At 36.4% G+C, this 72,089-nt stretch overlaps 2 protein-coding genes, 6 long non-coding RNA genes and 2 pseudogenes across 9 annotated transcripts; 3 read left to right on the top strand and 7 right to left on the bottom strand.

The window, feature by feature from the left end:
* The first annotated feature begins 2,405 nt into the window (after positions 1-2,405).
* LOC145062175 (uncharacterized) lies at positions 2,406-4,466 on the top strand. Its single transcript, XM_079009806.1, has 2 exons — positions 2,406-3,035; positions 3,314-4,466. Exons 1-2 carry the CDS (start codon positions 2,696-2,698, stop codon positions 3,349-3,351), a joined length of 378 nt encoding a protein of 125 aa, XP_078865932.1. The 5' UTR covers positions 2,406-2,695; the 3' UTR covers positions 3,352-4,466.
* A 17,676-nt stretch (positions 4,467-22,142) lies between these two features.
* LOC145062659 (receptor-like protein 6) lies at positions 22,143-24,615 on the bottom strand (annotated as a pseudogene).
* Positions 24,616-26,841: 2,226 nt separating this feature from the next.
* LOC145062658 (uncharacterized) lies at positions 26,842-29,768 on the top strand. Its single transcript, XR_013687651.1, has 5 exons — positions 26,842-27,848; positions 27,959-28,119; positions 28,218-28,499; positions 28,716-28,774; positions 28,879-29,768. It is a non-coding gene; the product is annotated as an uncharacterized LOC145062658 (long non-coding RNA).
* Positions 29,769-41,416: 11,648 nt separating this feature from the next.
* Positions 41,417-42,940, bottom strand: LOC145063231 (uncharacterized). The gene is made up of 3 exons (XR_013687884.1): positions 42,749-42,940; positions 42,583-42,650; positions 41,417-41,663 (listed from the first exon to the last, which is right to left on the bottom strand). It is a non-coding gene; the product is annotated as an uncharacterized LOC145063231 (long non-coding RNA).
* A 208-nt stretch (positions 42,941-43,148) lies between these two features.
* Positions 43,149-44,257, bottom strand: LOC145063149 (uncharacterized). Its single transcript, XR_013687858.1, has 3 exons — positions 44,158-44,257; positions 43,570-44,030; positions 43,149-43,499 (listed from the first exon to the last, which is right to left on the bottom strand). It is a non-coding gene; the product is annotated as an uncharacterized LOC145063149 (long non-coding RNA).
* A 94-nt stretch (positions 44,258-44,351) lies between these two features.
* LOC145062088 (uncharacterized) lies at positions 44,352-45,573 on the bottom strand. Its single transcript, XR_013687422.1, has 3 exons — positions 44,855-45,573; positions 44,728-44,766; positions 44,352-44,408 (listed from the first exon to the last, which is right to left on the bottom strand). It is a non-coding gene; the product is annotated as an uncharacterized LOC145062088 (long non-coding RNA).
* A 623-nt stretch (positions 45,574-46,196) lies between these two features.
* Positions 46,197-47,156, bottom strand: LOC145064570 (phosphoglycolate phosphatase 1A, chloroplastic-like). The gene is made up of 5 exons (XM_079011991.1): positions 47,025-47,156; positions 46,872-46,924; positions 46,672-46,769; positions 46,457-46,556; positions 46,197-46,347 (listed from the first exon to the last, which is right to left on the bottom strand). Exons 1-5 carry the CDS (start codon positions 47,154-47,156, stop codon positions 46,233-46,235), a joined length of 498 nt encoding a protein of 165 aa, XP_078868117.1. The 3' UTR covers positions 46,197-46,232.
* Positions 47,157-47,588: 432 nt separating this feature from the next.
* LOC145062779 (uncharacterized) lies at positions 47,589-49,109 on the bottom strand. Its single transcript, XR_013687723.1, has 4 exons — positions 48,783-49,109; positions 48,498-48,692; positions 48,158-48,403; positions 47,589-48,060 (listed from the first exon to the last, which is right to left on the bottom strand). It is a non-coding gene; the product is annotated as an uncharacterized LOC145062779 (long non-coding RNA).
* Positions 49,110-60,968: 11,859 nt separating this feature from the next.
* On the top strand, positions 60,969-67,077 carry LOC145061981 (uncharacterized). Its single transcript, XR_013687359.1, has 2 exons — positions 60,969-61,148; positions 66,864-67,077. It is a non-coding gene; the product is annotated as an uncharacterized LOC145061981 (long non-coding RNA).
* Positions 61,869-65,272, bottom strand: LOC145061980 (receptor-like protein 6; annotated as a pseudogene). The gene is made up of 2 exons (XR_013687358.1): positions 62,372-65,272; positions 61,869-62,038 (listed from the first exon to the last, which is right to left on the bottom strand). The product of XR_013687358.1 is annotated as a receptor-like protein 6 (transcript).
* Positions 67,078-72,089: the final 5,012 nt, after the last annotated feature.

The raw sequence follows: 72,089 nt of genomic DNA, 5'->3' as shown, positions 1-72,089 counted from the left end.
TTGTTATAATTCGGTACACGTGGGTCCACTATAAAAGTTTACAATCTTTCCTTTTGTCGTTGATAGCTTTAAATTTCGACGCTTTGGATTGGTTCATTGGTTCCTTGATTAATAATGGTTCTCTATTAAACTTCTCTCTCTCTCTCTCTCTCTCTATATATATATATATATATATATATATATATATATATATATATATATAGAGAGAGAGAGAGAGAGGTAGGTTCAAATGTTTTACATATCTATTGTGTGCTAGAATGCACCAATAGGAATTTAGTATTAATTATATGTATATTAAATTCTATCCATACATATAACTCGTTTTTATGGAAACCAATTAAATTCGTCATTAATGTCAACAATAATATTCTTTCAGAATTAATTGATATCTAGAAGAATGAGAATCTAATCCAGCAGAATGAGAGTGTATTCTAGTAGAATACACTATCATTCTTCATATTCTATGCAACTTTATTGTATTTAAAGTGAGTGAGTCCTGAAACAAAATACGAACTCATATATAAAAACCTAGATGCAAATTCATTCTGAAAGAATATTATTGCTGACATTAATAACAGATTTAATTAGTTTCCATAAAAAGAGAATTATGATTATGGATATCATTTAATATACATATAATAATAGAAATCATTTAATATTGATATTTATTTAATTAAATAATTATTTAATTTACTAAATTTCTATTGGTGCATTCTAGCACACAATAAATGTAAAAAACAAAATAACATCTATATATATAGGGGTGTTGATCGGGTAAAATTTTTGGGTTTCGGGTAATTCAGGTCGGGTAAGTCGGGTTTTTCATATAAAAAAATTTACCCGTTACCCTACCCAAATTAAATTCGGGTAATGGGTCGGGTAAGGGTAATTCGGGTATTACCCGATTTTTAATATTTTTTTTAAATTTTTTAATGGCACCTAAAAATAAATGTAATGAAATAAATATGTCGTGCTAAACTTTGAACATTGAGATTTTTTACTCAATAATATTTGAGATATCAAGTATTCTTTCCAAACTTTCGATCTTGGGTTGAATTCTTTATTTTTTTTTTCTATTTTTCTTGTGAAACTTGATCATTGGTTGGGTTGTCAACTTCAATCGTCTCATCTTCTGCTTCAATATAGTCATCTATTGGTGACGAATACTAACGAAGAGCGGACGAGGTACAAGGGTTTTTTGACGTGGAGAAAATAGAACGAGCCTCAACAAGGAAAATTGGGATTTGGGAATTGGGAGGGTTAGATAAACTCATAAAGGGACATTATTTCTTATATATACTTCGGGTAATTGGGTATACCCGAAACCCAAACAACTTATCCTTTACCCGACCTGAAAAAAATTTGGGTTACCCACTTACCCGGAAAAATTAACCCGATACCCGATTTACCCATTACCCGAAAAATCGGGTGGGTAATTCGGGTAACCGGTATTTTTGACAGGGCTATATATATATATATATATATATATATATATATATATATATATATAGGTTTAGGTTCTATAGAAAACAAAAAACCTTAGAAATCATAAAAATGCATATTTTTCAACATACAAAGTTAATTCTAGCACAATCGATTATAGAGCAACATATAACACATATTAAATTCCAACATTTGGTTATACCCTTACAGACTCATGGTGAGCAGTTGGCACCTGAAGTTGTCCTATTTGCCTATGTCAAAGATATTTCTGCAGATTTCTTGCTGATTTTATGCTTTAGATTAATCGGCAGAATATCTTTGTTATCACAGTCTTTTATTGTCAATAATTGTAGATAATTTAGTAAAGCTGATTTATAGGCTAGAAATCTGTAATTTAAGCTGATAATTAGCTTGTATATTCGGTATATATTGAGGATTCTTCTGAATGAGAAATCAAATCTTTTTTTCCCAAAAACAAGTCTCTAAATTGTCATGGTATCAGAGCCACAATTCTGATCAGTGTCTGGTCTTTTTTTTTCTCTTGATCCCAATTTAATATCTTGCTCTTAGTTATTCTTGATCAAGTTCTTGTAGCTTCATGTCTACCATGTCCTCAGAAAAATGTGATGCTTTCTTGGTTCGCTTCAATGGGAAGAATTACTCAGCATGGTCATTTCATTTCCAAATTTTTGTCAAAGGGAAGGACTTATGGGGCCATATTGATGGCAGCACTCCAGTTCCAACTCTTGACAAAGACAAAAACAAGATTGAACAGGCAAAATGGGAGGTCAAGGATGCCCAAATCATGTCATGGATTATTAGTTCTGTTGAATCCAATATCGTGTTAAATCTTCGCCCTTTCAAGACTGCATCCCGGGTGTGGGAACACTTGAAGAAACTCTATAGTCAGAACAACACCGCTCAAAGATTTCAACTGGAACATGAGTTAGCTTCCCTTCAACAGGATAGTCTTTCCATCTCTGATTTCTACTCTTGCTTCATGAATCTTTGGGCTAAATATACAGATATCGTTTATGTCACTTTACCTCCAGAAGGTCTTAGTTCTGTTCAAGCTGTCCATGAAACTACTAAAAGAGATCAATTCCTTATGAAGCTTCGATCTGATTTTGAAATCACTAGATCTAATCTTATGAATCGAGACTCGATTCCTTCTTTGGATGCATGCCTCAATGATTTATTCCGATAAGAACAATGTCTTCTCACTCAAAATAACTTGGACAAACAAAGATCCATGACGGTTCCTATGGCTTATGCAACACAAGGTAAGCCAAGAGGTAGGGATATGCGCACAGTTCAATGTTTTTGTTGCAAAGAATTTGGACATTACGCTTCAAATTGTCCAAAGAAATTCTGCAACTATTGCAAAAAGGATGGCCATATTATCAAGGAATGTCCTACCAGGCCTCCTAAAAGATCAGAAACAGCATATACTGCATCAGTTGGGTCTTCAAGTGCTGGTGGTTATATGAATACAGCTCATTCAACTCAAAATGCCCATACACCACAACCTGTAACTCCTGAAATGATTCAACAAATGATCATTTCTGCATTTTCTTCCTTGGGAATATCCGGTAAATCTCTTTCACCTACATGGTATTTTGACTCAAGAGCCTCAAACCATATGACAAATTCTTCTCATTTTCTTACCAACCTAAAGAAATACACCGTGAATCTTGAAATCCATATCGCTGATGGTAATCACTTATCTATCACAGCTACCGGTGACATCTCGGTATCCATAAAAAATGTTTTTTGTTTCTCCGGTCTTGCTACTAATCTTATTTCTGTTGGCCAACTCGTCGATAATGATTGCAAAGTGGAATTTTCTAAGCTTGGTTGTATTGTGCAGGATCAACAGTCGGGAAAGATGATTGCGAGGGGGCCTAAATCTGGACATCTTTTTCCTCTTGATTCTCTTTTTTCTTCATATCCAACGCTGCCTTTTTTTGCTTGTAATGTTGCTCCTGTTGATTACAAAGTGTGGCACAAGCGTTTTGGACATCCAAATAAACATGTTCTTTTTGATTTGTTGAAATCTGGTTTGCTAGGGAATAAAAAATCGTCATCTTTTGAGAATATTCGGTTTGAATGTAGTTCTTGTAAACTTGGAAAAAGTAAAACTTTGCCTTTTCCCACTCATTCATCTAACGTAACTCAACCTTTTGATTTGATACATAGTGATGTTTGGGGTATGGCACCGGTTACTTCTCATGCAAATTATAAATACTTCGTTACCTTTATAGACGATTACAGTCGTTTCACATGGATTTATTTCATGCGTTCTAAAGATGAAGTATTTTTCAGTTTTCAAGTTGTTCCATGCTTATGTTCAAACTCAATTTTCGGCTCGAATTAAAATTCTTCGATCCGACAATGGGGGAGAATATATGTCTCATGTTTTTCAAGAGTTCCTACAAGAACATGGCATAATTTCTCAAAGATCGTGTCCTTCAACACCTCAACAAAATGGGGTGGCTGAAAGAAAAAATCGCCACCTTCTTGATGTGGTTCATACACTTCTCTTGGAGTCATTTGTACCTGCTAGGTTTTGGTGTGAATCTCTTTCTACGGTTGCACACCTTATTAACAGACTCCCTTCTCCCTCATTGAACCATCTCTCTCCTTTTACTTGATTATTTGGTCGCAACCCGGATTATTCTAATCTTCGTACCTTTGGTTGTGTATGTTATGTTCATCTCCCTACACATGAACGTACAAAACTAACAGCTCAATCTGCCCAGTGTGCTTTCCTAGGTTATTCCACTCACCAGAAAGGTTTTCTTTGTTATGATCCTAAAGTACGTCGTATTCGAGTTTCCAGAAATGTGATTTTTATGGAGAATCAATATTTCTTTTCCACTTACAAAGATCATGTTTCCCCGTCAATTTCTGCAGTTCCTATATTTGATGACTCTTTTGAAGAATCTTCCTCTTCGAAACCGATATTGGTTTATCATAGACGTAAAAAGGACATAACAAATCAACCTCCCACACCTCCAGCGCCCTCCCAATCTGATTCCCCTACTGCTGATCCAGTTTCAACAAGTGAACATGCCACTCGAAGACAAAGTACACGGGCTAGTAAACCTCCTGATAGGTATGGTTTTTCCAATCATGCATCCTTCACAACCACTTTGTCCTCTATTTCCATTCCTTCGTCTTATAAACAGGCAATGGAGCATGATTGTTGGAGAAAAGCTATTGAAACAGAACTTCTCGCACTTGAAGAAAATCAAACTTGGGATGTTATGAAATGTCCCTCATCCGTGACACCTTTGGGCAGCAAGTTCGTATTTCTATCAAGTTACATTTTGATGGATCCATTGACCGTTACAAGGCTCGTTTTGTAGTCCTTGGAAACAAACAAGAGTATGGCTTAAACTATGATGAAACATTCGCACCGGTAGCCAAGATTACTACTGTACGTACCATATTAGCCATCGTTGCCTCTCAGTCATGGCCTTTACTCCAAATGGACGTCAAAAATGCATTTTTACACGGAGATTTGAAAGAAGAAGTTTATATAAAACTACCTCATGGTATGCGTACCTCACCTGGTGATGTTTGCAAACTAAAACGATCCCTATATGGCTTGAAATAGGCACCAAGAGTATGGTTTGAGAAGTTTCGATCTACCCTTCTTGGTTTTTCATTTGTTCAAAGCCAATATGACTCGTCCTTTTTCTTCAAAAGACATCTAAGGGAATAGTTATTCTTCTTGTTTATGTGGATGATATTGTTGTGACTGGCTTTGATATGGAAGCTATCACTGAGATTAAAAAGTTGTTGCATTCAACATTTCATATGAAAGACCTTGGCCCTCTCACTTACTTCTTGGGGTTAGAGGTGCATCATCGACAAGAAGGGATTTTTGTGAATCAACACAAGTATATTCAAGATCTGGTTGAGTTAGTTGGACTCACAGGAAGTCATCTTGTTGATACCCCCATGGAAAGTAATGTAAAATATCGACGAAACGAGGGAAAACTTCTTGAGAATCCTACTCTATATCGGAAGTTAGTTGGTAGCTTAATCTATCTAACCATCACTCGACCCGATATCTCTTTTGCGGTTCATACCGTGAGCAAATTCATGCATTCTCCTCGACATCTCCACCTCAATGCAGTCAAACGCATCATTCGTTACATCCTCGGGACACCCAATCGTGGCCTATTCTTTCCTACAGGATCATCACTACAACTGCAAGCTTATAGTGATGCAGATTGGGGAGGTTGTGCAGATACTGGGAAATCTACAACTGGATGGTGTATGTTCCTTGGTGATGTTGTCATCTCATGGAAATGCAAAAAGCAAAACTACGTGTCAAAGTCATCTACCGAGTCAGAGTATCCCGCCATATCTGTTGCATGTGCTGAGGTTATATGGTTACGTGGTCTCCTTACAGAAATTGGTTTTCCTCAAAATCAACCAACTCCATTCTAAAGATATTTCTGCATATTTCTTGCTGATTTTATGCTTTAGATTAGTCAGCAAAATATCTTTGTTATCACAGTCTTTTATTGTCAATAATTGTAGATAATTTAGTAAAGCTGATTTATAGGCTAGAAATCTGTAATTTAAGCTGATAATTAGCTTGTATATTCAGTATATATTGAGGATTCTTCTGAATGAGAAAACACATCTTTTTTTCCCAAAAACAAGTCTCTAAATTGTCAGCCTGAAATTGTGAAATCAGAATCAAATGTAAATAGTCAAGTTCTAATATTCTGAAAACTATAAGAGGGATTGAAGAGTATAAGTATTTATCTTTATTTGTTATTCCTTTATTTTCAAATCAAGGGTTAATACCTGAACTTCACTTTAATAAGAACTCCGTCATGTTCACCTGTGAAAACACAAAAATCAAATCAATAAAGTCGCTGATGAATGTATCATAAAATTCCAGGGGTATTTTGAAGATGAACCAGGCTGAAGAGGGTGCTGGTAGAATTGATGTGCCCACAAAGAGATCTTTTGCTCAAGTCAAGGCCAATGACATGACCATACTCATGGTCATTGCTGCACTCCACACCATACCACGAACAACAATCAAAACCAGCATCCGATGCAATGCTTCTGGGCTTCCAAGATTGGAACGTTTGAAACCAACCAGTAGCACAAAACTCATCATCTTGATGAATTAAGCTTTGCTTGAACAGATACAAGGTGGAGCATTCCTCATCATGGGTTAGTGATGATCCACTGCAAATGAGGGTGACCAAAAAGTAGAAAAGGGAGATTGTTTGCAACAAGCTGAAGTGATTCAAGTATGAAGCCATGGAAAAAGGGTTTGAAATATTTTAATTGTCTGTGGACGTGCAATGTTCTTTATATAGACCATTTGTGTGTTGTTCAACCATAAATGAATAAGACATGCACTATCTAGAGAGAAATGAAGCATGACTCGCCATAGTGGAAAGATAATAAACATATTGCTTTTGCTTTAGCTAGGTAAATGAAGAATCAACTGCTAAGCCAAAGAAAAAAACTGGGGAAAGAAAATATGGACCAAATACATGAAATGATGATATATTATTATTTATTTTGTTTATTATAAAAATATGTTTTTAAGCATTTGGTATTTTTTTTTCTTAAACTTTAACAAAATTTTCTTTTTCAGCAATTCGTGGCCTAGCTTTAATAATTGCATTTATGGATAATGTCATTAAATAGTAACCAAGTTTTAAATTTATTCCACCTAAGCACATCAAATCTTTTCTTGAACTAGCTTAATTAACCACCCAAGTTTTTTAATTCCACTGTTATGAACCAGTATACCTTTTTGTTTCATTTATATGTGGTTTGAAAATAGAAATACCAGCTACCTGTTCTTATGGATCTTGTTTCACAATGGTCCTATTCACTTTCTTAGGGATGAGAAATGAAGGTTCACATTGGTAAAATGAAGCACAAATAGTGGAGAAAACTTTTCCATTTAGTTTTTATGTGTTGATAGTTCCTTGATTCTAGCTTGTACGCTTTAGCTATTTATAGATTTTATATGTAATATTCAGGGTTAGGAGTATGTAGAGGGTTATAAGAAGGGGATCAATTACTCTGGTACTGAATGTTGCTCATCCGGCTCTTAAAGAAGGTACTTTTGACTTGTTACTATTTCATGACATAGTCGCTTGTTTTTATTATAGCATGGGTTGGCCTAATCTGATTGTGGACATTAATTATTTGGCCTTTTGACATATAATTCTAAAGGGGAAAATCAACTTTCCCCTTTTTTTGAGCAACAAAAAACAGGTATTAAAAAAATCCTCTACCGGTTTGTTGTTTACATTTGGGTTTTTGTTTTGGATGCAAATTATTTGATTCACCGAAACCCCGGAACAACACCCCTATATATTCATGACCATTCTTTGACAGATGAGGAAAGCTTGGTTGGACAAATGTGACTTTATACACTCGGTGTACATTCAAAGATGGATGAAATTGCTTCTTACCCTTATTTTTATGTAGGTTGGGCTGCTTTTGCTATCTTTTGATTTTATTGGAGATAAATCTCATACATAATTAGATTATTTGTTTACTTTAGTTAGCTTACAATATTCCATGTATATCTCCTATATTCTTGTTGTATTTTGTATAAGTACTCGAGATTGATTAATAAAAAACAAGGTGAACAATTATCACTTTCTCACATGGTATCAGCCATCTCACGTTCCTAACCCTAATCGCCCCTCCTCTCTTCTTGTTCCTCTCTGAAATCGACGATGGGCTCCTCGGAAAATACCTTCTCTCTTAATACCCTCATTCACATGCTGACCATCAAGCTAAATTCTTCTAATTACCTCCTCTGGAAGAATCAGATTACACCTCTTCTTCTTCATCAAAAATGGATGAGTCATGTCGATGGTTCCTCTACCATCCCGCCATCCACCACCATCATTGACGGAAAAGCAGCTCCCAACCCAGCCCATGATGCTTGGGTAGAACTCGATCAAAAGGTTCTTTTGATCCTTCAATCGTCCCTCTCTGAAGAATCCATGGCAGAAGTTCTTGGTCTTTCCACCCCCCGTGAAGTGTGGACTACTTTGGAATCTGTCTACAGCCATGATTCCCAGGAACGATCCCAGAATCTTAAAGATTCTTTACGTCAACTTAAGAAGGGTAATCTCTCTGTCTCTAATTATGCTAAGCAATTTAAGAGTATTTGTGATCAGTTACAGGCCATTGGAAACCCGTTTCTAACGATGATAAAAGTCACTGGTTCTTGTCTCACAGATTTCTTTTCCATTTTTTAAATATAAACTTAAATTAATCCCCCTTTTATTATTATTATTATTATTATTATTATTATTATTATTAATCTCTTATGAATTTGATATTATTTTGATTTTTAACTTTTCTTCCTAGAGTATATTTTAACCCAAAACACTTAGAAGTCAAGAACATATTACACACGTGTGAACACCATTATTCTGGTTTACCATCATAGTCAATCCACTTGTAGTGTGAACTTTAATGGCGGTCCACAAACCAAAAAAACAAGATACAATGGTCATGTATTGTTTTCCTCCAAGTGTTCTTGCTAGAGCTACAGGAACAACCACATGCACACCGATTGAACCTTTAGGCCATCTCCAATGTGAGTTCAATGGAGGGTTTAATTGGGAGTTTAATATCATTAAACTCAAAATTCCCATTGTGGGAAAGTGACTAGGATTCAATGGAATGGGTATTCAATCCCCATTGAACTCTATATTCTCTCTCTCCTCTCTCTCTCTCACACACACACACACACACACACATATATATATATATATATATATATATATATATATATATATATATATATATATATATATATATATATATTATTTTTTATTTTAATTTTTTAATTAATGTTAATTTTAATTGTAGTTTTTAATTTTTAATTTCATGCTAATTAATTTTTTTAAAATAATAATAAATAAAAAGAAAATGATAAATAATGTGACAATCCATTAAATTGTATAGAGTTTAATGGAGTGTAGAGTTTAATGGGTAAAGTTGTATAGTAAGTGGAATGTATATGTGTCAATCCATTGAACTCATATGAGTTCAATGCATTGGAGATGGTCTTAGAGGTAGTAAAAAAAAAAAAGGTGTGTAGTATAAGTTGCAAAAACTTTTCCCAAAATCAAACCCAATAAGCTTTATGGTTTTCCCAAAAATTCATATTTTTTTTCAAACATTTATTTTTAACTTTTTTGTTGTTAATTTTATAAAATCAAGTTAGTTCTAACATTAATCCATCCGGTCCAGACTTCTGCTAGGCGTCTACAATCACTCATTTTTTGCAAAAACTTTTCCCAAAATCAAACCCAATAAGCTTTATGGTTTTCCCAAAAATTCATATTTTTTTTCAAACATTTATTTTTAACTTTTTTGTTGTTAATTTTATAAAATCAAGTTAGTTCTAACATTAATCCATCCGGTTCCAACACTAATATGAGTCCACATTTTTTTTTGAAACGGCAAACTAATTAATCTACTCCTAAATAACAACATATGTCTCCACCGAAACTTGAACCATTAACCTCTCCTATGAGATGGTCACTCCATACCGCTAGGCCATTGGCCCTTTGGTTAATATAAGTCCACATGGTCACCAATTATATTAAATTCCACATTCATTATTACCCCATAAACTCATGAGATTCCACAACTCAATTGAAGTTCTTATCACCCTAAGCATAACAATGCAAAATCTAATATTATATTTTTGAAGCATCAACTTCTGAACTACGATCCTTATATAAAAAAAAATAACACATTTAAGAAAATGTGAAAAATCAAAAAATATAAATATGTGGACCAAATGATTATGAAAAAACATCATAAATGGTCCTTGTGGTTACCCAAAATCTGAAGTTTAGTCCCCGTGGTTTAAAAACCTCATAGATGGTCTATGTGCTTCCAAAACTTTTGACGATTGGTCCTTATTGCTAACTCCGTTAAGTTTTGTCCATTAACCGAAGGACATTTTTGTCATTTCATTACCATAGGGACCATTTATGATGTTTTCTATTATTATTATTTTTTTTAAAAATAAAAATAATTATTTAATATGTAAAAGGTCCTCTCTCTCATTTTGTCTTCTTGGAAATTAAAAAACTCATACTTGCAGATGCATCTTAAAAAAGACACATAAAACCCAACAATTGCAAATGCATCATATGAAATCTAGTGAAGAAGAAAGGGATTAAATACCACCCCATGCTACCCCCATCATATGAAATCTAGTGAAGAAGAAAGGGATTAAATACCACCCCATGCTACCCCCATCATCCTCTTTTTCTCATTCGATGTCACCTCCCCCATTTCTTTCTAAGCCCAGATCAATGTGTCTCACTTTCATCATCTGAAATCAAACCATTCTTGAATTTCTCATTTAAGGTAAATCGATAAAATATTCGCTTTCTAGATCCGACTTCGACAGGTAGTGGTGTGACAAAGAGAAACACAGGGAGTCAAGGTGGCCTGGAAGGTGTTGATTCTTTATTCAGATATGTCGTCACCATAAGAGAGCACCGAATTTGTAGAAACCATAGAACTCAAGATGAAATTGTTTCTACGCATCGACCCAAGATGAACGCGTAGATTGTATACTGAATTTGGGGGCGACAACATGTAGATTGTATACCTCCCGACACCATTATTCATCTTAGAAGTTAGGATGAAGAAAAACCCAACTTCTATCTCGGTACTGGGAGGAAGAAAAAACACAGCTTGTATATGTGTCAATCGGAACCTCTAGTTCTTGATTTGTCCATCGAGTCCGAACCTTTCAAATTTAGGGTTCACTAAGTTCAAGATTTCTTGATTTAGGGTTCATCAAGCTTGTATATGTGTCAATCGGCACCCACTGTTATCCTCAATATTTGGAGCCAATATTTGGACCCACTATGTATATCTTTCATATCAATAGTTGGATATAGATACAAAGTAGAAGAAGAATACGATGATGATGTATAAGAAAATGTTGATGCTGAATTTGGGTGTGATTGAATTAGATCTAGATATAGATTTCTAGAATTTTTTAGGTTTTGCGAAGCCATTTTTAATCAAGTTACCAATTGGGTATAGATTTGAGATTTGGGGGATCTTTATGAAGACGAAGAGAGAGAGAGAGAGAGAGAGAGAGAGAGAGAGAGAGAGAGAGAGAGAGAGAGAGTTAAATAATACATATATTGTTAAATAATACATATATTTTTTAAATAAAACAAAGTAAATGACGAAAATGCCCTCGAATATAATAATAAAATAATAGTTAACGGCCAAAAGCTAACGGAGTTAGCAAAAAGGACCAATCATCAAAAGTTTTTGAAGCACATAGACCATCTATGACGTTTTTAAACCACGTGGACTAAATTTCAGATTTTGGATAACCACATGGACCATTTATAATGTTTTTTCATTGATTATATTGATCTATATATTTACTAAGTATTTTAACTTTTATTTTATAAGAATAAAAATAGAACTAAAACCAATAATATTTAACATTATATTATTTTGAACATAGTATAAAAATTAAATGGTATAGCTTGTTAAAAATAAAAGATAACTTTATTTATTTATTTAAAGTAAAATACTAGTACATTGAAATTAATAAAAATCTAAGATAAATATTGTGAAAATAAAAGAAATAATTAAAAAGGTTTGTCTAAAACTAAGTGGTGGAAATTAATAATTAAACAAATTTGGGTGGAAATGGTCATTGGAGAAATGTCCACTGTGGTTCTAACGTCTTTATGGGTAACAAAATTTTAAACTGTATCATTTGGCTGGTGTGTAGTGTGCTTTATTTTTTCTCTATATTAAGTCTAATGTATTTATGTACTTATATTTTTTTAAATACTAGCAATGATTTATTTTGCACGAATAGTAGCATTGCACGGTATTTGTTACATATTGCTATTATCAATAAAGAAATATTGGTACTTGTCAATTATTCGCAAGACACAGTAAGAATGTTGCTATTATGTTAAATAAAATATAAGTAAGTTGGTACCATGATTCATGGATTACACATTTATATCAACTATAAAAAATTGTAAGTACATAGTGTGAGCGTAAACCTCACTTGGGTATGAACCTGCCAAGAGTAACTCCACCATCGCCTATATTGACAATAAGAAATGGCAGCTTCTTCATTTCATATGGTGAACATGATAAATAACTACAGTAACTTTGGTAGGCTCGTTTAAGTATAAATAGAGGTTCTAACCTCAGTTGTAGAACACCACTAAACAAAAAGTGATAGAGTAATACTTAAAGTGAGTATTAGAGGGTTGTTTTCTGAATAAAAGTGTGTTTCAACCCCAACAAGTAGTATCAGAGCATGGTCAAACTCCGGAGAAGCATTCTCTGATTTTGGTCAATTTTTTTTGTCTCAAAAACAATTTCGGAGCACACCATTAGAAAGGTCTCGTTCCGAGGATTCCGATATATATATATATATATATATATATATATATATATATATATATATATATATATATATATATATATAGATATATGTATATATTGAATTTTTTGACCACCGGAAGGCCTCCAAATTACCGGTCAAAGTTGGTCAAACATCGCCAGAAAAACCAGGTTTGCCGGAGAAGACAGCACTGTAGCAGTGACGTCAGTAGCTAACCAAAGTTCTGAAAAATTGCAATTTAGCCCTTGTTCTTCCAGAATTTGCAATTTAGCCCCTGTTTCTCAGAAAAATTGCAATTTTGGTCCTTTTTTTAGAATAATTTTAGTTTAACCCCTTTTTACTTTCGTAAAAGTTCTGTTTGCCCCCCCTGAACTTCTGAAAAGTTCATATTGGTCCTCGTACTTCAAAAAAAAAGGAGTTAGAAGGTCGTGTGCGCCCAAGTATATGCCAAGAATGACTACACCAACCTCATCATCTTCTCAACCCGAAGTTGAAAGTGTTCAAAGGATCGGGAAAGATGGTAGTGTTATGTTACACTATCCAATGCTCACGAAGATGAACTACACGGTGTGAGCCACAAAAATGCGAGTGATTTTACAAGCACAAGGAGTGTGAGATGTAATTAAAAATGCAGAAACGAACAAACGTAAAGATCGGATGGCTCTTACGGCTATTTATCAAGCAATTCCAGAGGACATACTTCTGATGTTAGCTGAGATGGACACAGCTAAAGAAGCATGAGAAACGCTTAAGATGATGCACATGGGAGCCGATTGGGTCAAGGAAGCTAAAGCTCAAACCTTGAGAAGTGACTTCGAGGTGATTCGGATGAAAGACAGTGAATCGGTAGATGATTTTGCCATGAGATTGAATACTATTGTAACTGGTATTCGATCTCTAGGTGAAAAGATTGAATAAATTATGGTTGTGAAGAAGTTTTTGCGAGCCATACCGATACGATTTATACAAATCGTAACATCTATCGGGCAATTCAGAGATTTGAAGAATATGACGGTGGAAGAAGTTGTGGGTCGTCTTAAGACCTATGAAGAGAGACTTCGAAGCTATGTAGAAAAAGAAGGACCTTCTCTATTGCTTACACATGTCGAGTGGGCATCTCGTTCGAAGCAAAACGACAAGAGAAACTCGTCAAACACTTCAAGAGGACGAGGAAATGGTAACTGAGGCCGAGGTCGTGGACGTGGCCAAGGAGGTGGTCACGAGTACAGTACAAATCAGAATGACCATAATCCTTCTAGAAAGGATAAAAGTAAAATCAAATGTTTTACTTGTAAACAATTTGGTCATTATGCTTAGGAGTGCCCAAACAAAAATCAAGGTGAGGAGACGAACCCCACTCAAGCCAACGAAGAAGAGCCTATTTTGATGATGGAAGTCTCACAAGAATATACACACAAAAATGTGTCGTTAACAGAGAAGATTTGTGTTAATCTTCTTGCATCGGGAGAAAGTGGAGTCGAATCCGAAGTATGGTATCTCAACAACGGTGCTAGAAATCATATGACCGGAGACCGCTTAAAGTTTCGCGAACTAGATGAGCACGTTACGGGTCACATGAGATTTGGGGATGATTCGACCATCGCTATTTTAGGAAAAGGGTCGATTTTATTCAATAGAAAAAATGGCGACCAAAGACTCCTTAATGAGGTATATTTCATTCCAAGTCTAAAAAACAATATTATTAGTCTTGAATAAATGATGGAGGGAGTCGGGTCATTATGAATGTGTCGGATATGACATTGTTTGACAGAAACAAAACTCTACTTTTGAGAGTTAAACGATCCCCAAACCGGTTATATAAAACTCCTTTAAGGACCGGTAGACCGACTTGTCCTTTAACAACAAAAGACGAACCAGCTTGGATATGGCATTCTAGACTGAGTCATGTTAACTTTTTCGCCTTAAAGAAGTTGATCGAAAAGAATATGGCAACCGGAGTCCCAAAGATTGAGCACCCAAACCAAGTATGTGAAGGGTGCGTTCTTTCCATACAAATCCGAATTCCTTTCCTGGATCACGCAGTTTTTCAGGCTCAAAAACCTCTACAACTTGTTCATACTAACTTATGTGGTCCGATCACACATACGTCTGTTGGAGGGAGTAAATATTTTCTCCTTTTAGTCGATGATTTTAGCCGGTGGATGTGGGTTTACATGCTATCGGAGAAGTCTCAAGCCTTGAGTGCTTTCAAACGGTTCAAGTTGATGGTTGAAAAGAATTCAGGTTATCAAATAAAGAAACTTCGAACGGATCGAGGGGGAGAGTTCACTTCAAAATAATTCTCATTATTTTCTAAAGAAAATGGTATTCAAAGGCATCCTACGACACCGTTATGGGCATGGCAAGAAGTCTACTCAAAGGAAGAAATGTCCCGGGAGAGTTTTGGGGAAGAAACGATTAGACATGTAGTTTATCTTCTCAACCGCCTTCCAACAAAAGCACTTCCCGATATGACACCTTATGAAGTGTGGTTTGACAAAAATCCCAACCTTGAACATCTAAAAGTTTTTGGTTGTGTTGCTTTTGCTAAATTTGTAGGTGTTCACCTACAGAAGATTGATGATCAAAGTAAAAAGATTGTGTATTTAGGTGTGGAAGATGGAACTAAAGGCAATCATTTGTTTGATCCGCAAGACTGGAAGTTGCGAGTTAGTCGCAATGTTGTTTTTAACGAAAAAGAAGAATGGAATTGGTACAAAACAAAGAATAAGAGATGGCGAGTACCAAGACCTTTACCATAATTGAACCACAACCCCAAATACATCTCGAAACACCTCAAAATGACCCCAAAATTAACTCAGAACAAGCAGACAGTCCCGGAATCGATGCTATCCAAGTTGGACAACCATATGTCGAATTTGACGAGCCTAAATCAACCCCACAAACTCCTGTCTCAGCCCATTTTTCTTCATCCTCTCCCCATATGGAAAGCCCTTCTAGTGAGATTGGGCCAAGGGGATTACGTCCGTTAACCGATATTTATTCTAAAGCTACAAATGTGTTCCTTGAACCCAGAGAATTGTTGATGATTGCAGTGGATCAACCCTTGAATTTTAAAGAGGCAATAACCTCTAAAGCATGGTAGGAGGCTATGCAAATAGAGTTGGATGCAATCGAGAAAAAACAAGACATGTCAACTTACCGATTTACCACCCGGACATTAAGCAATTTGTTTGAAATGGGTGCTTAAAGTGAAGAAAGATAACTTGGGAAAACTGGTGAAGCATAAAGCTCGACTTGTAGCAAAAGGATTTGTACAAAAGGAAGGATTCGACTTTGATGAAGTTTTTACACCGGTAGCACGACTTGACACCGTAAGGCTCATTCTTGCCTTAGCAGCTCAACATGGGTGGGTTGTCCACCATCTTGATGTCAAGTCAGCTTTTCTCAATGGTGATTTCAAGGAAGAGGGTATGTCACCCAACCAGAAGGATATGTTGATAAAGCAAACAGTCACAAGATGTTCAAGCTTTACAAAGCTCTTTATGGTCTACGACAAGCTTCTTGAGCTTGGACATTCGTTTGGATAAAAGCTTAAAAAGGCTTGGTTTTACAAAAAGTTCACAATACCCAGTTGTTTACAAAAGGAACTCAAAATACAAAATTTTTATTGTTGGTGTCTATGTTGATGACTTGATCATTACCGGGTCCACACTAATGACGTTGTCGAATTCAAAGAACAAATGAAGAAAGAATTCGAAATGAGTGATTTGGGATTACTTTCTTACTACCTTGGAATATAAGTTTTCTAAAAGAAGTGTGGAATATCTTTGCGACAAACGGCTTACGCAAAGAAGATTTTAGAGCAATTTGGATTGGTAGATTGCAATCCGACAACCTCACCAATGGAACCTAAGTTGAAGGTTAAGAAGGATGAAGATAGTGAAAAAGTTGACCCAACCGAATATAGGCGAGTGGTAGGTTGTTTAAGGTACTTGACTCACACTCGACGGGACTTGTCATTTTCAATTGGAATTGCTAGTCGTTTCATGGAGGAACCAACCACTTTTGCACTTCCAAATTGTGAAACACATCTTACGATATGTGAAAGAAACCGTTGATTATGGAATCAACTACGGAAGAGGTTGTGAAATTAAAGATTTGGTTGGTTTTACTGATAGTGATCTTGGAGGTGACCCTGTTGATAGGGTAGCAAGAGCACAAGTGGAATGATTTAATATCTAGGAAAGAATGTGATAACTTGGCAATCCCAAAAGCAAAAGACTGTTGCTTTGTCCACATGTGAAGTCGAGTTCATTGCAGCTACAACAGCAGCATGTCAAGCCATTTGGCTTGCTAATCTAGTTAAGGAGATCACGGGACATCATATCATGCCTATCACCTTATATGTCGATAACAAGTCAGCAATCACATTGATGAAGAATCTCGTGTTTCATGGTCGAAGCAAACACATTGACATTCGTTATCACTTCATATGAGAATGTGTTGAACGTGGACAAATTATAGTGGAACATGTCAACTCGAAGGATCAACGGGCGGGCATCTACACAAAGGCTTTAGCATACGTTAAACATAGTGAAATGCGAAAGATGATCGGCATGACGAATCTCGAGCCAAGTTCGGTTTAAGGGGTAGAATATGAGTGTAAACCTAACTTGGGTGTGAACCTGCCATGAGTAACTACACCGCCACCTATCACAATAAGAAATGGCATCTTCTTCATTTCATATGGTGAACACAATAAATAACTACAGTAACTTTGGTAGGCTCGTTTAAGTATAAATAGAGGTTCTAACCTCAGTTGTAGAACACCACTAAACAGAGAGTGATAGAGTAATACTGGTTGTTTTCTGTCTTGTAATTGAGTGTGTAAGCTCTTTCTTTTGTTCTAGTTCTGAATAAAAGTGTGTTTCACCCCAACACATAGTTGTTATTGAAAAAGTGCTCAAGTTCCTTGCTATTATGGGTGAAAAAAATAAAGCACATTGTTTATTTTGGTAGGAGTAACTATGTTGCTATATCCAACAATTTTTAACCTTTCTTCTCAAAACATGTAATAGGAACTTAAAAGGAATGGATTTTGAAAGGTGGACCGGCAATTTCTTCAAGATGAAGAGACCGATGAACAAAGTGGATAAAATCTACTTTTATTGATTTTACTAACTTTCGAAGTTGGTATCTCTCACAAAGAGAAATTAAAACTAATTACAACTAAATCTTCCCACCTGAATTTTATAGCAAGCTACTGATTTCTACCTAACCTACTTAGTTACTCCAAAAGGACTAAACTACTCTTAACTCTTGCATTGACCTGTTTAATTGTTTGATGATTTCATTCACCCAGAATTGACCACTTGATCTTCTCTCTTCTTGTCTAACTGGCCTTATAGGAACCTCATCAGAGACCTCTAAAGGAATTATACTAATCCCTGGGAGATTTAGATCCAACTGATTAGTTTGGTGTAGTTGGAACACCATTGAATGGATTATCTCACACGGATCAAGTAAAATTTGAACAAAATTTAAGTTGTGTTCATACAACTAGAAATTTTCTAGCTGTTACGTTTTGGACTAAAAAATTATTTATTGAAATATTGTAAAGAAAGTTATGTAATTTGGGAAAATACTGAAAAGGGTGTCCAGCTCAATAAGTGTGAGATATATGCTAATTGGGATATTAAGTGATAATATCAAAAGCATTGAGGTTTAATTACGAGAAATATAAAGTTAGCGACCAATCTGTAATTTATGAAAGTTTAAAATCATAAATACGTAATTTTTTAATGGAGGTGTTAGGCAGTAGACACCAGACATGAATCGAGAAGGAAAGAAGTGAAATACTCAGTAATTGGAAGTTAACAGTATAGAAATATTGGTTCTTCAGGGTCGGATACAGAAGATTGGTTATGCAAGGTATGTGTATTGAATTGATGAATTGGTTTAATTTTGTTCAAACTGGTGTTAAAAGTACGGTTAATAGGTAAGATGTATCCTTAATCAAGCCTCAAAATCAACCCAAAAGGGATATGAATGAAACAAATGATTGACCTAGATTGCATCAGATTTTGGTAGTTGTCATATAGGGTTATTGTTGATTTGTTGTATAAACTGATGTTAGTGAAACAAATGAAGTTCATTGTAGGTGTTAAGGCTCGGAATTTTTAAAAAGCATGGAAGAAACTGGACAAAACTGATATACACTAGGGCTTATTTACAAAATTATAGAACTGGATTGAATGACCTGGACTAAAATCAAAAGAAATATATACAAAACGATCTTAGACTAGCTTAACAAGGAAAGTTACCAAATTGCCCTTCAGTAAGCTTTTATTATATTTCTGGTACTTCTACTTATTTCTCTTAGATCTACTAAGAAGTAAAACAATACCCACCCCCAAAACATATACCTTGCCCTCAAGGTGAACATTTAGAACCTTTAAGAACCAACCTCTATTAAATGGTAGCTCCCCAAAATGTTCAAGTACTTCATCCTTTTTAACCATGTCCATCATTTGAGTTTTAGCTTCTTTTTTAGTGTCTTTTTCTTCCATGGATAACATGGCTTCTTTATCATCTTCTTCCTGATTTTGAAATGCTAACACGCCTAATTCCTTCCTCTTACAATAATGTCCTCGAAAGAACCTTTCATCACACCTATAACATAGGCCTTTAGACTTCTTTTCTTTCAAATCTTGATCAGACAGTCTTCTATCTGTGCCCAGATTCTTTTCATTAGTAATGGTGTTTCCAGGTGTTATGGTATTCCTACTTTTTGACTCATTTACACTAAAAAAATTCCAATTATTGTTCCCATTCTCTACACTTTCATATGCATTTAGGATTTTATTTTTCTCTTCAATTTTACTTGCAATATCTATTGCATTGCATCGGACAGGTTTGTAGGGGATAAAAGTCTTAGGGAAAATAACACAAATGCCCTACGAACTTTCTAGGGTTTACCCATTGAGTCCCTAAAGTTTTTGTCGGACTTTATGGGTCCCTAAACAAGGATATGACCTGCTCTTTTAGTCCCTGTCAACCTGTAATAACTGCTTCAGTGACCTTTTAGACCAAAAAAACTCACTTTGTGCCTCTATAAAGCCAAAAAAAAAAAAAGTTCGGGGATCAATATGAATTGAGTGTGAATCAACTTTAGAAGAAAAAGATAGTTTTTTTTGTACGAATTGATCACCGAACTTATTTTTTTTTTGCTTTATAGAGGCACAAAGTGAGTTTTTTTGGTCTAAAAGGCCACTGAACCGGTTATTACAGGTTGACAGGGACTAAAAGAGCGGGTCATATCCTAGTTTAGGAACCCATAAAGTCCGACAAAAACTTTAGGGACTCAACGGGTAAACCCTAAAAAGCTCGTAGGGCATTTGTGTCATTTTCCCAAAGTCTTAATTCCACCTTGATATTAGATGTTTATTCATTTACGAATTGACTTAAGAAAACTCACCAGAGATTCCTTCTAGTTGGGCAACCAATGACACAAATTTCCTATGATACTCTGTTATCGAACCTTCCTGCTTCAATGCTAGAAACTGTTCATAAAGAGAACATGTAGAAGGGGAACGGAATTGCCTCAACAGAAGGGATTTCATCTCCTACCATCTTGTTATCAGTTTTCTCCTATTTCCTCACTAGTACCATCGAAGCACATCACCTTCAAAAGAAATTACACTAACTTCAGTCTTCTCTACATTGTTAAGTCAATTCAAACTGAAGTCAAACCTTAGAAACCATCCATTGGGATCGAAACTGTCAAACACTGGAATCACATCAACTTTCATGGACCTATGGACCATCTGATCCTAGTCTATAAATAGGGATGTCTGTTAGTTATTTATTTATACCTTGAATTTTAGTCGGTAGGTCAATCTTTGTTAAATTGTACTTATAATCTCTATTTGAGAACTCTCGAATAAGATTACTCCCTCCTACCATGGAAGTAGGTCACCTTGACCAAAACACATAAATATTATGTCTTCGTGTATGTGGTGTAGCGAGTTTTCCACTTTACTTCCTAGCAAGTGGTATTGGAGCTTGGCAGGTTATGTTGATGAATTGTACTTGTAATCTTTGTTTGATTCCTAACAATTATGTTGATGAAAATTGCAAATAAAATATTATATTGGTATATTTTATTTTTCAACTTAGGTATTAAAATATGTAGTTTTTGGAAGATAAATATCGAAACCATAATCTTCAAAGTATGTATGGTTAAATGAAAAATGGGTGAAGTATGTTTCATTTGCATGCATTTTTCCTTGAGCCAAACAACTTAATGAAAAAGATAGTTTTTATTGGCCATCTTTTATTATTATTATTTTTTAAACAGATATATACAGTGCACATATATCTCATATTGTCACACCCTGAAATCTGCTAATAGCTTACATAACAGTTCATGATCGATCATGCCACCATAAACGATGAACATAAACATTGGAGATCTTACTAAATAATATATCAAAAATCTTACAATGAAACAATTGAAAACAACATAGTCTTAACATAAATATACACATACCAAAAGGTAATACAGATTAGAATCCCTTGAAAGTCTTATGTACCTTCTTCGTGCCCTTCGAACTTTAAGCTATAGCACGTCCAGAAATACATGCTAAGGTAAGGTTTATGTTTTCAAGTTCACATTTTTATCCAGTGGCGGAGCCAGGGTCAAAACAAAGGGGTATCCCAAACCGATGGATTCGGTTTCTCAGTTTTTCAAACTCGGTTTCAGGTTTAAACCCAAATCCATTCGGAAGTTTAATTGGTTGAGAATTAAGAAGCTTATGTTGCTTATATAACAGATGTATAAGAGTTATGTTTCATTTATGACCGATGTGGGACAATTTTAGAATTTAAAAAAACAAATTGAAAAAGTAATAAACAAAAATAAGTAAACCAATGGAAGCGCCAAGATTCCAAATTAGAACCTTGAAGTTAAAAGGATAGCACTTTACCACTTAGACAACTCAATATTTGTGTTTAATTATATAAAAAGAGCTGAGAAATAAATGAAGAAAAATGTTTGAAGGAAGATTTGAACTTGCAACCTCCAATAGGCTCGCCTAACACCTTAACCATCTAAACCAACTACAACTTGTGTTATTATATCGCTAAATATATTAATATTATGTATACATACACTGCATAAAACAAAAATTTTCTAAAAAATTTACACTACCGAAATTTTTTACAGGGGTATCCCAGGATACCCCAGGATCTATTATAGATCCGCCCATGTTTTTATCTATAGAAAAAAATGCATTCACGATCGTAAAACGTGCATTTCTGGAAACCTTGTACGTGCGTTTCTCCTCGTGTTACGAAGTGGCCTTACCCATCTGTCCTTCCTCTTTCTGAACCTATTATAATACTTTGTATATAGAAAGTTTCCAAAAACAATGCCAACAAACAGCCCACTTCCAACTCCACAGAATATGATGATCCAATCAATTCTTTCGCTTGGGAGGAGAGAAACAGCCTCAGATGTATTGCTTGCTGGTGGAAGTATTGATGCCTTTGAATCTTGACATTCCTTGGATAAAGGATGTCCACACAACCGTGGATTCCCCTTGTAGGAGCTGTTGTCAAATGTATCAAACTGTTTCCCTTGGGGTATGCATCCTTCAAGATGGTTCATTGACACGTTGAAAATGGAAAGAAAGCCTAGTTGCACCAACTGTTGAGGAATTTCTCCGGACAGCTCGTTTTGGGAGAGATCCAATGATTCAAGATTCTTCAGGTACCCTAACGATGGAAAGATATGCCCGGTAAAATGATTGTTGGAAAGATTGAGTGATTCAATCCCTTGAAGATCTTGGAGTGATAGCGGGATTTCTCCTTCAAAATGGTTGCAAGAGAGATCAACAGCAGTGAATATGGTTAAAATCTCTTCGTACTCTCTTTTGACACCTTTGTATATTAATGTCATCGTGTATGGTGACTTTGTGTTGAATGAGCTGAAGGACATTGTTGTTTCCAGAACAAATGATTCTCCAATTGATTTCATAGCTAAACACGTGTGGAAGAACTTATGGTGCAATCGACCACTAAAACCGTTGTTAGAAAGGTCTATGATCCGCAACTTAGGGAACTGTGAGCAAGCAGTTGTTGAACCTTGAATTGGACCATGAAATTTGTTGGATCGCAAAACAAGAACTTGAAGCTTGGGGAGAATTCCCAACCAAGAAGGAAAAATGTCATCGAAAGAGTTGTCTCCAAGAGAGAGAACCTCTAGATTGGTACAATTTGTCAGTGATCGTGGTAGCTGACCCACAAATCTATTCTCACTCAAATCAATACTTTCCAACAGGCTTCCATGCCTAAATGCATTCATCATTATGCCATGAAAATTATTTCGTCTCAAATTTAATTCCACCAGCGAATTGCTTAAGCTGCCTAAACATGAAGGAAGTGTTCCACTCATGTTATTAGAAGACAAATCCAATTCTCGTAGACATTTCAATTCACATAACCATGGTGGTATTTCTCCAGTCAGATTATTGTTTGAGACACCATAAAGAACTGTGGTTTGTGGTGGAAGTGGTAACTGCCCCTGTACCTGATTATACAAGATGTAAAATCCTTGTAAACGTTTCCATGGGAGAAAATGAGGATGCTGATGAAAGCCAGTGATGGAGTTGTACGAAAGGCTAATCAGTTGTAACGTTTCTTGGCTGTTGTTCCATATCCACACAGGTACCATGCCATGAATTTTGTTGTGTCCGAGAAGTAAAATCCTCAATTTTTGTTGGAATCTCAAAAAGGAAGGGAATTCCTTCAAGTTGCACGATTGAAGTTCTACGTCTTTCAATTCTGGTAAGGTGCTATTCGAGTAGTTCTTGGTAGCCACTAAAGATATCCTGTTAAAACCCAATGTGAGAGTTTCGAGCTTGTTAAATCGTAGGAACATGTCTAAGTCTACCTTACCGCTGAAATCGTTCCACTGTAGGCGAAGATGTTGAAGACTTTTGAAGTTCAAAAATGAGCTTGAAATTGGTTCTTGCAATTGGTTTTCTTGAAGGCTTAACATTCTTAGTTGGCTGATGTTGAACAACGAGGATGGTATATGACCTGTAAGAACATTTTTTTCCCATTTGGAGCACACTAAGTTTGGTTAGGTTTGCAAGAAAGGGTGGGATTTCACCGTTTATGTTCATATCAGCTATATAAAGTTCATTAAGTGTAGTCAGCTTGCCAAGCCAACTAGGCAAGTATCCCTTCTCGAATTTGTTACCTGTAAGTTCCAAAATATTGAGTTTCGAATGACTTATCAATGAAGGAACTAAACCTGTGAACTTATTCATACCTAGACCTAAGTAAGTGAGTTGTGTCAAGTTAGAGAGTGAAGCTGGAATGTGCCCTGAGAAAGAGCATTTGGTAAGGCGCAAGATTATCAAATGATTTAGTTTGCTTATGGAATTTGGTACAATCCCAAAGAAGCCTGTCAAACCTAGATTCACATATTCAAGTAAGCTGTTGTTACGAAATTCATGAAACGAACCAAAGAGGTTAGGATTGGATGCCACGTCAAGAATTTTCAACTTTGGTAGCTGAAATATTGGTTCAGGAAATTTATTCCTAAGCGAGCAGTTTTTTAGCTTGATTGACCTTAAAGAAGAAAAGTTCGTCAATAAATGAGGTACAGAAGAACTAATGTCAACCCCCGAGAGATGGAGTTGTTTGAGCCCTGTCATGTTTTGCACTAGATCCTTGAGGCCACTAGGACTTTGTAGCTTTACGCCTTGTTCCCGAGTTCTACTTACGGAGAGAAATGGGAGGATACGGAGGGAAAGTGAGGGGTGGCGAAGGAAAACTGTGTTTCCGAGTTTCATTAATGGAAAGAAAGTGAGGGGAGGGGAAGAATTTTGGAGCCATATTTTCCTTCCAAATTTTCCTCCCAAATTGGACGGATTTGGGAAGAAAGTGAGGGGAAGGAAAAATTCAAGTTTTATTTTTTTTTTCCTCCTAACTTGGGAACACAAAACTTAAAATTTTCCTTTCATTTCCTTTCATTTCCTCCGAACTCGGGGACACGGAATAATTAATATTTTCCTTCACCTCCCTTTCTTTCTGTCAAAATTTTCCTTCGCTTTCCTTTAATGAATTTGCGAAAAAACTCGGGAACAAGGCGTTAGTGGATTCTGTGATAGATCTAAAGAAGACAACTGAATCAGCTGTGAGATTTCATTTGGGATTCGGCCAATAAACCCAGAATCAGAGAGATTGAGACTTCTCAATTGCTTTAGACGAGCAATCTCAGATGGGATTTGAGATTCATAAAAGTGGTTAAGTGCAAGGTTGAGATTCTGAAGATGAACAAGGCTGAAGAGGGTGTTGTTAGATTTGATATTCCCACAAAGAAAGCTTTCACTCAAGTCAAGGCCGACCACATGACCATACTCATTGTCGTTGCTGCACTCCACCCCATACCATGAACAACAATCAAAACCAGCATCTGATGCATTGCTTCTGGGCTTCCAAGATTGGAACGTAATGTTTGAAACCCAAGAACAGCACAAGCTGGATCATCCTGATGAGTCATGCTTTGCTTAAACTGAAACAAGGCTGAACATTCATCATCATGGCTTATTACTGATGATCCTGTGCGTGTGACTATTACAAACACATATAGAAGGGAGATGACTCTAAACATGTTGAAGTGATTCAAATATGGAACATAATATAGACCATCTATGAGTTTAATATTCAGCCATATAACTAGATTGGGAATGAACGTTCTGGACATGGAGATGAATTATGACTCACCAATATCAATTATATAAAAATGGTTGTGTACATGTAAGGTGACAAAGAAAGATGATGACTAAAAAGAGGCAAAAAAAGGATAAATAAAAGGCAGATGAAGAATCAACTAATAGAGCCAAAAAAGAAAGACTTTGACTAAGAAATGTTGACCTAAATATAACAAAACAACAATATATCATTCAATTGGTTGAATTTCCGTTGTTTGTATGCCTAAGATCATTTAAGATAATCAAAGAAGTACCTTTCAAAGTTCAATTTACGTGATATGATGGTTTAGATCAACTTTTATATTTGAAACTATTAATTAGACTATGTAATTATCTTGTAGATATCATTGTAATCCTACAGAAACTTTCACAAGATTTTCGTTGTTGTAACCTGAACCAATGATTGGTTGTTTTTTATTCTGCCCCCCTTTTTGGTATTTTCAGGGAAGAGCCTATTGACCCATTCCGCTATTTTGCAATTTGAAGATTAAATGCAGCACAAAGTTCAGGCCATCAAAGCCCAACTTCTAAATACTTCTGCAGAAGGGCAGAGGAATTTGGTGATCAAATTCAGTGGTTTGGTTAGAGATAGAAATTGATGTGAATATATCCTTCCATTAAAATTGAGTTTTATATTGATTGCCATTGCTGAATTTGAATATTCTTCCATAAATGTTGTCTACTTTAATACTTTTGATGGTGAGAAAATATACAATCAACACAAATTCAATGTGCATGTTGTTGCGCACATTGTTTTCTATTTTCATACAAGTTTTTTGGTTCGAGTAATTAGGGTAAAGCACATTGAAATCTTTCAAGAACCTCTCCTATCATGAAAGCCACTGATGTTGCCTCAGGAGCCACTACAAGAATAAGTACTTATAGGGACGAGATCTGTAGGGACGACAATTGTCGTTGCTATAGGCTCCCTATAGGGACGACATGTCGTCCCAATAGAGTTCGACCATCTTTTTTTGACTTTTGAAGCTACAGCGACAACTAATCGTTTCAATATGTTAAAGCGGGAAAAAAATGGGTTTGGCGCGTTCTTGTTCACTTGTGGATAACTATTGACACGATTTGTCATCCCCATGCCAAATATATATATATATATATATATATATATATATATATATATATATATATATATATATATATTATCGATTTAACTAGAAAATGGAAAACGGCGTCGTTTAGTTGAGGCTATGCGGACGACTTATCGTCCCCATAGGGTTCAGTTAAGAGAATCCCTTTCCCTTGGTGGTCTCCGATCTTCTTTGTTTCTCTCTCAGGAAGTTATTTGCTCACATCATTTGTCAACACTTGAATCATCTCCATTTCTCATTCGTTCAAGGTTTTTAGAGCTCAAGCAAATCTCCATTCTTCTTTACTGATTCGTTCAAGCTCATGCGCATCTCTAATTTTTCTATGTTTTTTGTTCCTTCTTCTTCGTCCCTAACTTGTGATTTTCTATAGTTTCACAGTTTCTCTCACATGAGGCCATTTGCTCACATCGATAAGCAAATCACCATCTCCTTTTCTCGTTCCTCACCATAGTTTTTGCGATTAAAAGGAAATTTGATTTCTAATGACTGACAACCTCATTTTGATGTTGAGGAAGAATATCGAGATATTGAGCCACATCAAGGTCCTGAATAGAATTGGCATCTGTTTAAGCAACATCTGCGATTAATCAGGTTGCTCTCAACTCTATGTAAGAGTAGACATTTATAAATTTCTGAATTGGTGCTTGTGATATTGGAATTATAACTAATACTCTAACTGGAATCATGACTAAATTTGTTTAAGTTAACTTGTTCTTGTTGATAGGGTTGTCAATTTGGTACTTCATTTTGTTAATTTTGTTTTGTTGATTTACTTATTCTTCAAATTCTTATGATCCTATCTGCAACTCCATAAATTAATTTCCGGTTTTAGTCTCGAATTATAACTTTCACTGTTATGTTTTACTGGATTGTAACCTCAAATTGTTGTGACTATGGTTTGATTGAAAGCTCAAATTGTTGTCCATTCTTTCATCTATTATTTGGTATATAACAGGTTGTTGCTGTTATCAAGTCCTGTACTTAATATGCCAAATTATGTTTATGTAAGTTAAATTTTAGTTACATATGCAGTTTCTGGTACTATTCATCATAAAGTGCTAACCGAGGGTGAACTTGGGAAGGGTATTTTTGATACTCCATAAGGTATGTTGTGTTTATAGTTATCCATATCTTCATACTTGTACAACATCAAATCCTAGTTTTGGGAATCTTTTTAAATTTATAAATTTACACCGGCTTATTTTTTTATCTAGGTTTCTGTGTTTTCTCCTTCACGATCATCTTATTATCTTAACACTAGAAAGAAGAGATGGGGCTCCTGTCATTATCATATATGGAAATTTTCCGGTAGTGCATACGAGACAATTTTATGTTTGGTCTTGGTGGATCCTTTACAAAGACACATGTTTTGCAGGTATACGTGATTAATTAAAAGTTCGTTCAAGTGTATTGTAGCTTATACCAACTTTACAGATCATAATTCATCAATATTTGACCTAGATTTTGTTATAGTCGAGCAGATTTTAGCAAGGAACCTGCATTTACTTAGATGAGAACATTATCTGATGAAGCAAAGAGGAGTATACAAAAGTCAAAAGCCCTTTTCTGTAATGGCTATGATTTCATGAGCTTCCTGCAAATTTGATTACTCATGCCCTTGAGTATGCTGTTGAAGTTGGAACATCAGTCTTTTTTTGACCAAAGGGGAAGTCTCTTGCTATTGGGACACTTGAAGAACAAGAAGCACTTGCTAAGTTGCTGAGGTTTAGTGATGTTCTTCTAACTTCAAAGGAGGTTTGCATCACATTCACATCTATTAAAATTAAAATTGAAGTTTTCTATCTTCCCTCTTAATAACAAAATTTTAATTATCAGTTATCACCTTCTGTTATGCATGTGGCGGATGTAAGCATAATAATAATAATAATAATAATCATCTATTTCATGATATCCATACATACATAAACATAATTATATTTTAAATAATGGATTTATTATGATGTTGTACAGTTCTGGGGGAATTCAAAGTTGTCACTGGATTTGGAGGGACTTCATAACTTAAACACACGGTATGAATTATGATGAAACTATATTTGATATTATTAATCATTTAATATTTAATATTATTATTATTATTATTATTATTATTATATCGGATGGAATGGAATTGTAGGTTGTTGAGGTTTTAGAGAGAACCAAGTTGGAATGGAAAGAAGAAAATAAAGCAACTCTGGTAATCAAGTTCAATTCCAATTCCGACCTATCAGCTATCGGCTGGAATATTCTGAACGTATTATATGGGCTCTACTTTTTTTTGTCTCAACAATATCATTTTGTTCATAAATCTGATACTTGAAACTCAAAAAATCTTTTCTGCAAGCATGTGTTTTTGTGAATATTTTTGAAGCTCATATGGTTTTGGTTACTTATGTTTGTCTTCATTTTGAGATGCTTTTCATACCTTCTCTCTCATTCAGGGGATAATTGAACTAATGGTGTTATGGCTTATTAATGTTTGCATTTAGAATTCAGATTACTATTTCCTATTTAGCAATTTTGTGATGCAAACAAAAACAGGGAAATTAAAGAGGGAAATAGCAGCTGTATGGGCATACCTATAGAGACGACATGTCGTCTCTATAGGTGCATCAACCACGACGAGCTGCTGTCGCTATAGGGTAAGAACTGTCGATTGCATCTCTATCTATAGAAACCACCTGTTGTCTCTATAGCTATATCTATGGGAACGACATGTTGTCTCTATAGTTGTATCCATGGCGCCAACATGTTGTTTTAATAGATGAAGCTATAGAGACGACTTGTCGTCTCTATAGATACAACTATAGAGACCAGCAACTTGTAGCGACGAACCAGAATCGGACGACATGTCGTCTATAAAGGCAACTTATTGCGACGATATTTTTAGTGACGACCGAAAGGATCTGTTGCGACGGGGCTATGGAGACGAAAGCTATAGAGACGACTTGTCGTCCCAAACACCTATAGAGACGACTTTTGAACCTATAGGGACGACAATTTTCGTCTCTATAGGTCCCTTTTCTTGTAGTGAGCGCTGGATGCACGTTGTTAAATTTCCCTGAATGCCAATGGATAAAAATTTGTTGCTAAATTTACCCTAAGATACTAAAAGATGAAAATTAAATCGGTTAACTATCAGTGACGATAATGTGTCACACTAAAGGATCACACTTTTGTCATTTTTGAGACAAACTAGCGATGGAAATCCGGCTCTAATAATTAGTGACTGATTGTAAATTATAAAACACCAAGTTCACCTGCTACGACTTTCTAAGGGTCTCGCTGCCAACAAAGAAACGCTAGAATACAAGGTTGCTGGTGTTTTGTGAGGGATTTCTTGTGGTTTAATTTGATGATTGTAAGTATTTGAAACTTGAGATACACATACAGAGAACTTCTGACCCTTATATGATTTGTTTGTCTTCTAAACTAAATTTTTAAAGTTTACTTATTTGACTAGTTAAAAATAAAAATATAACACTCATTGATTTCTCAAAATATGTAAATGAAAATGGTCTAATTAAAAGTTTGTATTATAAAAATTACTAGATTATAACCCGCGTTAAACGCAAGAAACACATGATAATTAAAAAAGAAAATTGATGGGAAACAGATGAAAATAAACATAAACTTCTAAATCAAAACAAATTACTTGTCTTACAAATACAAAAGCAAACAATAAAAACTAATGAAAAAAATCTTCAAACTTAAATGTCAAATAATGATGAATGTCTTAAACTTATTTGAGTTTTTCCATTGTTGGGATCTTCCAGCAACAACATCTTTCAAAGAAGACCATTCAAATGATTCGGTGGTGGTAACAATCTCAATAGGCTGCTTAACCGAAATGGTTGTTGGCGGTAACAATCTCAAATGATTCACTGGTGGTAAGATAGTATGTTTGATTTTATCCACAATAATATGATAACTGTAAAACAAAAAACAATAAGCAAAAAAGAGCATCATTAATGTAAAATAAATACTAAATGTAGAAATAAATTCATCTGTTACCTGTTTGATGTTAAAAAAAAATTTCCAATCGAGCAGTGATTGTATTAACAGCAGTGAACTTTGAAATTTCATAACCATCAAGTTTGTTCTTCAAATTATTATTTGAAATTTGAATTTTGAATGCCAACTTTTTATCCAAAAGTACATTCAAAGCAAATAGATAAATATCCATATTACCCTCCTAAAAAAATGAACGGTTATAAAAATAAATAAACAAAAAGTTAAAATTAGTTTTGTGTAAATAAAGTCAATATCAATAACCTCATTAAAATTTTCAAGCAAACCGGTAAAGTCTTGTATTCTAATGGTAATTTTGAAACTAAAACCATTGATATAAATAAATTTAGTAATATAAACTTAGAAAGTTTAAACAAAATTATAATAATATGTATAAAAGAACTATTGAAAACCTTGAAATAACAAATATCTCTTTGTTCATGCAAGTTGAAGTATAACAATCAAAACTTTCTTTATCTTGAAGTTGATCCTCATGCATTAAAACGACTTTTATAGCTTTCTGTTGATATTTAGTATAAGCAAAATATTACCATTCTGCATGAGCACACACATGTTTAATTGTACCTACAACAATCAATGTTTTTTCCTGCAAAATGTTAATGTAACTTTATATTATATAATAAAAAAAGTATAATTAAATATTAATATAAAACTAATCCAAAAAGTATTTCACATAATATAAATTTTATAAATGAAAGTTACGTATATAAACCTCATATACATATTGGAGATCAGCAATATTCTAGAAATCAAACTTATGAATGAAGTCTTCATTTTCAAAGTAGATGGTGGACGACGGAGGAAGAAGAGGTGCTAAAATTAGCAATCGTGTTTTGGGCCATATATTTTTTTGTGAAAAAAAAATGATTCTTTCAAGTTAATGGTTTAGGAAGTATAATCATAAAATTGGAGTTATTTAAAAAAAATCAAATTATGCATGTGACCTTATATTGTGATTAAGGGTGATTGAAAGAGACATTCATAGGTAACATTTTTAATAAAATCCAGTATTTATTCATATTATATGTTTTGTGTATTTGATTATATGGAAATAGATTATTGGTTAGTTAGTTAAAAAAAATATGTATTTTTAAGGATATGATGATAAATAAGAAATAATACAAATCATGTATTATTATGAATGCTTTTTAAGTTTAAAAGAAAAAGGAATAAAAGGATAGCAAATGTACTTGTGGAGAATAAGACGACGATGAGAGGTTTTTAGGTTTTGATATTTTTTTTATACTTTTAATTAAAACTTTCTAAGTTTAATAGTAATCGAAATCTTATCAATGCTAATAGGGTTTAACAGATTGATGGTTTTGGATTTTAGAAGCCCAAATTCTTTCATGAAGTTCAAGTACAGGAATAAGTAAGTGTAATAAAATAGAAATAAAATTTAAAGAAAAACTATCACAAATTATAATAAAATAAAAATAAAACATAAGAATTAGGAAAAGTTAACATCCATAATAAGATATTCATTGCATAGACTAAAGTTATTATTAAAATTAATAAACACATTTACACAAACACATTTGGGATTGAAATGAATAATGCACCTAATTCATGTTATATAAGCTTGGATCAGAAAAAATTGTAGTCTAGGGCAGTAAAACAACAATGGAGATCTGATAGATTTCATAAACATAAAAATAATATTGTTTATTAAAATTTAATAAAATGGAAATAAAATGTAAAGAAAAAGCATCAAAAAATGTAATAAAATAGAAATAAAACGGAAGAATAAAAATCGAAAAACATCCATATTGAAACGACCCAAAAATCACGACTAAAAATTTCTTTTAAAACATTACTAAAAATGGATTTATAAACAACGTATCATAAGTCAAACATAACTTTTGAGTATTAAATTCAAAACATAATAGCATTATCAGAGTCAAACATTCCTAGGCTAACTGACTATGGTGTGTGCTCTGCAATCTTCCCGAGCTCCTCTTTTGAAAACCGAGTACCTGAAACCAAAACTGAAAACCATAAGCACGAAGCTTAGTGAGCTCCCCCAATCTACCACATATCGCACAAAAACATATAAAGCACATATTGGGCCTTTCCCACTGCATCGGACCGAAGTCCGGACTAACGGGGCCTTGCCCCTACATCGAACCGAAGTCCGAAGCTGACATCGGACCGAAGTCCGAAGCTAACTGACTGGAGCCTTGCCCCCTCCATCGGACCGAAGTCCGAAGCTGACTGTCTGGGACCTTGTCCCCTCCATCGGACCGAAGTCCGAAGCTAACTGTCTGGGACCTTGTCCCCTCCATCGGACCGAAGTCCGAAGCTAACTGAACACAGCATATCATAACATATCAACTGGCATAAACTCACATATACTACATACTACATCGGGCCGTAGCCCGGAACACATAACACATAAATCCTGTTTGAGCCACGAAGGCATCAAACATACTAACTACTGTATCAGATCAACATCTGAAACTACTGCTAGCTAAACGGGCCGGCATTGTGGCCTTAGACCCGTTCCTACTGGAAGGAAACTCACCTGAACTGCTGAGCCCTGCTGATAAACCTCTGGCTGCTACTCGACAATCCCCTAAACCGCTGCTCCTCTAGCTCTCCGAGCTATCAATATACATATAACACTTAGTCTGACAGTCAACTAAGTCAACTCTGGTCAAAGTCAACCTTCCAGGTCAACCCTACTCGCCGAGTCTTCCTAAAGACTCGCCGAGTTCATAAGCTCAGGGTCTTTCTTATTCGCGACCCGACTCGCCGAGTCAGTCCATGACTCGCCGAGTCCAACTAGTTCCAAGTCCTGTCCTGCCCAACTCGCTGAGTCACCACCCGACTCACTGATTCGAGTCTCAACTCAAAGGGTTTAGGGTTTCGCGATCTGACTCGCCGAGTCCAAGACAATCTTCAACCAACTCGTCGAGTTGCTCGTCCAACTCGCCGAGTCCATGCCTAACTTCAACCGACTCGACGAGCTGTTCATCCTACTCGTCGAGTTCCTCCTCATCTTCAAGCTACTCGCCGAGTCCACTCAAAGGACTCGCCGAGTCTATCCAGTCCTCAATCCATGCAGTGGCTTTTCGAGCCAAACAAAACTTCCAACTCATAGATCCGTACTTCTAGGGCCTATTCCCCACGTAAAGTGGCAAACTTTACGTGTAGATTGAGAGATCTATGCTCAAAACACACTAAACTAGGGTTTATGGCAAACATGCTTCTTCAACATACCAAGGGTTGATACTTTAGGGGATTCAAGACCAAAACCAACATGGATCTGAGGTAGCAACCTCATATCTGAACCTCCAACTCGAATTGGTTACATATTATACCAACAATGACCAAAACTCACACATAAGAATAGATCTAGATGCAAAGGGAGTCCAAGCAACAGCTTATTACCTCCAATTGGTCTGAAATGACTCCACAATCCCAGATCTACAGTCCCTTCTTGCACCTCCAAGGTCTTTCTTCCTCCTCCAAGCTTTAGTGCATTCTTCAAGGCAAGATCTAGCTCAAAAACGGATATGGCGGCTAGGGTTTGGTGTTTTGGGGTAGAGAGGCAGTAAAGGAACCCTAGGAAAGAGAATGAGACGCTTAAATAGGCTCCAAGTCCCGGATTTAGGGTTTTCCTCGATCAGACCCAACTCGTCGAGTCTCCTTGGCCGACTCGCCGAGTCGGTCGCTTCCACCACAACCCGGATCCCGCTCGGACTCGCCGAGTCCCTCCATGGACTCGCCGAGTCTCCCCTAAACTTGAGGTTTTCTTTCTTTTCTTGGCTTTCCAAACTTTGGGGTGTTACAACTCTCCCCACTTAAACTAAACTTCATCCTCGAAGTTTGCTATGATCAACTGCCTGCGAACTGCCTCCAATTCTCTGTCTGGAAAATCTAACACCCTTTTGTCCGTCACTCCAGCCACTCACCATGCCGATCATTACCGTTGGAACATACTGAATCCTTCTCTTTTCCATAATTTCCTCAACGTTACTTCCTCCGACTGAAAATCCTGCTACCTCCCATCCGCCTACCGGATGCACTGAGACTACTCTGGTCTAACCAATCTCCCGATATCTGAGTTACCGGACTCCCACTGGTCACTACACTTCATCGCAAACTCCTAGTCTCTTCTAGCGACTCCTGAAGATACTTCGACTATCTATAACTGTTCTATCCATTCTGCCGCTCATACTGAAACGATGCTGCTAGAACCAACTTGCTTTTATCCCACCTGATTACTCATCTCCTACTAACTCGAGCTTCCCTCCTGAATGAAAAGCTACCTGCCTAGCTATCCTTACAGATCACTTATACTCGGCAAAAGGCTCAACTGATCCTGCTGAGAGGGACTTGCCATTTCCAAATCAACCAACTATATCGTCAGCACTTGCATTCCAACGCAAATACAATACTGACCCAAAACCCTGAAACCTTCCAAACACTGAACTACCTGCAATACTGAACATGCCTGAAACACTAAACTGCCTGAAACGCTGAACCGACTGAAACGCTGAACGGCCTGAAACACTGAACTGGCTGAAACACTGAGCTGCCTGAAACACTGAACTGACTGAAACATTGAGCTGCCTGAAACACTGAGCTGCCTGACACACTGAACTGGCTGAAACACTAAGCTGCCTGAAACACTGAACTGGCTGAAACACTGAGCTGCCTGAAACACTGAACTGGCTGAAACACAGAGCTGCCTGAAACACTGAGCTGCCTGACACACTGAACTGGCTGAAACACTGAGCTGCCTGAAACACTGAACTGGCTGAAACACTGAGCTCCAACCCAACTGTGGAGTCAAGGGACTCCTCACTTAGTCGCTTCCACGACTTCTGAACGAAATCTTCCTCTAGGACTAGTTTCCACTAGTTATCCTGTCACTGTGGCTCTAGCAACCTTCCGATCCAACCGATCGGGTCCATACGTCACATCCTGACATCATCAATTCCACGACTAACAACATGATGGCTCCCAGACTGACGGTAGCCCGCAACATACCCGAACCCCAACGGTCCACTGCTACTCTGATCTCATAACTGATGTGACGATCTATAGCCCAAATTGCTGACTTAGCCATAACTGATCCATTTGGGAAATCTGAAATCTAACCCGTGGATTCCCATATCCTCACTGTTGCACCCGAACTGGTGGGTACAACTGCTTTCCCGCGTCTAACACGCGCTCATGCTACCTACCAATCTGATAAAAGGCTGCGACTACGCTCGCGGACTTACAACTCTCTAATACTATCTGGCTGCTAGTGGATGCTACGGCTACCCCCGCAGACTTACAACACCACTACTACTATCTGACTGCTAGTGAATGCTACGGCTACCCCCACAGACTTACAACACTACTACTGCCATCTGACTGCTAGTGAATGCTACGGCTACCCACGCAGACTTACAACACTACTACTGCCATCTGACTGCTAGTGAATGCTACGGCTACCCACGCAGACTTACAACACTACTACTGCTATCTGACTGCTAGTGAATGCTACGGCTACCCCCGCAGACTTACAACACTACTACTATCTCGAGAACATCCTGACTATCCCTAGTCCTGCTAGTGATTCCTCATCCCGATTTCTAAAAAAAACAGCCCTTAGTCTTCGAATACTGTATCAACCTTAACATCTTATATCCTTGATATTCTTAGCGCTTCGTCGAGGAATTCTTCGGCTTGGTTCCCAAACCAACCGTCTACTAATCCGGATACAAGAAGCTATTGTTGGGAAGTTTCCAACCTCCCAACTCCTGAATCTACGCAACCTGCATGCTGCCTCAGACACTGGCTACTAATACGAAAACATCTCTTGTTACCCGTTCTCAGGATCTTCATTCCGACTCTCATGCGTCCGACAGGTGGTCCTCCAATCCTGGATTCCCAACCAGCTTCTAACCATCTCGATTACATGAACTAACTGCTGGGAAAAGTTCTCGAACTCCCAATTCTGAACTTCTCAATCCATCCATCACTGTGCTACTACCATTTCTTCTCAGAGGCCGCGCACTCATTCTGAGTCTACGAGACTCTTATCCATGTATCCCCGGAGGGTTCTCCCCCACTTCGATCCTGCTTACCCCTTGCTGCTTCACACTCAAAAGAGATCCTGATCTTCACCACCATTCTGGAACATCTACTGGGGAACCCAAGCCCGCCAGGTAGGAATTTAACCAATCCATCCCAATCACTAACCACTCCGAACTAGCGAAACGAACCAAATCTCTCTCAACCATGCTACAGTTACTGCATCCTCCAAAACCTTCTCCATAAGAGCACATCCCCTAACTACCAACCAATTATCCGAGGTATGCAAATGGCATATAACATAATCACAAGCAAGCCACACTAAAATACAACACTTATACCACAAATTGATGCAGAACCATAACAATATAATCATGACATAAGCTGACAGAAAAACAAAAGTTACGTACCTTCATTATTCAGTGCTGCTCGAATCCCTGCTGAAATCTACCGGAAAACTCGGCTCTGAGCCGTAGGCACCCTTGCCCGGCCTCGACAACTGCTGGCGGTACTTGAAGTCCCAAGGGCAGGAGCTGGCACCTGCCCTGCTGGATACAAACTCGGACAGTGGGCCTTCTTGTGGCCCCTCTGACTGCAATGGAAACACGTCGGATCAAGTCCCTGGGCGATGGTAACAACACAGTCTCTGCTAAAATGACCAATCTGGCCGCACTTGAAACACCCAGCATCGCCACCACTTCTACGCCTACACACACCCATGTGCGTCCTTCCGCACTTCCCGCATCGACTGTGGCTCTGATAGTTCCTCGCCCTCAAATCCGAACCCTTGGGCCTCTTTCCCGAATCTGAGGCTACATGAGTCTCATCCGCCTTCCTCTTCCTTTCCGATTCCCTGCCCGCCGACTGGGCAACAGCTGTCTGATCCTGGAGCCTCTCGATCAATCGATCAGTGATCCTCACGACCATGTCGGGCAGATCCTCGCGAATGGCTCGCGAAACTTCCTCAACTATCCAATCATCCAAAGGTCTCTCTTGAAGACAGGATGCCCGACTCACTCCTGTCCCCTGATGGCAGAAACTAGAAATGGGATCTCCCTCCCTGATGGATCCCTGAACTCCATAAGATTCGGGGCCTAGAAGAGCCCCAAACTGCCCTGAAACTATCCCGGCCTTAAAGGCCTCAAGATGACTGTCCATGAGCTCCACAATGGCCTCTCTAACTAAACCGAAAATCACTGGAGTCTGATCAATGATGTTGCGCATAATCTCTGCGGAAATGAAATCCCTCATTTGATCATCAAGCTGCCCGGCTCTGAAGCCCGAGCCAGACCCCTCGTCGACACCTGAACTGCTAACTGGTATCTCGCACAACGTCACCATGCTGAAAATATAACAAAATCCTAATCAATTTTCATACTACTGCTGAGGGATCTCTCACATACTCTACTAGTTCCTTGGTTTTGCCTCGGCCCCTCTTGAATCGAGTACGGATCCTCTGCTTTTAGTAGTATGGGCCCCTACTACCTTCCACATCTATCCGTACTTTCCTCAAGAGTTACCTCAACTCCACCAAATCCCCTTTCCTCTACTACTAATCTCTGCTGCTCTCATCCCAGGCTTGCCCTAGGGAACTTCTGACTCTACTCAAACCAGTCCTCAGCTGCTGAAGGCCTCATTGTAATGCAAATTAGCCACCACCTGAATACCATCACATGTAATGAGGCTCGGATAATCCTTCGAGTAAAAGTCTCGTCCCTACCACGGTTGGACTCAAACGAGAGCTGCGCAGTAGGGCCAAATCCAGCACTCTGAGATTATTCAACCCTGCTCACATGTGATGTGACGTATTCACCTAATGGCTAACTCCCACCACTCAGAGTCCCACAAAGCACAAAGCAAGCAGCATTCGGATAAAGGAAACATACTCAGGCAAAACTATTCTCATAACGAGAAACTACACTAGCATACAATGCTAAGCTCGTGCTACCAGGCATAACCTAAACAGGCTATCCTACTGCTGTCTACTCAATACTAGCATGCAATTCTCATAAAGCTGAACACATAAAGCAGGCACATAAGGCATCATCCTAGATCCTTAGTCCTATTCTAGCATGCTGTTCTACTGAAGCTGGAACCGAAACTGAAACTGAAACTGATACTGATAATCATAATATAACTTGTATGGGTAAATTGGGAGTACTTACTTGAGCTCGGCTGATTGCATGCACCACACCCTTTTCTCTTTTCAAAACTCTTTTTTCTTTTTCTAAAAATTGTATTCTTTTCTCAAAATTCTTTTGTAACTACGATTTTTCTTTTGAAAACTATATACCACTTCCTTAGTTTGAGTTCAGACACACTCAGGAGTGCGCCCGAATCCCTCAAACCAAGTCTCTGATACCAACTTGAAACGACCCAAAAATCACGACTAAAAATTTCTTTTAAAACATTACTAAAAATGGATTTATAAACAACGTATCATAAGTCAAACATAACTTTTGAGTATTAAATTCAAAACATAATAGCATTATCAGAGTCAAACATTCCCAGGCTAACTGACTATGGTGTGTGCTCTGCAATCTTCCCGAGCTCCTCTTTTGAAAACCGAGTACCTGAAACCAAAACTAAAAACCGTAAGCACGAAGCTTAGTGAGCTCCCCCAATCTACCACATATCGCACAAAAACATATAAAGCACATATTGGGCCTTTCCCACTGCATCGGACCGAAGTCCGGACTAACGGGGCCTTGCCCCCTACATCGAACCGAAGTCCGAAGCTAACTGACTGGGGCCTTGCCCCCTCCATCGGACCGAAGTCCGAAGCTGACATCGGACCGAAGTCCGAAGCTAACTGACTGGAGCCTTGCCCCCTCCATCGGACCGAAGTCCGAAGCTGACTGTCTGGGACCTTGTCCCCTCCATCGGACCGAAGTCCGAAGCTAACTGTCTGGGACCTTGTCCCCTCCATCGGACCGAAGTCCGAAGCTAACTGTCTGGGACCTTGTCCCCTCCATCGGACCGAAGTCCGAAGCTAACTGAACACAGCATATCATAACATATCAACTGGCATAAACTCACATATACTACATACTACATCGGGCCGTAGCCCGGAACACATAACACATAAATCCTGTTTGAGCCACAAAGGCATCAAACATACTAACTACTGTATCAGATCAACATCTGAAACTACTGCTAGCTAAACGGGCCGGCATTGTGGCCTTAGACTCGTTCCTACTGGAAGGAAACTCACCTGAACTGCTGAGCCCTGCTGATAAACCTCTGGCTGCTACTCGACAATCCCCTAAACCGCTGCTCCTCTAGCTCTCCGAGCTATCAATATACATATAACACTTAGTCTGACAGTCAACTAAGTCAACTCTGGTCAAAGTCAACCTTCCAGGTCAACCCTACTCGCCGAGTCTTCCTAAAGACTCGCCGAGTTCATAAGCTCAGGGTCTTTCTTATTCGCGACCCGACTCGCCGAGTCAGTCCATGACTCGCCGAGTCCAACTAGTTCCAAGTCCTGTCCTGCCCAACTCGCTGAGTCACCACCCGACTCACTGATTCGAGTCTCAACTCAAAGGGTTTAGGGTTTCGCGATCTGATTCGCCGAGTCCAAGACAATCTTCAACCAACTCGTCGAGTTGCTCGTCCAACTCGCCGAGTCCATGCCTAACTTCAACCGACTCGACGAGCTGTTCATCCTACTCGTCGAGTTCCTCCTCATCTTCAAGCTACTCGCCGAGTCCACTCAAAGGACTCGTCGAGTCTATCCAGTCCTCAATCCATGCAGTGGCTTTTCGAGCCAAACAAAACTTCCAACTCATAGATCCGTACTTCTAGGGCCTATTCCCCACGTAAAGTGGCAAACTTTACGTGTAGATTGAGAGATCTATGCTCAAAACACACTAAACTAGGGTTTATGGCAAACATGCTTCTTCAACATACCAAGGGCTGATACTTTAGGGGATTCAAGACCAAAACCAACATGGATCTGAGGTAGCAACCTCAGATCTGAACCTCCAACTCGAATTGGTTACATATTATACCAACAATGACCAAAACTCACACATAAGAATAGATCTAGATGCAAAGGGAGTCCAAGCAATAGCTTATTACCTCCAATTGGTCTGAAATGACTCCACAATCCCAGATCTACAGTCCCTTCTTGCACCTCCAAGGTCTTTCTTCCTCCTCCAAGCTTTAGTGCATTCTTCAAGGCAAGATCTAGCTCAAAAACGGATATGGCGGCTAGGGTTTGGTGTTCTGGGGTAGAGAGGCAGTAAAGGAACCCTAGGAAAGAGAATGAGACGTTTAAATAGGCTCCAAGTCCCGGATTTAGGGTTTTCCTCGATCAGACCCAACTCGTCGAGTCTCCTTGGCCGACTCGCCGAGTCGGTCGCTTCCACCACAACCCGGATCCCGCTCGGGCTCGTCGAGTCCCTCCATGGACTCGCCGAGTCTCCCCTAAACTTGAGGTTTTCTTTCTTTTCTTGGCTTTCCAAACTTTGGGGTGTTACACATATTTTTCTGCAACATATTTGAAGCAATTATAATACCCTTTTCAGGAAAAAATACATAAAATCTGAAGTATTAACATAAAATTTTAACAATCTAAATAATAAAGTATTTAGAAACATGACACATTTAATCTTCCAAAAAATCGACATACAGATGCTCACTTAAATAATAAAGTTTTCCAGAAACAGGACCTGCCAGTCAATTAAAATCATGTCTACGCTCCCGACTATTTTAGGATTTTTCTTATAGGTCTGCTTCTCAAGCAAGACGACTCTAACACGTATGTTTCAAGATTCTTTGGATGCATAGATTTCAGCAACCTTATCAAACACGACTTGATCCACATTGTTAGTTGTCATGGAATACAATTATCTGCAATGAAAGGAGATAATTAGTTAGAGAGAAAATTGATTTGGAATAGGGATGTCAAAAAGTCTCGTGGGACCCCGATCCCGTGGGGGCCACGTCCCATATGGGGGCATTTACTAAAAAAAATCGGGGATTGGGGCGGGGGCCCCGTGAATAAATTATATATATTGACATATATTAATCATATAAGTATAATAAACAATAACATGGTTTTTACGTACAAAAATTCCACAAAAACATGTTTTTAAGTAGTTTGTAACATGTAAAATTATGCTATAAATAACTATTTGTTAACCAAAAAAATAGTTTATTTTAGCCCAAATAATAACTCCTTTTAGCCCAAATAAGATATCTCAAAATCAATCGGGGGCAGAGGAATAGGGGCGCGAGCTTATGTAAGAAGGGGAATTCGGGGGCAGGGGTGGGGTGGAAAAGGTGGACATTTCGGGGGCAGGGGCGGGGATGGGAGAACGGGAAAATTTTGCGGGCAGGGGTGGGGGATGCAATCAATCCCCGTCCCGTTTGCCCCCATTGACATTCCTAATTTGGAATGAAAAATTGTAGACCCTATATTTATAGGGAAATATAAAATTGGTTAATGATGATATGAAATAAAGATTTTTGAATGTAATATAATTTACATACTTAAAATATGTATTAAGTATGGTATGATATCGAAAATAAGATCAATATAACATGTCAAATATAATTACAATAATAGATAAAATCATACCTAATTTAAGATAATAATTACCATATAAAAAAACTATAAATTTGAAAATTTTGTAGGATAAGAAAACAATATAATAAATATATAAGATTTCAATAAATCAAATCATGGATTTAGTATTTGATGTTATTTTTTACTGACTTTTGTTGATTAGTTTAAAAGATAAAGTACAAGGGTTAAAAGAAAATATACTTGACTTGCTAGGGACTTATGTTGCATGAAGATGTCTACGTGTCATCAACTTGAGCAACAAACAAATACTGCAGTGAAGTTCAAAAGAGAAGAAAAAAAACTAAATAAATAAATAAATAATCGCATGATAAATATAAAAAAAAAAAAAACAAAAAGAAATGCTTACTATTTTATCATTAGAAGACATTGCTTTGTTTGTGATATCAAAATCTTTAAAAGTAAAACAGAAATAGAGAAAATGTGATAATAAGCTGGATAATCATGGTTGAATCTTGAGTGCAAAAGTAAAACAGAAATAACAATCAAACCTTAGGGAGCATTTCCTGTAATTTGCAATCTTGAGCTATGGAATCGGGGATTCCGTTAGGTAATGATGTCAACCCTCCAATCAATAAAGTCGATGCCACCGGAAACAACTGTGTGTGTGTGTATATATATATATATATATATATATATATATATATATATATATATATATATATATATATGTATATATATATATATATATATATATATATATATATATATATATATATATATATATATATAACAATTGTTTAGTAATTGAAAGAAAAAAGATAACACAAAATATAATATATATAATATATGGAGATAAGTAGTGATCACTTATAGTGCTTGTTTCAAATTTGTTTAGTTGAAATGGGGAAGGACTTATAGCTACCACTTAGTAGGTCTACTGCATCTTGAAAAACACACCAAATAATAATAATGTTAATATTAATAATCATGAAAAAAATGAAGAATTGTTTTCTATGATGAGGGCATACGTCGTTTTACACACACAAGATATTGAGAAACTTGCCTGGCGAACTCCATTTTGGAAATTATTTAAATAATATCTTGAAAGGGCATTCATCCCATCTTTGATTAATCCGGATACAGTCTGTTTCCCATATCTTAAAAAAACATCATGAATGAGAATGGAAACATCATAAATTTTAATATTATTATCATTATTGTTATTACCTGATAGTGTCCCCTTTTAGAGCATTGGTTCCAGAATACTCAAGGCTGATTTCATCACCTTGATCCACCTAACTATTCCAAAAGTTTGAACATAATTTATACATACATCACTATAACCATACATAACTCAATAGAAAAAAGGTCGTTACAAGTTCTAAAAATCTCAAGATCTTCATCAGCTGGGAAACTATAAATGCTTTTTGATTGTGTTAGGGCACACATCCGCTGCAATTGTTGATTCAAAGATATCCTTGCAAGATAACTCTACAACAATAAATAAATATAAAAAAAATACCAATTTTACATTTTTACCCTTTAGGGCTTGAAGAATGTCAAGGACATTCACGTCTTTTGGTAATACATGGGTAACGTTTGTGTGGTCAAGGCAGTCAATGCAGTTGGATCGGATGATTCCTTTCTACTCTGCTAGCAACTCTCCTTTTGTGGTTTGGTGGAAGAATCTGCTGAGCTTGAACAATGAATATTATAAATGGTTTTATGGAAGAAAAAAACCATTATAGCTCCATTTCAAAGGAAACTATTTCAAGTGACAAAATTGTAAATAGTGTAGTTAATTTTTGCTAATACCCCTGCTTTTCAAAGTCATCGGCTATTTCATCATACAAAAGTTTCAAATTCTCAAAATTTTGGTTGCCACATCGTTGATGGAAATCAAATGAGACATATCTGAATCAATAATAAGCTCACATTAAAATTGAAATCAAATGATATAACTTATTAAATCCTAAGACATGAATAAAGATCAAAGAATCACCTAACATCAGGAAGTTTCCATGTCTTTGCATAAGATCATGAAAGGGGCGTTTCACAACCATGGGCTGCATCCAGTTAAACACAAGGTTAAATGTTGTTTATAAGTAAAAAAAAGATCAGTTAAATGTTCTTCAAATGAAATGTAAAAAAAATAATAAAATAAATACACCGGTGTCTTATTTAAAAATAGATGATAAGGGTATTTTGGTATTTTTTTTCAAAAACAGAAGAGTTAATTGAATTTTAAAACCAATGTCAACATTTTCATTGAATTTTGTCTCAATTATAAAACGCCACAAAAATAAAAAAAAAAATAAAAAAATAAGTCTATACAATAAGTGGAGTCTTGAGGGTAAAGTTGTCATTTACTATAGTTTAACTAACCTCCAAGAATTGAGTCATTGACACACCATTCTGGACTATCTGAAAGCCAAACAAAACAAATGCAAACAATTAACACAAAATTCAAATGTTTTTTTTAGATAAATTTTAAGAAAAAGTCAAAGCTCACATAATTGACAAAAATGTCAAAAGCTTCTGCAACAAGGTATGTCAAAGTTGTTCCTGTATCAACAATGGTTCATTGGTTATCTGATGTGGCGAAAGCAGTTGGGTGAATGGTCAACTTTTGACCGTTGACCGAAATACTTTATAGATCAAGATTGTAATGAGGCCTGAAAGATCAAGATAATATAAGATTACAATATACGAAATTAACAATTACACTTCTATTGTGGTTTCTAATTGTATAATCGAAATTAAAGTTGCAAATATTGATATTTCCTAAAATATCCTTCAGTAATACGTACTGTGATGGGACAAGGTAGTTCTCAGGTTTAAGAATCATGGAAGCACCACCAGCAAAGGTTAAAAAAACCTTAGAAAAAAATCTCATTTATGCTGTTTATAAGTCAAAAAAAGATCAATTAAATGTTCTTGAAATGAAATGAAATAAAAAAAACTAATAAATTTTATAAACTGGTGTCTTATTTAAAAATAGATGATAAGGGTATTTTGGTATTTTTGCAAAACAGAAGAGTTAAATGAATTTTAAAACCAATCTCAACAGTTTCAATGAATTTTGTCTCAATTATAAAACTCCACGAGAATAATAAAAAGTCTATACAATAAGTAGAGTCTTGAGGGTAAAATTGTCATTTATTATAGTTTAACTAACCTCCAAAAACTGACACACCTTTCCTGGACTTTCTGAAAGCGAAACAAAACAAACACAAAATTCAAATGATTTTTTAAAGAAATTTTAAGAAAAAAGTCAAACTTTACAGAATTGACAAAAGGGTCAAAAGCTTCTGCAACAAGGTATGTCAAAGTTTTTCATGTATCAACAATGGTTCCTTGGTTATCTGATGTGGCAAAAGCAATCTGGTCAAACCATCAAACATGTGTGCAAAAAAAAGCATAATTAAAATCAAAAGAAAAAAAATAGATTGGGTGTGTACATGCCGACTTATATGATTAATTACAGAATATTAACATAGAATCTTTCTCTTCATGACTATATCAGTGGAATCAAAACCACATAAAGCTACCTACATAGTAAACTCAAACACAATGGTTTAAACATATGAATAAAAAAGAATCAGGTTGAGAAATCCAAAAGATGAAATGAAATCCATGAATTAAAATAAGTACCTGCACATCAGACTTGATAAAATCCAGATTGAATTTCTTGCGGAAACTATCATGTGATATAATAGTTATAATTAGAAGAAGAATCAATGTTAAGGTTCTAATGCCCTAATAGCAAACACTAATTTCAGTGATTATTTATTGAGGAACAAAACAATTTTGTGATATCTTTCATCATTGTAAATGCGTAAAAGCTAAGCTTGAGGAAGCGATTCAGAAATGCGTAAAAATATGTGTAATTATATATCACCTGAGAGAACAAGAAGAGTTTTGCATCCACCATTTTGCCCAAAAAGAATATCAGTGTCTAATCTATCATCAACCATACATATCTGCGACTTGGTGATTCCAAATCTGTTTTTCACATAAGAATTTTTCCAGATTATTAAACAAACCGTCTGAATGAGAGAAACTAAATGACCATTTTACCCTTACATTAAGTAAAAAAGAAATATCATCTTACTTGTTTGCCAAGTAATCCATCATGAATGTTGAAGGTTTCCCAACAGTAAGTGGCTCACGTTGAGTAGATCCAACAAGAGCCCCAACCATAGAACCACCACCTAAAACCACATTTATATTATATCCTATTTATTAATATTAAATATTATTTAAATATTTTTTAGTTAAATTAGAAAAAAAAAAAAAAAAAAAAAAAAAAAAAAAAAAAAGTTAAACCTGCCCATTCTTGTGCATCTATAAGATGAGTTACAGCATGACGGTTTGTAGCAAGGAAAAGACACCCTGGATTTTCACGAACACACAGTGTCCCATACCTTACAAATCAAAACAATTTTAAAAAAAATTGGAAATGTTTCAGTTTATTTTAATAAAGAGTAATGCATAATTAGATTAATTATTTAAAAAAAAGAACTTACTGAACTTTGTAGTAGTTAAAGTAACGATCAAACCCAACCACAACAGCACCAACCTATACATTTCAGAAAACAACATTTAAAAAAAAAAGTTCTGAAGTTTAATATTATCTAACTAAATTTATAATTTACAAAAAAGAAATAATAAAAGCATACATCTTTGTCATGTTCCATCAAATACCCAGGCTTGAGCTCTATCTTTTTTCCACCATCTTCCTGTAAAAAGAAAAATGTAACTTCACTTGATGCTGAAAATAACAAAGACCCAAAGAAGGGTAGTTTCGTCATTTTACATACCGGACCCCGAGGTATGAAAATCCTGCTAGCTCAAGCTTTATCAATATCCCTTCTTCACCAATCACATAAATTTGGACAATTTTTAAATTAATATATTAGATGTTCCTGGTTCTTTTCAATTATGATGATCATTATTTCAAGAAAATAGTTATGAGTTATGACATATCATTACATATTTGAATTGGAAATTTAATAAAATGTCAGCTTGATATAAGAAGGAAAAAAGTTGACTAACCTAATTTTGAAACACCAATTACAAAATTCATCTCCCTTTTGTGGTTAGAGATTCCAACTTGCTCCACCTTGAAACACCAATACCTACTCATTGACAACATATAGAAACAAAATATTATTCCTGAAAGTCGTAATAAAAAAAATAGATATAAAATGAAAACAATATACTTAATTAATATTTAACACCATGAACATTCATTTCATCTCCATCACCTGTCATACAAGAGTGACACATCTCACACATCTAAGCTTTGAAAAAAGAAGCCAATGCCCTTCAATGTAAATTTACCTGCTGGAACAAGACTAAACCTGCACCAATAATCAGGGCTTTCAAGCATTTCCCCTGAAACATCTCCCCAAATGATGCTTCATTTTCCTAACTGATATAAGATAATTCAACAATAGTCTCTTCAACTTCTTCAGATGCTGAGTCATCCATGGCTTCTTCACCTCTAAGCGTACGTAAGCAATATATCATGTATTCACGTAGGTCCCGCATATCTCCTTTTCTTTGTATTACACGTAGGTGAATCCATCTTGGCAAAGCAGGCAGCCACCACATTCCAATAACCATAACCACTCCAAAAGGAGTACCGGTTGCATACATATATCGCCAACCACCTTTCACATCAACCAACAGGCTTCCAACCACATAACCTAACTGCAATAAGATGAACATATTTGATTTGATGGAATGGAATGATAAACAAAAGTGATATTTTATAATGAAAGATCCCAGAGAAAGATGAACTACTTACAACCATTCCTGACACAATGAAAATTTCTTTCAAGGATATCAATCGACCTCTTATTTGACATACAACTTTCGGTCAACTGCCCCAAAGGCTCCAGCAACACCACCTGCCGCCCCACTTGTGGCAGTAGACCGAACAAAATTCTTCTCAGCCTTTGAAGGATTCACCATCACAGGCTGCCCGAGAAGTAAATGACGAGAAAGGGCAATTTCCATTGGCACAGACATTGCATCATAAAACTCAATGTACCTAAAATTCACCAAAATTAAAATACAAACTTTTACATCTTCATGTGTAGAAATAGAAGACATTTAAAAAGGGAGATACAAACATAGTAACACACCTGACTCCTTTTGATTTGCTTGAATACCTATCCATGATCAATCTCACATATCTTACTTAATTACAAAAGCAAATATAATGTAAGCAAGTTTTAAAACTAAATAATAATTAACAATACTTATTGTATTTAGTTATTTACCTTTCTTGCTTTAGAAAAGAACTCGTAAACATCCCATTCAATTGCCTTCAATGGCATCTAAACAATAAAAAAATATCCATGTCAACACAAGAGTTGATAAAAATATAAACTTTCTTTAGAATTTAGTAACATAACAGTTTTATAAACCTGGTAAGCAAAAACGGTTCTTTGATTCCTTTCAAGGTCTGCTTCTCCCAAATAGAGAAAAGAACATTCTTCTAGGTTTTCATAAACTTCCGGTGAATTTGGGTGGAGAGTTGATGGGGAATCGGGAACGAAGGGTGGAAAATTGTTGATGGTCGACGCGGTGCCCCTCAGGAATTCATGGGGTTACGCATAGGACCGATTCCATATCAGCAGAAGTAGAACGCACAGGATCGATTAAATGTATACATGAAATCAATGGGGTTATGCATATTGGCAGAAGGAAGGGGTTAGGGTTCATATCTATTGAGTTTCATGGGGAGATGATTGTTTAGAGAGAAAACATAAGAATGAAATTAGGAATGAATCGTAAGAAGGAAGTTTGATTTGGGAGGCGCGTGTATTTTTTTGCGTGCAATCAAGGGTTGTTGTTTCTTCATTGAAGAATTTAAGGTTTTGTTTTAGTAATATTTAGAGATTAACAAAAACTAGTGGATGCTCTAAGGTCTAAAACCAGGGAGGGGGGGGGGGGGGGGGGGGGGGTTGAAGTATTGATGTTAAAGGCATAATCTAATATTGTTGAAGTATCTGATGTTGGTGTTCATTGACATGTCTAAGCCCTTGTTTTTCTTTTTTCTTTAAGTCCTGAACTGATAAAATGTGTTTAATCAATAATGATATATGAATAAATAAAGTTTTATCAATATAAATATCGGTTTTCGCCTTCATTGAATTAATGCACTATTAGAATTTAAATAAATGACTATTATACCATTTGTATGAAATAACAAAAAAGCCATATATTTAATAACCGTTATAAACTAAAAGAATACATTTTCACATTAAATATTTTTACAAAGTTATATGATTTTAAAAATAACATGGTAACTGTGTCGGTGTTATTTTAGAATAAAACTCTAACATTAAATCTTCATGGATTATTTAAAGAGTAAAAAGAACAATTATTCTTATATAATAGTTCAAATCCCTTTGTAGTTATTATAAAAGATAGATCATGTTTGACATTATTATATATGAAGATATTACTGATTTTAATTGGTTTAATAAAGTATAAGAGAGGGATATATATATATATATATATATATATATATATATATATATATATATATATATATATATAAAATAGTGAAAGTCCAAAGATTTTGGATGTAATCAAACTACGGGGTTGAAGTTTAAGAATTTTAGGCCAATTACAATTTAAATATGACACAAACCGATATAGTATTATGGAGTTAGGTACATAAGCTTATGTAAGGTTGTTAGGTATATTCACTTTACTCATATATATATATATATATATATATATATATATATATATATATATATATATATATATATATATATATATATATATATAATAGTTTTAAGTCTCGTGAATTGTCATAAAACAAATTAATTAAAAGAATAAAACAAATTAACTAAAAAGGGCCAAATGCAAAATTATAAAATTGAGGGGTTATGCATATACCTTTTGAAAACCAATACAGTAAGAAAAACTAACATCTAAAGTTAGAGGGGTCAAAACTGTAACTTCTAAAAAGCAATAAGCTAAACTTTTAAACGGAAGAGAAGAAGACTTGAACCCTGAAACAAACGCACCTAGGCAACCGTTTAAGCCATATGAAGTACATAAATAATACGATTAATTTGTATAAAACAATATATATTTAGATATAAAATATATATAATTTGGTTGAAATCGAACCCTATTTTTCTTGGGGCCGTGTGCGGATGCACGCTTTGCACACCCTTAGGGTCGGCCTGTAAATATGGTTTTGAGTAGTGGTTTAAGAGAACTAGGTATCAATGATGGTATCTAGACTTAAACCTAGACATTGATGTTATATAGTAACTAAGTGAGTACTTATACGGGATATAGATCTTTAGGGGATACCTAGGTTTAGATAGGCGATTGTGAATAGGATGTGTTTTAATCAAGGTTCTAAATAACGTTATGCGGTGATTTGGCGGCAATGTCAAGCCTTAATCTTTTACGAGTCGTGGAGAGTCACGTCGTTTGTAAGGCATGACTTAAGGCGGAAATTTTGTATATAATTAATAATTCTATATATATTTTCTACTATCATTCATTTATATATATATATATATATATATATATATATATGTGTGTGTGTGTGTGTGTGTGTATGACTTAAGGCGGAATTTTGTTAAAGCTCGATGTGGAGTACAAGCCCTGGAGCCATGGCGTGCCACGAAGAGCTTTTTAGAACCTTGGTTTTAATACTCTTTACTCGTGTACACCATTCAAAAAAATTGGCGGCGGTGATGTTGTTAGCCACACTCAAACATAACCCAATGTTGGAGAAAACAATATCGATCTGAATTTAAGTGAGGATGAGATGCCATAGTCTACCCGTGGTGAACGGTAATGAAACAACTCACAGCTTTTGTGCAACAAACCTTTGAACAAAACAAGCAAGACACATGAATGAGTAAGGAATAAAGAAATAGGTGATACTTCGAGACCCAAATCTGTATGAGTTTCATTCAAAACCTAATATATTAGTGGTGCTAAACCACACTTTGGATGGTGCAACGTCGAATAGACTAATCATATATGTTTATGTTGTAGTGAGGTGGGCCACATTCGTACTAGTCGCCCATGAAAGGATTGTGCTTATTATTTATGTGGATTCTCGGGTCATCGACAAGGCGACAACTTGAGTACCCCCATATTAAACGTGATAAAAGCAAAGCGCCCATATAAAGACCGGTGGTAGGTAGTACCTTGAATAAAAAGGAAGTGGCACCCAAGGCACGTGCTCGAGCTTTTCTGTAGCACCTGGTTCCTGGTATGTAAGATTTATCTGAGTATTTTGTATTATTGGCCTTGGACTCGGCGAGTTGGAGGCCCGACTCGCCAAGTAGAAAGGGGACTTGGGACGCGGTTAAGTTGGCGACTTGGCGAGTCCATATTATGGACTCGGCGAGTCCGCGCTGTCTGATGAAACCCTAATTTCCAAGGGTTTGCACCCTATTTAAACCAACCATTTGCGCCCCAACTCCGCCCCCTTCACCCTCAGAAGCTCTCCACACATTCTAGCCCTTGTTCTTGTGAGTTTGAGGCTTTTTAGTGTGTTTTCTTGAAGATTTTGGGAAGGAAGAGGAGTAGATCAAGAGGAAGGGAAGGAAGCCAAGCATCTTCGTGTTCTCTCAGTAATTTCTTGGAGGTATAACTCGTTTTCCCTCTGTTTCTATGCTTATTACTCCATTAAAGTCCTTCTTGAACCATGTCCCAAGCTTGGTTGTGCATTGTTGGTTGATTCAAGTTGTTAGCCTTTAGATCTAGACCCTATTCAGTCCCTGGAGCTTGGAACTACTGCCTTTATGGAGTCATATTGCACACAAGCCCTAGATCTACCCCTTTTGGTGCACTTTGAGCCTTAGAACCTTTATTGGTGATTATCTACACGTAAAGTTGGAAACTTTACGTGTAAACCAGGCCCTAGGAGCCCAGATCTATGAATGGCATGGACTGGATTCGAGCAAAATCGCGTATTTGGCTTTTGCATGAAGCAGACTCGGCGAGTCGCTCATCTGACTCGGCGAGTCTGGTCGCGAGTCTCCGAGTTTGTCCCCTTTTCGTTGGGTCGAGTTGAGTAGTGAGTCCTTGGTGGACTCGGTGAGTTGGTAGCCGAACTCACCCATGAAGGAACTCGGCGAGTCAGCGCCCTGACTCGGCGAGTTCAAGACAATCTTCTTAGATCAAGAACAGACTCGGCGAGTTGTTCATACAACTCGGCGAGTAAGATGAAGGACTTGGATATCAGTTTAGAAGGAGAACTCGTCGAGTCAGCGCCCAACTCGACGAGTAGAGATGGGTTGCAGGACAAATGATTGGATAAGGACTCGGCGAGTTGGGGAGTCAACTCGGCGAGTCGGGTCAACTGAAAGTTGACTCTGGCTTTGACTTTTAACTTGATCAAGGGTAAAATGGTCAATTTATCCGAGGGTCAGTTAGCAGTGTTCGATTGAGTGTTTTGTGGGAATTATAGCCGGAGGATTTCCGGAGCAGCAGCAGCAGCAGACAGTCAATTCCCATACAGACCAGCAGCTATTTCGAGGTGAGTTTCCTTCCAGTAGGGACGGGTCTAAGGCACCAAGGCCGACCCGTGTAGACGAGATGTTAGCACTAGAGTGTGGGCCGAGCCCGTATCTCTTGGTTTAGTTAATTATGATATATGTGTCGGTATGATAGAGTTGGCTATACTTGTTGTCTGTGTGATACTTGTATATTATGAGTTAGCGGTTGAGTGTGGGCAAGGCCCGTATCTCTCCGAGAGTGGAGTGTGGGCTAGGCCCGTATCTCCCAGATAGTAGAGTGTGGGCGAGGCCCGTATCTCCCGGCTAGCGAAGTGTGGGCAGGGCCCGTATCTTCATGAGTGTGGGCGAGGCCCGTAACTCCTAGCTGAATGTTGTATGTTATATGCTTGCATGGTATGAGGTATTATGGGGGAACTCACTAAGCTTTGTGCTTACAGTTTACAGTTTTGGTTTCAGGTACCTCTTCATCGAAGGGGAAGGAGCTGGCGCGGTAGCGGCACATCATACACACACACTGGTTTCCGCACTTACGAGATTCCTCTGGGATTTATACTCTGATATTTCGATTGGTTGTATGATTTGGCTGTTAGACATGGTTTACGTTGTGATGTGGTTTGATCAAACAATGTTTTTAATTATTAATGTTTTCTAAAGTAATGATTTAAAAACAAAATTTTTGGACGTGAAATTTGGGTCGTTACATTTTCAAATTACAATTGAAGAGGCCTAAAATGAGTCGGACATCGTAACTAGTATGTTCTTTGAGAATTCTTGAACTACGTGTATTTTATTTGATTCTAGAGCAACCAACACTTTTTTATTGCATATTATGTTCGCTTCTTGGAATTCATGCACTTTATGCTTCCAAAATTGTTTATGATTGATACGACTAATGGTGTTGCTTTGCTATTTGATAGAGTATATAGAAATTGCACTCTAGTGTTGGTCATGACTTTTTAGTAGATTTGATACCTATTGATATACATGACTTTGATATTGTGATTGGGATGGATTGGTTAGTGAAGAACCACGCATATATCATTTGTTCTCAGAGGATAATTCAGGTACCTATTGAGAATGCAGACTACTTGTGCATGTATAGGGAAAGACATATCGGCAACCTGAAGGTAATATCAATGCTTAAAGCATAATTTTATATTACTAAGGGTTGTTTTTCCTTCATGGCATATGTTTAGATCCAACCAAAGAAGTGAAGAATACTATGAAACATGTGTCAAAACTATGTGAATTCCAACATGTTTTCCCTGATGTCTTGCCTTTCCTAGACTACTAAAAAATTTTATTGATTAAGTGTTAGTTGTTGCACCTATTGCAAATACATTATCATCTTGAACCGACCGAGATGAAAGATACGATGAATTAGATACAAGAGTTGGGTTATCATCAACTCAAGTTATGTGAAGATGATATGCTAAAGACAGATTTATCTACCCGATATGGGAACTATGAATTATTTATCATGCCGCTTGTGTTTACAAATGCTTCGACGACTTTCATGGACATTATGAACCAAGTGTGTCGCCTTATGTTTGACAAGTCGGTTATCTTCTTTATCGGGTGACATTTTGGTATACTCTAAATTTGAATTTAATCATGTTACACATCTTCATGAGATGTTGGAGTTGGTGAGGAAAGAAAATATATATGCTAAGTTCACGAAATGCGAATTCTCACTTCGTAAGGTACAATGAGTTAAATGCTTAAAGCGAATACCTAATATTGTATGTTATTATAACTAAATACAAATTTGTATCATATAGGTACAATTCTTTGGGAATATGATATCTAGTGATGGTTTTTCTCCATACAATATAGAGGTAGTTCATAAATGGGAACAACCAAAGAATGCGTTTGAGATTTGTAGTTTTTATACGAGATTTCTCAAAGATCGTCGTACCACTTACCACTCTTATCGATGATTTTCGTAGGTGGAAAAATGAGACTTTAAAGACATAACACATGAAGTCTGAACATATGGTGGGTTATGTAGACTTCTTATCTAAAGACAATTGTCGTCTCAAAGTCTTTAAAACCCGAATTTGGCTACCGAGATTTGGGGGTTTATGAGCGCCTATTCTAGATAAAGCGCACAAATCATGGTTATCTATTCATCTTGGAGGCACAAAGATATATCACAATCTCTGTAGCGAGTATTGGTTGTTGGGTATGAAAGTTGATATTGGTTGATATATTGAAAAGTATGTCACTTTTCAACAAGCAAAAGTCAAACACCATAAACCATATGGAAGTTTGCAACCTCTTGAAGTACCGATATGAAAGTGGGAAAAGTTGACAATAAACCTTATGAAAAAATTGTCAATGACATCTAAACAGCATGGCATTATATGGGTTATCATAGACAGATTATCAAAAAGTGCACACTTTCTTCCTATTAGTGAGAATTATTCAATGGACCAATAGGAACGGTTGTATATTAAAGATATTATTAAGTGCCATTGTGTACCGGTGAAAATAATCTATGGTTGTTGTAACGTCAAGAAAATCATTACATAAAAAAAATTTGTTTTTAGATTAATAAATCGTTAATACATAGCTTTCCCATAAAACCAAGGTAACTGAATCTTAGCAAAACATCATTAAATCAGAGTATTTCACGGAATGCGGAAACAAGGGGTGTGTGCTCTGCAATCATCCAAAGCCCTCTCATTTGAAAACCGAAGTACTTGAAACATAAACTCAAGATCGTAAGCACAAAGCTTAGTGAGTTCCCCATAATATCATACAACATACAACCATAAAGTATCATGCAACATACATATAGTTGCCATGGGCTCCCCCTATGGACTTTATCTGGAATGTCATTGGCTCCCCCCATGGTCTTTACCTGGAATGTCATAGGCTCCCCCATGGTCTTATATCCAAGTACTACGGGCTACCCCTGGGGTCTTCTATGCAAGTATCACAGATCCAACTAGCATATCACATAACACGTAATGGGCCGACATTGGTGCCTTCGACCCATGGATATAGTGAGAAGACTCACCTCGCACTGCCGAATCAAACATAAAATTCATGGGTACTGGCTGATAGATCACTGAACTATCGAAGTCAAAACAACACCCAATCAATAATTGGGTTCCAATCCATTACTAAGGTAACTAACCAATTTACCGCTCACCTACTTTTGGACTAAGACTTAGGCCCAAACCTAATAGTCCAAAAGGCCCAAATACCAAACACTATCCAAAGCCCAATCCATAGCCCAATTTTACAAACTAGGCCCAAATCCATAGTGGGCCTCCACAAATAAATATCAACCCAAAACGTGATGGCCCAACAGGGCCTAAAACAATAAAGCCTAAAATATGGCCCAAACTGAAGCCTAGAAACCGAAATCCCACTCTACTGAGTACGCGGGGGCGTACTCAGCTTGTACGCTAAGCGTACTGGCTTAAGAGCTTGTACGCTACACGTACAGGCTTGTACGCCCATCGTATTTCTCTTGTTTGACCAACTCTCAATTCTAACTTTTAATCCATTAACTTAAGATGTCCAAAACCTCAGAATAGCTAAATATAAGTGACTTGATCCATAAAGTCGAATGCTTTTAGCCTTTGTATGGCTTAAAAAAGCCGAAACACCAAACATGAATTCCAAAGGTCAAAATCATTCCAAAATTAGTTAAAAACCTCTTAATACCTTAAGACCTTAGTCTAAACTTCCAGATCTTATTCAAAGGGACTTCTTAAGTCATAAAGTTCCTGACTTTATGACTTAAAATGACTTAATGGGACCCAAATTAAAACCCTAAGTCCCAAGCTTCACCAAAAGACTACCAAATCATGCATGGAAGGTTTTTACTCATCAAGATCCAAACTTTATGAGTCCATAACCCCCAACAAAGGCCAAATATGAAGCTCAAATGTAACGATCGTCTTCTGAGGTATAAATTTATTTAGATTCTCAAGTTTTAGTTTGGGCTATAATAGAATTGTTTATGGGATTGGCCCTCTTTGTTTTGGGCCGAGTCATAGTCTGCCCATAAGTCGTACGTGGGGCGTAAACCCGTTGTACGCTGGGCATAATGGTTAAATGAAACGCGGGGAGGAGGAGCGTACGCACAGCGTACCATATGGTACGCCCAACGTACGCGGCCAGAGGAATAACCCTAATTTTAGGGGTTTAAGGCTATATAAACCCCATTATAGCCTCCTTCCCTGTTTTCCTATTAGCCTCCTCACTCTCAAGAAAACCCTAAGTCGTTCTTATCATCTCTTTGTGTGTGAAGAAGCTTTTGTGGGTGTTTAAAGGAAAGGAAGTAATGAAGAAGGAAGGGAAGAAGTTGGAGAAGAAGCTTGAGCTCAGGGATCTGGACTTAGCACCCTCTTGGTCAACAAAGGAAGGTATAAAGTTCTGAACTTTCTTCCTCTTTCCTTCTAGATCTAGGTTATGGAAGTTTGGAACTGTTTAAGTCCAAAGGTTGAGTCTTGATCTTGTAAGTCGATTTTGGATCTTGGATTGCCATCCTTAAGGCTCAAAAACATCTTCCTAGCAATAAAGTTGCAATCTTTGTGGCTTATATGGAACCATGCATGAGATCTAGTTAGCTTCTTGGAAGTAGAATGTTATTTATGGAATTTTGAGCCTTTATGAGACTTGTAAGCCATCACGTAAGCAACTTTATGGCTTAAGACGTGGAACAAGCTTAGGATCTGGATTCGTAGCTTCTGGATCGGATTATTAAGCACTTAATGAGATTTTGGCTTAACAGGGTTGTACGTTGGGCGTACAAGGAGGTACACGCCGCGTACAAGCCAGCAGCCAGTACGCTCAACGTACCATGGTGTACGCCCCGCGTACACTGCCAGTTTGGGCTTCGAGTGTTTTGGGCCTCGGTGTGGGCTGAGTTTTAGACTTAGGGTCCTTGGGCCTTAGTGGCCATCAGAATTCAGTTGCTTTGGGACCAAGGATTAGTATTGGGCTTGAGTAAGGCCCAATAAAAGGTTTTGGACTCAATATAGAAAATTGGGCCATTAGTGGGCCTATAGTGGGGCCATTGATGGACTTAGAAGAAATTGAGGGTGTTGGCCATATCGTGACCCATGCCATAGCAGGGGTAAAAGGATCATTTTACCCATAGGAGAATCCCTATTCTGATTTAGTGTTTTATTTCCTATGATAGTCGGGAAGCAGCCGGAGCAGCAATCAGGGATTTCTCATTCAGGAGTTCAGCAGTCAGCATCACGAGGTAAGTTTCCTTCCAGTAGGAACGGGTCTACGGCCACAATGTCGGCACGTTTAGTTAGCAGTAGTTCCGGACTTCGGTCCGATGCAGTAGTTGAGGATGCTTGGTGTATTTGTGATTCAAGCATGTTTATGTGTTATGTGTTCCGGGCTTCGGTCCGATGCAGTATGCAGTATATGTGTTTATGTTAGTTGATATGTTATGCTATGCTATGTTCAGCCAGTTCCGGACTTTGGTCCGATTGATGCCTTCTAGGGTTACAATACCTATAAATACAGCTCCCTAGGAGCCACATTCACACCTCACGAAATCTGAAAAGCTCTTTCCCTCTCTCTGCGTTTTTCTTCTGGTTTCCAAGTAGTCGCTTTGTGTTTGTCGATTTCCAGTGCTGTTGGAATATCGATCAAGCTGCATTAAATCCTGGGGTTTTACTCTGTTGCTTACAGTCAGTAGAAGCGAAGTAAAAACCTTTAAGGACAGGAGTCTGATCCGTGCAGTTGCTTCAAGATCAAGATCAGCAATTAACAGGTCGGTTTTACTTTTCTGTCTTGTGTTTAATTCGTCCAATAACATGACAGTCTTCTTCTACCTTTCTTATAATCAGATCTAGTCGATAAGGATAGATCTGGTTTCTGGACGAAACTTGGTAAATATAATAATAATAATTGGATCTATTATTCACAACTAATCGACATATAATTCACAATATTATTTGTCGGTTTCCTTGCGCGTCTTTTAGTTTGTTTTACAACACTAAGGACATAATGGTAGATCATGTAAATGGCAATATCCAGATGCCACCAGAGTTGGAAAAAATAGATGTTGGAACCGAAGGTCGGAAGAAAACTGGTGTAGGTGGAAATAGAACCAGCATTGGGAACAAGGTGTCTTGAAGATGGGAAGAAAGCTGGTGGTGTAAGTGGAAATAGAACCAGTATTGGGGAACAAGGTGTCCTGAAGGTGGGAAGAAAGTTGGTGTATGTGGAAATAGAACCCCAGCCAGGGGCTCTGCCCCCTGGACCCCGCTAGGGGCGCTGCCTCTAGACCCCGTCAAAGGGGCGTTGCCCCTTTGGAAACCCCGGACCCCTGACTTGTCGTCGAATCGGCTTCAAATTCAATCTTATACATGCGTGCACTCCATATATACCCATACATATATTAGAGTACAATTTATGAGGCCCCTTAGCTCACATGTTAGTTTCAATCATATAAAATGACATTGGGACACTAAAATCAGCAACAAGGTTATCCTTGTCTTTTCCCCTTCAATAGTATCTTAGTGGGTGCTTGTGGTTTTGGCAAGATAATCTGGTTCAGTATGGTTTTTTGTATCGGTTAGTGGATCATGGACTAATGTCCGCTCCAATATTTCTTCTCTCATAGTCTTAACCAAAAGCTATTTATATAAATTTGAACTCTATCCAAAGCCCGAGTTTATCTTACTCCAAACCAAGAATTTTCCATGTTTATACTTGAGTGGGGAGTTTCTAAGTACGGGTGCAAACTTTTATGTGATGCATTAATCATCAAAAGATTCGGTTTTGGTCAAGCTTCATGAACTAGATTTTGATGAAATGAAGTGGGTGTGTTGTGAAAAGATTGAAGAATATGCTGCTGTTAAACTTGGGATGTGGGCTGATATTCAGTCAAAGTGGTACCTTTTACATGATTGTTTAAATGTTAATCTCATACATGAGCCATAGAAATTTGTATGACAAGTCAAAGTGGATTTGTATTTGCAATATTTCAGCATTTTGTGATTTTGTCTTTTGCTTTTGTATGTATAGCTAATGCATTGGTTTTTTTTTTTTTTTTTGGATTAAACTTAGATTCATTACAATGGATACATATATAATGTCAGAATGTTAAACGTACGTATCACAAGTCAATATGCTTTTACTAAAGTTATTCTTGAAAAGCTTGGAGACCCAAACAAAGGCAATCTCATTTCGTCTTCTTAATTGTGTATGTGAGTGTCAGTATGGTGCTAGGAATTTATGCTTATGATTTTAGTTGTTCATGATAAGAATTGGTAAGAATTACTTGCATTTGGCGCCTATATGATCAACATCTTGCTTTATTTTTGTGAATTATTTGTTTCCTACCTTAATTTTTGTTTGTTCCATTGATTAGGATTGGTGATAATAAGAACTCCATAAATTAAAGCAATGTTTTACATGTTCACAAGTTAATTTTGATTGTTTGGATGGTAAATTTGATTAGAGAGAAGTTTCAAATAACTAACTTTTGATAGGCTGACCGATATGGGCAAGCCTGTTAAAGAAATCCTTTGTATGAAATAACTAAGTATATTGTTGTTATGGATTACATATTTTTGTTAGTGGTAAAAACGTAAGCATGTTGTTGCTATATGTAAATGTATGCAAGTAATTGCTAATATGGGTAAAAGTAGAGTGTATCCATAGCTAGGTTAGGTTGGGTTGCTTATTTTTCTGAGGCCCCGAGGCAGCTACTTAGAATACTAAAAGACGTTACTTCTACTTGAAAGTTGTAATCATTTTGAGGCAAAATTTCAGTTATGTCTTAATATAGTTGAGATCAAGTAGATATGTTTTAGTTGTTTCATAGCCAAAAGAATTGTAACACCGGGCAAAATTTGGAAGCTATTATCTTTTGTAATAAACAAATAAGTAATGCATTATATAACTTTTTTAGCAGGATTTATGTAAAAATACTGAAACAAGTGGTTGACTTGATTAAGTGTGAAATGCTAATCGGGATATTAAGTAATAATATAAAAAGGCGTTGGGGTTTAATCGAATGAAATTTAAATTGGAGGACCAATATGTAATTTGTCGAAGTGCAAAATTATAAATAGCTAATTTGAAAATTCAACCTCACGATTCTTTCGTATATATCCAGTGATGAAGGCAGATTAACATTAACATAGATATGCATCGGACTTGGATTGAGGAGAGAAACGAAGATATGGAAGAATACTCAGCAATTGGGAGTAAATAGGTCAGCAATCGACCTGTTTTTGTATCAGTGGTAATACTTGATCCGGATCAGAGTACAGTAGTCGGTTGAGCAAGGTATGTTGAAAAGATATTATTGCGATGTTCTTTTTCTTTTCTTTTTTTTTTTCAAATTGATGATAAACGCATACTAAATAGTTAACATATAACCAAAATCAAGCCTTGGAGTCAACCCAGAAGAGACCAGGATGACGCTAATTTGTCAGATTTTGGGAGTTGTTTGTCATATGAATAATAGTTGATTTAATATAGAAATTGATGTTTATGAACGAATCAAATGCATTGTGGATTTTAATTAAGGCTCATGAAATTTTTTAAAACCATGAAAGAAAATGGATGACACACCTTCTTGGTACTGCATTCCCAGCTAGAACTTTATCAGACATGAGTACTGGGTGTGTGTTAAGTCAACTGAAATCATTTTGATATATTTGTCAATTGATGCATTTTGAGTTGGTATATCATCTTTAGCCTATAAATTGATGGTTGGTAAGTCTGAAGTAGAAATTTGTGAGTTTGATGATATTTGGATGAATTAGTATCATTGTATATGTCAAAGTTTGTGGTTTGGTATTATGATAAATATAATTAAGTCTTTATTATAAATCATTCTAGTTTTTAAACATTTTTCATTATAACTTAAACTAACTGTAAAAAATATTTATATTCTATACTAGTAATAATATTTATCTTTTTTGGAAATCTTTCATTAAAACAAAACATTGGAATCTCATACTGTCATGGTATGAAGCAAGTAGCTTATGTGAGAGTCCATGATTATGCCAACATAAACTACTAAAAGTATAACTCGAAGAAATCCAATTGAAAGCAACACAGTCTTATGCTTAAAACACATATATTTAACGGTAAAATAGACTAAAATCCCTTGAAGTTCTTCTACGCCTTCTCCTTTCCCTTTGAACGTGAAGCTATCACACCTCCTGAACCTGATAATACATGCTAAGGTTAGCTTTTTGCTGGTGTAAGTTCATGGTTTTCTATATATAGAAAGTAACTCATCAACAATCATAAGATCGATGTGCATTCCAAAAAAAAACATGGTTATTGTATTCGGTTAATCTTATGTAATGATTGCTTTAAAGTAAAAAAAAAAAAATTAATCATTTAAAAAATAACCCTTTTTTAAAAGTCATTCTTTTCTGGATGAAATGCAAAAAGAACTTTCAATTTGGTTGAGGGGTTGAGACCCCATCCACATCTCAAATTATTGTCTTCAAAATTGCTATAAAGGTGTAAGATTATTAAAGGAATTATTGTACCTTGGTTTCTCCTTGTGCTATGAAGTGGCCTCCTTATCCATCTGTCCTTCCTCTTTGAGAACCGATCACGATACCTTTCATATAGAAAGTTCCCAATAACAATTCCAAAAACCAATCCACTTCCAACTCCACAGAATACGAAGATCCAATCAATTGTTTCGTTTGGGAGTAGAGACTCAGACTCATACGTATTGCTTGTTGGTGGAAGCCTTGATGCCTTTGAACTTTGACATTCCTTGGATAAAGGTCTTCCACACAATTGTAGATTCCCCATGTAGGAGTCGTTCTCGAATGTAGCAAATTGATTCCCTTGTGGTATGCGCCCATCAAGATGGTTGAATGACACGTTGAAAATGGAAAGGATGTTGAGTTGCAACAACTCTTTAGGAATTTCTCCAGATAGATTGTTTTGGGAGAGATCCAACACTTGAAGATTCTTAAGGTACCCCAACGATGGCAAGACACCTCAAGTAAAATGGTTGTTGGAAAGATCGAGTGCTTGAAGGCCTCGAAGATCTTTGAGTGATAGAGGGATTTCTCCCTCAAAATGGTTACAAGAGAGATCAATAGCCGTGAATATGTTTAGGATATGTTGGTGCTCTGTTCTGGAACCTTTGTGTATTATTGTCATTGTGTATGGCTTCGTTGACGTGAGCGACTCAATAGACTCACCATCATAAACGGATTTCATGGAATTCCATGTTTGGAAGTATTTTTGTTGCAATTGACCACTAAAATCATTGTTAGAGAGGTCTATGATCCGCAACTTAGGGAACTGTGACCAAACAGTTGTCGAAGACTGAATCGGACCATAAAATTCGTTAGACTTTAACCCGAGAACTTGAAGGTTGGGAAGATTTCCCAACCAAGAAGGAAAGACGTCATGGAAAGAGTTATCTTCAAGAGAGAGAAACTCTAAATTGGTACAATTTGTCAATGATCTTGGTAGCTGACCCGTAAATTGATTTTTGCTCAAATCAATATATTCCAACAGACTTCCATGCATAAACACACTCATCAGTACGCCATGAAAGTTATTTTTGTTCAGATCCAAAACCACCAACGAATTGCTTAAGTTACCAACACATGGAGGAAGAATTCCACTCATGTTGTTAGACGCCAAAAGTAATGCTCGAAGAGATTTCACTTCACATATCAATGGTGGTATTTCTCCAGTCATATTGTTATTTGAGGCGTCATAAGAAACTGTGGTTTGAGGAGGAATTGGTAAATGCCCCTGGACCTGATTATTGTTTATGGAAAATCCTTCCAAACGTCTCCATGGGAGAACTTGAGGATGCTGATGAAAGCCAGCGATGGAGTTGTATGAAAGATCAATCACCTGTAATGTTTCTTTGCTGTTGTTCCAGATCCACACGGGTACCATGCCATCAATCTTGTTGTTGTCAAGAAATAAGAGTTCCATTTTATTTTGGAAACGCAAAAAGGCAGGGAATTCCTTCAAGTTACATGTCGACAGTCCTAGGATTTTGAGTTCTGGTAAGGTGCTACTGGTGTGGTTGTTGGTGGCCACTAATGATATCACGTTATGGCCTAAGACGAGAGTTTCAAGCTTGTTGAGTCCTAGGAACATGTCTAAGATGACACTCCCACTGAAATTATTGTATTCAAAATCAAGCAATTGAAGACTTTTCAAGTTGGAAAATGAGCTTGAAATTGGTCCTTGCAGTTGATTTCGTTGAAGGTCTAACTTCGCTAGTTGGGTGAGGTTGAAAAGCCAGGATGGTATATGACCAGTAAAAGAATTTCTTCCCATTGCCACGTTACTAAGTTTGGTTAGGTTTGCAAGAAAGGCTGGTATTTCACCGCTTATGTCCATATCGTATACAAGCAGTTCATTAAGTTCAGTCATCATGCCAAGCCAGTTAGGCAAGACTCCCTTATCAAATCTGCTGTCACTCAGCTCTAAAGCCACGAGTTTTGAAAGACTTACCAATGAAGGAACAAAGCCTGCGAACTTATTCCCACCAAGAGCCAATATAGTGAGTTGTGTCATGTTAGAGAGTGAACCTGGAATGGGCCCTGAGAAAGAGCAATTGGTAAGGCACAAGACTGTTAAATTTTCTGGATTGCTTATGGATTCTGGTACAATCCTGGAGAAACTTGTATACCGTAGATTCACAAGTTCAAGTGAGCTGCTGTTACGAAATTCAACAAAGGCACCTATGAGGTTTGTATTGAATGACAAATCAAGAATTTTCAACTTGTGTAGCTGAAAAATAGCTGCAGGGAATTCATCTTGAAGCGAACAGTTTTGTAGCCGGATTGACCTTAGAGAAGAAAAGTTTGCCAAGAAATGAGGTACAGAAGAACTAATGTCAACACCTGAGAGATGGAGTTCTACGAGCCCTGTTAAGTTTTGCACTAGGTTTTTGAGGCCACTAGGATTGTGAAGCTTTAGTGGATTCAATGACAGATCTAAAGAGGACAAGTGCATCAACTGTGAGATCTCATCCGGGACATGGCCACTAAGCCCAGAATAAGAGAGATTGAGGCTTCTTAATTGATTTAGATGACCAATCTCAGATGGGATTTCAGATTCAACAAAGTTGTTCATGGCAAGGTTTAGGCTTTGAAGATGAACAAGGCTGAAGAGCGTGCTGGTTGAATTGATATGCCCACAAAGAGAGCATCCGCTCAAGTCAAGGCCGATCACATGACCATACTCATGGTCACTGCTGCACTCCACCCCATACCATGAACAACAATCAAAAGGAGCATTCGATGCATTACTGGTGGGCTTCCAGGAGTGGAATGTTTGAAACCAACTAGCACACAAAACGGTTCATCATCTGGATAAATCATGCTTTGCTTAAACTGAAACAAGGCTGAGCATTCCTGATCATGGCTTAGGGATGATCCAATGCAGGTGAGTGTGAAAAAAAAAAGTATAAAAGGGTGATGGTTTGCAGCAATTTGAATTGATTCATGTATGGAGCCATGAAAGAAATGTTTAATGGTACTTAAGTTGTTTGTGGATGTGTAATGTTCAATGTTCGATGATCATTATATAGACCATCTCCAAGTTAAGTTTAACTTTCCACCATAACTAGATAAGATGTCACATGGCTATGAGAAAATTAAGGAGGACCTAGAAAGTGTATCTGAAGAGTCAACTAACAGAGCCAAAGAAAATAAAATACCGCCATAAGAGAAAAATATGGACTAAATACAAGAAAAAAAAAAACTTCTGTTTATTTGCATATTAATAATCAAAAATTAAATTAATTAAATGACCTGAATTACTACTATTGTCTTTTCCTGAAATTAATACAAGTTGGAATGTTAAAAACAACTGGTTATTCTTGTTATGTTTTAAGATAATTTAGTATATATATACTTTTACCTTTAGTTGGTCTTCTGTTTTGATTTTCATAGCCTTCTATCATTTAATGACTACATCAAAAAAATTCAAAACTTGATATGTGGAAAGTGAAAAATAGAAACTCAGGGTTCGATCTTTTTAATATTTCTATGAATTGTTATCCAGATAAATGATTTTGTTTGGATGAAGTGTTCTAGCTATAAAGAATTTACTTCTTTTTTAGCTAAATAAAATATCTAAATGATGGTAAATGATAGTTTTTTCTTCTGTCTAAACTAGTGCTGAATAAAAAACAAGTATCTTTGTGTCAAATGTTCTGAATATAATATTTAGAGTAAATTATAGTTTTGGTCATTATGGTTTGCACATGTTTAGTCCAAGTTTTGAAAAATTGGTATGGATATTAGATGATCCTCATGTTTCAAAATCTATCACGGTTGGTCATTTTTCCTTTCCTAACACCGTTAGAATTTTCTCTTAAGTCTCATGTAAAAAAGACTTGTTTTCCCTTCTATTTTATCATTTTCTTTGTTTTTAGTATTACAACTTAATTGCATTGATGTATAACATATTTTTTTGAACAACTAACTCACACTCCTAATCTACTTTTAAATCTAGAGTTGAACCCTCAAACTATTTTGTTGAGGGATCCTTTCCAACAACTCCTTATATCCCTACGTCGTCATATGCTATTTGGTGATATATAAGATAATTGCAAAGTTCTTGTAGCAAAAATGAAGGGTTTTTGTATTAATTTGCACATGTTAATTATCATATAAATAAATCTTAAATCATATTTCCACTCAAATAGTGTATATTTATTTTGAAGAGAACAAAACCTTTGACACCTTAAAGACGGAAGATTAATGTTTAGTAGACACAAACTTCTAAAATTCTAAACTTCTGACCTCACCAGCCTGCATATGATTGTAGATTCTATAGTTGGTTGTTCTCTTACAAAACATCTTTGAAAAAATTATGGCATGTATGATGATAATAATGCTCAAAATCATTTGTATTATGAGATTTTATTCAAATCAAATAGTAGGAAATCGCCCGTGTTTTTTAGTCCAATATTCTGCATACATGTCATTATCATTTTTTCTGGAACGACAATATTCTACAGTACTGATGTTTTTATCATAGATAACCTATCATGCAGGTTATACATCCCCATTCTATTGGAATTTTGAACACCAACAAAGACTCAGACTTTTGATCATGGAAAATTTTAAATAATGACAACAGGGGTGTATGTCTTTACATATTTGTTTGACAGCATTGTTGGAAATTTTTATTTGAAGTGATATAATGACGAGAATATTGGAAAATATCAACTTTACATGAAGTTTTTAAATAATGATACAGTGTACAATAATTAAGACAAATACAGTGAGGGTTCCAACAAACGTCTAGAATGGGCAATAAGATATTTATAGAATATAAACAAATAAATACTATAAGACCGCTCAAAACTTACGTATTATTGATTTTACTTAAAAAGTAAATTAGAGGGTGTTTGGGATTTGCTTATTTAAACAAAAAAAATTTTGTAAAAATGACTACTGGTGGTTAACTGGTGTCAAAATGGAGTTTAAAAAAAATGGATTTGCTTATTTGGCACCAAAGTATGAAATGACTTATCAAAAACTCATTTTTAAGAAAATAAATGCTTTTAATATTCTTATATACAAACACTAAACATGCTTATTATGGGTGTCAAACCGCAATAAATCAAGTCATATGAATAAATGTCAAGAAACTACCTAAAGAATTTCATTCCATGGTTTAAATAAACCGGTTAAAATGGGCTAGAGACCGGTTATGGAGGGTCTATTTTTTTGAACGGCATTGAGGGTCCTGATTACAAAAGTTATAACATTAACATTATGAAGTCCAACCGGTTGATGGACCAGCCGGAGGGGCACAAATTGGGCCCTCAATCGCTTATTGTTGGTCCTGGCCTAGGTGATGTTCGATGTACCGTAGCAGGATATGGTTCTAGTCCCAAAAAATATAAGAGCTATAACAAGTTCTTAACCTCGTTTATCACTTGTTGGTTATTCGTACATGAGTCAGGACTTATTAAAACATTTTTTGTAAGGTAATTAAAAAGTTTTCAATCAAATAGATATTTATTTTATTTTATTAGGAAATATAAAAAGATAAAAAAATAATAATAAAAAAAATAAAAAATAGAAAATAAATCTAATATTTTATAAGGATACAATATATGTCTTCATCTTAGTCCTCTTCTGTCTTGATTAAATCCCACATTTTAATGGCATTCCCGTAAGGGTCTATTTTATGTACCTCATGCAATTACAACAATATAAAACAAAACTGTATTTAGAAATTAAATGAGTAAATTGTGAAAGTTTCGGGATGACTATTACTTGGTAACATATTTTGTACTATTGTTTTGTAAATCCACCTGCAACACTTCAATAAAAAGGTGGGGGTTCCTAGAAAATGTCTTGGAAATAGTTTTTTCTTATCGATCTCCGAAGGATTTTATTTCTTCTGAAAAACCCTCTTAGGAAAACCTTTCCAAAGGATTTTTCGAGGAACATTCCGAGAAAAGTCTTTCAATGAAAGTATCGATGACTTTCCTACACACGCCTAGGAGGGTTTTCCGATAATGTTGTCCTTACTGCTAAACCTATTATAAACTTGATTAGTTTTCAAATAAGACTAATAATATATAAGTTTTAAACATAATATATCCAATTGTGTTTATTTTATAAATCCACTAGGCGAATGCCCGCGCGTTGCATGGGATATAAAAAAATATATTTTATATTAAAAATAACTAAATCATTGTTACTAACAATTAAATAATAATTTCATAAAAAATATAAAAAATGATTTTTAGTATTGTTATTATGTTGAACTATATTATAAGAGATAAGGTTGGAACTTGAAAATGTTTTGCATATATAAAGTTATATGATTAAAATAGAAAAAAAAAATTAATAAATAAATCGTTATTGTTATCTATTAAATAATAATTTCATATTAAATTAAAATGTTTATATTAAATATTATCAGTATGTAGAAAATACGATAACAGAGACATCTTTTTATCTATCTTAAATTTTATCATTGTGTACAACATATGATAATAGAGACAACTTTTTATCTTAAATAGTAAAAAAAAATGTTTTGTATCATAAATATTACCATAATTATGCAGAACATATGATAATAGTGACGTCTTTTATAAGGTTAAAACTTTAAATTGTATTACAAACAGGGTTGTAAAACTTGGCTAACACAACCAAATCCTCGGCATGTTACTTAAACTCGACCTCCAATGGAAGCGAGTTTGCCTAACTCAGCCAGAAAACACCCGGATCCTTATTAAACTCGATCCAAATCTAAAAGATATGATTCAAAATCATTTTCAAAATTCTGAAATTTAATTGATCACTTGTCGACAAAGACAATCTCACTAAAAAATACAATCAACGTCCTACAAAGTTATATGCAAGGAAGATCTCATGGCTTAGTCCCTTTAAAATATTTCATAATTTTTCCTATTTATAGAGGAGAATACATTCTCTTGTTTACTCTCATGATCAATGTGGGATGAAGACATTTTAATTAAACTCATTTCTTTATTTGCCAATAATTTCATTTTGTTAAATAAAATATTAAATAATAAAAATAAAATGTTATCCATAAAGTTTATTGTTCAATAGTTCCATTTTTTAGTAATCTCGTAAGTTGCTATAAAAAATCAAGTTTTTATTGAATAACTTTTTGTAAATCCTAAAATCATAAATTCAGTTAAGTACTTAATATAGAAAGTTTGTGTATATGTATTTTCATGATTCAAAATGTCATTATAAAATGAACTCGTTTATAAAATATAATCGAGTATATATTTCGTGCTTTTGAATCAAAGTGATTTTTCAAACAATTATAATTTTATGTTTAGGTAGATTTTTTTATATTTATATAACATCATGTAACTTATCTTTACTATATTATTAAGCATATTGTCTGTTTCTTGAAATTTAAGAGGTATAATTGTTACAACATATTGTACAATATTATTAAGTGTACAATGAAAGCGTACATCTATTATCTCTACATGTTGGAAAGACTAAACCCTAGCCTCCTCAACAAAACATCTAACGCCGTCAAACCCACCCTATCTATCCGCTCTCTTCTAGCTCGCTTCAGTTTCTGATGGACCTCCCACATCACCATCCTCGCTCACTCAAATGCTCTTCCTCCTGATGATTCCCTTTAACCTGGATGATCGACGCCCTACAACTCTGTTTTTCTTTACCTTTGTTTCTCTTCTCAAAACCCCAATCGCACTTGTATCTAATGAATATCCATCTTTTAAAACCCTATCTAGCCACTGCCATTGCCACCCCCTCTCTTACCCCTCTATTACCTTATGTTATGAAGAGAAACCCTAACAGTCTCCATAACCCTAACCATCTCCACATAGTCTCTGCCCTTACACCATTATTCAGATGACGAACCACACCACAATCTGACTTTGTGTCTCTCTATCTCTATTATCTCTATTAGGTGCGATTTCTTTTTGTTTTTCTATTGATTCATTTTTATCCTTTTAGCTAAATCTTGAAGAGTTATTGCACTTGTGCAGATGGTGTCAATACAGGGTTAAAAGTCAAATAACCCCTCTCGATGAGTCTCGTGTGTATTTACCATCCTACCCTATCAATTGCAATTTCTTTGTTTTTTTATTGTTATTCCAGCCTACCAAACTACCCGAGAATTGGTAACACTGATCAGATTGTTGATGTTGATTTCAATTTTATGGGTTCTTTTATCCTCCCCAATTGGTGATTACATATTCAACACTAAGGCATCTACGATGTGTCTCGGGCGCTTTAAATCAATGGTTTGTCTTTTCTCTTTGTTGACATGTGTTATTGGTCATAATTTTGCAAGGTTGGCAAGTGTGTCTCATATGCTTATGAGAAGAAGAGCTAAAATTTTAAAAGAATGATCTAATGGTTTATTTATTTTGAAAGTGGAGGAAGAGAACGAGATAATGTTTTTTATGAATCAAGGCCACCAAGGAGACGATACTTGATCAATGATTATGAGAATGTAAGGAGTGTATGAAGAGGTAAATCTGGAATTTAAGCTAAATTTGTATACAACTACCACATATATAAACTTGAAGGACTGTATTGCAAAAATGGAACCATATGGTATGCTTTTTCATATTGTTCTTCCAAAATTGTTGCCCTGAAAAATTTCCATATTGGTATAATTTTTTCATTTTGTTCTTTAATCGTTTACTCTATTTTCTTTTAAATGTAACGACCATAAAAATTCAACCAATTTTAACTTTTCAAAAACAACCCATTTTCTCAATGTTATTACAAAAAGGTTTTCAATACAATAATTATCAGAGTCTTCCTAGAATCACATCATAAAACATAATCATGAGGAGCGGTACGATCACGTCTTTGCCTTGCCACGGTCTCCTGAAGAACCTAAAAAACATTAAACCACAACTGTATGCCCGAAAGTTTAGTGAGATACCCCCAAAATACCAACCACATATATCATACACGCATAACATGCCATATCATATCAGAACACAGAACAGCCATGCACTTCGGGTCTACTGTGTGACTGGTCCGCCGCACCGGCCAACAGTCCACCTGGTCCACCCTCCGAGTCTAGCCATATACATCGAGTCTGCAGTGTGATTGGTCCGCCCGCACCGGGCCTTCAATCCACCTGGTCCACTCTCTGAGTCTACAGTATGACTAGTCCGCCCGCACCGGGCCTTCAGTCGGCCTGGTCCACTCTCCGAGCCTCGGCACGTCTGGTCCGCCCTCTTGGGGCCTACAGCCTATCCGGACCGCTCGCTGGGCCTTCAGGACAACCGGTCCGCCCTGGGTATCTTGGCCTACAGCACAAAGCAGGACCCGCCTCAACCCAACCCCAGTTCAACAACCATGTGCACATAAACATACAATCATATACAATTCACAGTCAACAAGCCGATCTAACAGATCACATAACATATCATCATCCTAACCAAGATACCGACCTAACCGGTCACTAGCATAGCATCACCCTACATAACAGGATACCGACCTTAACCAGGTCTCTAACATATACCATCCTAACTACCAGAATGCAAACATATTAAAGCCATATCATAACCACAAATACCCGGATCTCAATCCGATAAAGGGTCGGCCTTGGTGCCTTAGACCTTGTTGATATAGTGAGGATAACTCACCTCACAACTGCCGACTGAACATATAAACCCAAGCTGCTTCGACCACTGATAAGATATCCACCATTGGCCAACCACCAAAACACTGAACTCAAAACAATATCCAAAAATTACCAAAATAC

The sequence above is a fragment of the Lactuca serriola genome, chromosome 7 (genome assembly GCF_051521515.1).
Source record: "Lactuca serriola cultivar US96UC23 chromosome 7, Lser_US96UC23_V15, whole genome shotgun sequence".
NCBI classification, from domain to species: Eukaryota; Viridiplantae; Streptophyta; class Magnoliopsida; order Asterales; family Asteraceae; genus Lactuca; species Lactuca serriola.
This window is presented reverse-complemented; position numbering and strand designations above follow the sequence as displayed.

Bases quoted from the DNA above. Each gene is read 5' to 3' on its own strand.
- LOC145062175 (XM_079009806.1), top strand. From the start codon at position 2,696: ATGACGGTTCCTATGGCTTATGCAACACAAGGTAAGCCAAGAGGTAGG. The intron at 3,036-3,313 runs GTAAATCTCTTT...TGTATTGTGCAG, and splicing joins TTCTTCCTTGGGAATATCCG to GATCAACAGTCGGGAAAGAT.
- LOC145064570 (XM_079011991.1), bottom strand. From the start codon at position 47,156: ATGACGAAACTACCCTTCTTTGGGTCTTTGTTATTTTCAGCATCAAGT. The intron at 46,925-47,024 runs GTATGCTTTTAT...TGAAATGTATAG, and splicing joins TGATGGAACATGACAAAGAT to GTTGGTGCTGTTGTGGTTGG. The intron at 46,348-46,456 runs GTAAGATGATAT...TGTGAAAAACAG, and splicing joins ATGGATTACTTGGCAAACAA to ATTTGGAATCACCAAGTCGC.